The sequence below is a fragment of the Talaromyces atroroseus genome (genome assembly GCF_001907595.1).
Source record: "Talaromyces atroroseus strain IBT 11181 chromosome Unknown scaffold_6, whole genome shotgun sequence".
NCBI lineage: Eukaryota > Fungi > Ascomycota > Eurotiomycetes > Eurotiales > Trichocomaceae > Talaromyces > Talaromyces atroroseus.
The window spans coordinates 62467-123414 of NW_017971438.1; the positions used below are offsets into that span (position 1 = coordinate 62467).

The 60948-nt window shown below is 35.0% G+C and overlaps 8 protein-coding genes across 8 annotated transcripts in view, besides 12 other annotated features; 5 read left to right on the forward strand and 3 right to left on the reverse strand.

The window, feature by feature from the left end:
• The window catches only part of UA08_04992 (hypothetical protein), a gene marked incomplete at both ends in the record, with an annotated part of 7829 nt that extends 4772 nt beyond the window's left edge, over positions 1-3057 (forward strand). The window contains 3 exons of the mRNA XM_020267807.1: positions 1-2012; positions 2060-2428; positions 2489-3057. The exon at positions 1-2012 is cut by the window's left edge and continues 4079 nt beyond it. Coding sequence (XP_020119658.1) covers positions 1-2012; positions 2060-2428; positions 2489-3057 — 2950 coding nt within the window. The remainder of the gene's footprint in view (positions 2013-2059; positions 2429-2488) is intronic.
• A 280-nt stretch (positions 3058-3337) lies between these two features.
• UA08_04993 (hypothetical protein) lies at positions 3338-4726 on the reverse strand (the record flags this gene model as incomplete). Its single annotated transcript, XM_020267818.1, has 1 exon — positions 3338-4726. One exon carries the CDS (start codon positions 4724-4726, stop codon positions 3338-3340), a length of 1389 nt encoding a protein of 462 aa, XP_020119637.1.
• A 592-nt stretch (positions 4727-5318) lies between these two features.
• Positions 5319-5633: a repeat region (Identified by RepeatMasker using a combination of RepBase library and repeat library created with RepeatScout).
• Positions 5634-5638: 5 nt separating this feature from the next.
• Positions 5639-5707: a repeat region (Identified by RepeatMasker using a combination of RepBase library and repeat library created with RepeatScout).
• Positions 5708-6654: a repeat region (Identified by RepeatMasker using a combination of RepBase library and repeat library created with RepeatScout).
• Positions 6563-8012: a repeat region (Identified by RepeatMasker using a combination of RepBase library and repeat library created with RepeatScout).
• Positions 7939-8412: a repeat region (Identified by RepeatMasker using a combination of RepBase library and repeat library created with RepeatScout).
• Positions 8013-8415: a repeat region (Identified by RepeatMasker using a combination of RepBase library and repeat library created with RepeatScout).
• Positions 8400-14787: a repeat region (Identified by RepeatMasker using a combination of RepBase library and repeat library created with RepeatScout).
• A 4-nt stretch (positions 14788-14791) lies between these two features.
• Positions 14792-15194: a repeat region (Identified by RepeatMasker using a combination of RepBase library and repeat library created with RepeatScout).
• Positions 15194-15711: a repeat region (Identified by RepeatMasker using a combination of RepBase library and repeat library created with RepeatScout).
• A 9423-nt stretch (positions 15712-25134) lies between these two features.
• Positions 25135-26833: a repeat region (Identified by RepeatMasker using a combination of RepBase library and repeat library created with RepeatScout).
• Positions 26834-28937: a repeat region (Identified by RepeatMasker using a combination of RepBase library and repeat library created with RepeatScout).
• A 490-nt stretch (positions 28938-29427) lies between these two features.
• On the forward strand, positions 29428-32100 carry UA08_04994 (hypothetical protein; the record flags this gene model as incomplete). Its single annotated transcript, XM_020267829.1, has 5 exons — positions 29428-29747; positions 29804-30053; positions 30113-30435; positions 30484-30875; positions 30926-32100. The coding sequence occupies 5 exons, from the start codon at positions 29428-29430 to the stop codon at positions 32098-32100; spliced, it is 2460 nt and encodes an 819-aa protein (XP_020119657.1).
• Positions 32101-35407: 3307 nt separating this feature from the next.
• Positions 35408-35902, forward strand: UA08_04995 (hypothetical protein; the record flags this gene model as incomplete). The annotated part of the gene is made up of 1 exon (XM_020267840.1): positions 35408-35902. The coding sequence occupies one exon, from the start codon at positions 35408-35410 to the stop codon at positions 35900-35902; it is 495 nt and encodes a 164-aa protein (XP_020119638.1).
• An 8582-nt stretch (positions 35903-44484) lies between these two features.
• UA08_04996 (hypothetical protein) lies at positions 44485-47819 on the reverse strand (the record flags this gene model as incomplete). The annotated part of the gene is made up of 4 exons (XM_020267380.1): positions 44485-45033; positions 45087-47166; positions 47227-47470; positions 47603-47819. 4 exons carry the CDS (start codon positions 47817-47819, stop codon positions 44485-44487), a joined length of 3090 nt encoding a protein of 1029 aa, XP_020119660.1.
• Positions 47820-52542: 4723 nt separating this feature from the next.
• Positions 52543-53600, reverse strand: UA08_04997 (hypothetical protein; the record flags this gene model as incomplete). Its single annotated transcript, XM_020267391.1, has 2 exons — positions 52543-52707; positions 52743-53600. 2 exons carry the CDS (start codon positions 53598-53600, stop codon positions 52543-52545), a joined length of 1023 nt encoding a protein of 340 aa, XP_020119446.1.
• A 573-nt stretch (positions 53601-54173) lies between these two features.
• Positions 54174-54208: a repeat region (Identified by RepeatMasker using a combination of RepBase library and repeat library created with RepeatScout).
• A 141-nt stretch (positions 54209-54349) lies between these two features.
• UA08_04998 (hypothetical protein) lies at positions 54350-56878 on the forward strand (the record flags this gene model as incomplete). The annotated part of the gene is made up of 8 exons (XM_020267402.1): positions 54350-54453; positions 54565-54701; positions 54763-54988; positions 55261-55505; positions 55559-55673; positions 55725-56439; positions 56526-56569; positions 56632-56878. 8 exons carry the CDS (start codon positions 54350-54352, stop codon positions 56876-56878), a joined length of 1833 nt encoding a protein of 610 aa, XP_020119447.1.
• A 3270-nt stretch (positions 56879-60148) lies between these two features.
• Positions 60149-60715, forward strand: UA08_04999 (hypothetical protein; the record flags this gene model as incomplete). The annotated part of the gene is made up of 1 exon (XM_020267413.1): positions 60149-60715. The coding sequence occupies one exon, from the start codon at positions 60149-60151 to the stop codon at positions 60713-60715; it is 567 nt and encodes a 188-aa protein (XP_020119444.1).
• Between the last annotated feature and the right edge of the window lie 233 nt (positions 60716-60948).

Genomic DNA, 60948 nt, shown 5'->3' on the forward strand with positions numbered 1-60948 from the left:
CACAGGGCGGCTGGCACTTCTCTTGCTAGGTGCACGATTTATTAGCATTTCTCGTTCGTCATTGATTGATTCACTTTCGCGTGCAGACGACAGTCGAGCAAGCACCATCCACAAGATTGATTCTATACAGATGGGGCTCCTTGCTGAGCAACCACAGCGAAGCCAGTTTCACAATGCCCTTCCAGTTCCCACAGCCCAGGTGCCGAAGCCAGTCAAGCAAATTCGGCTAGTCAAGGATGCTAAAACCGCCATTCACGATGATATCTGCATTATCATGGAGAAAATCGCAGACGTTCCCGCAAACGAAGTTCGGGGCACTGCATCCTTTGATGATCTCGGAGTAGACTCGTTAATGATGATCGAGGTCATTGGAGAGATCTCGACTTTCTACAAGACCGAGTTGCCAATTGACGATCTCGAACAACTCACCGATTTCAATTCACTCATCGACTATCTGCATGGACGGGGCTGTCGAGGTACTGGTAGCGAGGAAGGTGATGCTGACGGTTCAACGCCCTCCGATAGTCTTTCCATCAGTTCATCGATAACCACAGCTGACACAAGTCCTATCCAGACTCCTTCAACCTGTCAGTACGCCAATGGTGACAAGTTGTCTGGATCTGTGTCTAACCTCCAGAGCAACATTATCGGGCAGGCTGCCCCATCTGTTTCCAAACCCGCTGAGACTATTGATTCGCTGAGGGCCGTTACGAACTATGATCAGTCTTCTAACAATGAACTAATAGTTGCCCAGCAGGTGTTTGACAGCCTACGGTTTGATTTCGACAAGTATTCGGAGCAGACTGGATTCCACAATTTCTGGAAGTATGTCTACCCTAACCAAAAGAAACTGGTTGAAGCATATATCGTTGAGACCTTCCGCGATTTGGGATGCGACATGGCTAGCCTTGCAAATGGACAGCAATTACCATATGTCAATTTTCTTCCCAAGTATGGCCACTTGATGCGTCAGTTCCGTAAGATTTTGGTTGATGGTGGGCTCCTACAACTTGAAAGCGATGGTACACATGTGAGGACCGCACAACCGATTGATCCCACCCCGGCGTCTGTGCTATTTGAAGAAATCTTGCAGAAACACCCTCTGCATGCCTCTGAGCACCGTCTACTAAATGTGTCTGCCTCACAGCTGGTCAAAACTTTGACGGGCAAAGAAGATCCTCGGGCGCTGCTCTTCGCCAACCGAGTAAATAAAGGCATTATGGCAGATGTCTATGCAAATGCACCCATGTGTCAAGCTTCAACTCGACTACTAGCAGACTTCCTAGTGCAGACTTTTTCTGCGCTCAAGTCAGATAAAGTCTTCCAAATCCTCGAAGTCGGCGCAGGCACTGGTGGAACAGCCAGATATCTTGTAGAGTTTCTGATCAGCAAGGACATCAAATTCGAATACACCTTCACGGATATCTCCTCTGGATTGGTATCACAAGCGCAAAAATTCTTCGCTGGTTATGACCAGATGAAGTTCATGACTTTGGATTGTGATCGTGCACCACCGCAGCAGCTACATAACAAATTTGACGTCGTTGTTGCGACCAACTGTATACACGCAACAAGAAGCGCAACGTCTGCTTGTACGAATATCGCACCTCTACTTCATGCAGATGGTTTCTTCTGTTTGGTTGAATTCACGAAGGGTGTCTACTGGTTTGATCTTGTCTACGGTCTTTTGGAGGGATGGTGGCTTTTCGAGGACGGTCGTCAACATGCTCTTGCTGACCAATGGTTCTGGGACAATGCGTTACGGACGGCCGGCTTTCAGCATGTCACTTGGACAGATGGGAGTACGAGCGAATCGCAGACAATGCGAGTAATCTGTGGGTTTAAAACCCCCGCAGAGAGAGAGTCGTTCAAACCCCTGGCCAAAAATATCGTCAAGAGGGCCGGCATACCAACAGAGACATTCACTTGGAAAAAGGAAGGCAGTGTAGAACTACAAGCCGACGTGTACTATCCTAAAATACCGGACAGTCCTGGCAAACAAAGACGAATTGGTAAGTCTTCTTCTACGCATTGCGGCAGTGCGCTAACGGAACAACAGCCCTAATGATCCACGGTGGTGGCCATCTTCTCTATAGCCGTCAAGACATCCCAATGAAGCACGTTCGTGTTCTTTTGCAGCGTGGCTTCCTCCCCGTTAGCGTCGACTACCGATTCTGTCCTGAGCTCAGTCTCTTCGATGGTCCAGTGACAGACTGCTGCGATGCTCTAAAGTGGGCTAGAGAGACCTTGCCATTGCTCCATCTTTCCGGCCCCAAAGTCCAGGTACATCCTACCAAATTGCTTGCCATGGGCTGGTCAAGTGGAGGTCAACTGGCGATGACATTGGGATATATGGCCAAGTTCCGGGGAATCAAGCCGCCAGATGTGATTCTACCATTTTACTCCCCGAGCGATCTGGAAGCTGAGTGTAAGTTCTTTTTCTACTTGTTTCTGTTATTGTTGGATCTCGCGACTAAACTGTTAATAGTCTGGAGCAAGCCTATATATCCGGCGGCAGCAGAAGAACCGCCGTGCAAGATATGGGGTGAACTTGACTGTGTGCTTCCAGAGCCGATTGTCGCATATACACCAATGAGCGACAAAAAAGCCACTGGTCTTTCATTAACATTGAAAGACGACCGCGCCCGGCTCATCCTTCACATGAATTGGACAGGCCAGTCTGTCAACGTCCTTGTCCGCGGCCTCCCACACAAGAGCAAAGTCGCCGCGGACGACACAACTGACTGGAAAAATCTACCTCCACCACCGATCCAAAAGATTCGAGAGTGCAGTCCATACTGGCACATTCTTGAGGGTACCTATACAACTCCGACGTTTATGGTGCACGGCAATAATGATGATTGGATTCCGTGTAGTATGAGTGAGAAGACCATTGCGACTTTGAAGGAAAAGGGTGTACCCTGTGGCATCATCGTCGCTGATCAATGTGGCCATGCTTTTGATTTATTTCCCAGGGAAGATCCGCTTGGGGTTGGTTGGTTGGCAATCGAGGCTGCGTATGATTTTGCATGTGCTCAAATGAGCATGGATTCTTGAATCATCGATTTTGTACACTCATCACCTACAATGTATACAAAAGGTTATATATATAGTCGGTTTGAACTGTGTCTCGGTTAGGGAAACGCAGTCCTTAAAATATATTCTATTGGCTATAATGTCGACGATACAGCAACCTTCATCAACATCCTTCCTTAATTGGCCGTCTCGTCGGTTGCTTTACTAAGCACTCGATAATGAAACGCTGGGAAAGATAGCGCAGTAGTTGGCATGGTAGCTGCAAGCCATATGTGCGGCATCACATTTTATCATGATACCATCAATTTTGCGAGTTCGAATCCAGCGCTACGACCCGAGTAACAGAAACCGGGTCGGTCCCATGGGCAAAGACCACGATTCCAAGAAGATATCTCGCCCTCCGACGTACATCTCCCACTAAGTCTCCTGTGACTTTGAAACCAACATCCTTATCCTCAGCCTCGAGGCGCAGATGATCAAGATGTGTCACGGTCTCCACTTGCTCTTCGAGATATGTGCGCAAAAGGCGTAGCGATAATGCTGCTTTAATTGTGTCATCGACCGTGATGTCGCCGATGGTCAGCGACCGCGGCGTATAAAGAAATGGGGAGGGTTTGTTGCTGTTGCCGGTGTCCCTGCTCCCTCTCTCACTGTTGTTTCGGCTGCCAATATTGTTCTCGAAGAGATTGAGAAGATTCCCCACTACCATGGTAAGGAGCATGAGTGTTTGGGCGCGGCAAGACTTCTCCATACAAGATGGACAAGACAGTATTCGAATCCGCTCCATACAAATGTTGTCATCGAGATTAAGAAGGGTATCGAAGGCAAGCTCCGATTTGCTGGCCTGGCATTCTGTAATATAAGCAAGCTGGTTGGCGAGACTGGCGTGACACTGCAGGGTACAACGGGTGTCAAACGAGGAGGGATAGGCGGGGAAATTATTCGGTCGGAATATAGAAAGCGAGGATTTCTTGGATGTTGGAGTTCGGGTTAGTAACATCTGATGATACTCGGACGACCGAGCCTGATGAATTGAGAGGACGCTCTCTGAAAAATCGGAGTGGTGGCGATTCGGAAGCACACGATCCCGCGGTGTAGAGGGTATTCGACGACGGGCAAACGGTTCCGACTGTTGCAGTTGGCTATTTTCTAGAACAGCTCTTGGCGATTGTGGAATGTTGCCAGTGAAGTTACCGATACCGGCTTGAGGGGAGCAATGATCATCATTTGAGAGGCTAATTGACATAGCATCCTCCGGGGGTTGAAGCGTCGTTGATGATTTGAGCAAGTTATCCAGATCCGTCCAGTCCAGCTGTTCGGAGGCCGACATGTTAAATACCGAAGAATCGCAGGGCAATGAGATTTCTGCGTGGATATCGAAGACGTCGGAACTGGCAGCAGTCGTATCCCCCGGGTCAAGAGCTGGAATGGCGTCCAGATGAACACAATCTTGAACCGTGGAGTCGTCTGGTTGTGCGACGACGGGCGACTGTTGATGCAGATTAGGTTTCTTGCGTTTCCTTTGTTCCGCCAGTGTCTTGTGCGATGGACGACCGATCTTACGGTACTGACTATAGACACACTGGTGACCATGTTGAGTGCAACGTGAACAGGCCGGTTTTGTCTGGCTACACTTGACCTTGGAGCGCAGGCAGCTATCACACGAGGCACGGTACTTGATTTCCACCATTGAAGCGAGGAATCTAAGAGTTCGCAAATGTATCTCCTTCGAATGGAGATCAAAACTAGACAGACCTCGTGGGTATATCATATACTACTAGATTTTGGCGCGTCTAGTTGGAAAAAGCAAGCAAGACGCGTTTGTCAGCCCTCAACTATCCATTCTAGTCGAAATTCCATCCGGACTACTCTAGGTAAACACACGAGGATTGACGCATAAGCAGATTCCTATTATAACTGGGCCTTAACCAATGCCTAGCGAGAGATACACCTATTTGAAGGATGCAGTCAGCTTAGCCAGTCCAGCCCCCCCGATCACAAACCCTAGACCTCATTATGGTGACTTAATCGTTCTTTAGTTAATACATCAAGGTAAAACCATTAAGACGGAACAAAACGGCGGAATAGAGACCCCTCTAAAGTAGACGATGATTTGTTTTTTTTTCTTTTTTTCTCTTTTTCTTTTTTATGCATGCTCTTTTTTTTATGCATGCAAGCCTGCCCGAAAATGGTGGCAGTGTCAGATGATCAAGAACGTCACAGCCAATAGATGGATAACGCTAATGCGAAGAAACAAAGAAATATCTAGGGGATGTATTCCACGGGTAAACGGAACACCTAGGACCCACCACATTTTTTGAACCCATACAAATTGTATATAAAAACGAAAAAATATAGATTTTACTACATAGGAGGATTAGGGCATTTATTATGTTTATGACCTAGTAAGAAGTAGTTCCTGCACCTAGAGGGTATATATTAAGATATCTGTGAAGTCTTATTCTGATTAGCTGGTAGAGGGGGTTTATTAATTTAATTAAGTGCCTGTATTAGCTCTCTATCTTTAGAAATTATTAAAATATCTTTATCTAGTAGTGCTCTTATACAATAATCTTATTATTACTATAATTAATTAAGAGACTGTCGGAAACTTCGGTTCGATTACTGTCGAGTATAGCTAGGATAGCTATTAACAGGCGAAGTTAATAGGTGTGACGATGTAATGCTAAATCTATTTGGTTGCTAAACACGAAGAGACTAAACTGGAAAGAAGAAGAAGAGGAAAGAATAACTATCAGCCCTTTTTCTCTTACTTATACTTCCTTCTATTCTAGATATCTGTAAATTATCTCCATTATATGCTAATACCTAATAATCTAGATTTCTAAAAAATTCTAACAATATAGAATACTAGCTAATAAAGACTATTTATCTTTCTTAATATTATATAGATTCTCTAATAATCTATAGTATAAATTAAATATAAGATAATCCTTATAAAATATATCTAATCTTATATCTTCTCTATATATAATTTATTCATAAAAGACAGTTTATAGATATTTTTATAATAACTATATACTATTAAATTAAATTATATTAAGTTATTATATTATTTCTTATTCTAAGTAATATTTATCTTAAATATTAAGTTAATAATAGTATATTATTTTTATTATAATTAAATAAAAATTTATCCTTCTTAACTATATATAACTAATTTTTTAAATATAATAGTAGTCTAGATTTTTCTAGATAAAAATTATAAAATATTTCTATAATATTTAGTATATTCTTAAAATTTCCTATTAAATATTATATTATATTATTATTATAATCTTATTATTAAATATAATACTATAATTTCTAGTAATATATTTATATATTAAAAATCTATTTAACTTTTTATTTATTATAATTATTAATCTTAATTAATAGTAAAAAATCTTTAATCTATTTTAATAATAGTTCTATTAAGTATATTTTTTAAAGTTTATCTAATAAGAAAATTAGATATATTTAAAAATATTTAAAAAATTTTAACTTAAATATATTTTCTTTCTTTTGTCAGAGAATCAGAACGTCATAGCCAATAGATCAGGTTAGTCACTACAAAACTAATGCACATCGGAACAAAGGACTACCCACAAAGCCTTAAGATTAGGGTAATAGAGCTAGTAGAGCTGTTATTATATTAACTATATTAATTAGAATAAAACAAGTAGAATTATTATTATATTAATTATAATAAAAAAAAGCTATATAAAAATATTTATTTATTATATATTTAGTTTTCTTCTATTATCTTAAATTAACTATAATAACTTAAATATATAATCTTCTATTAATTAAAATATTTATAGTCTTATTTTTATTTCTTTTATCTATTAAGATCTTTTAATTTTAAAAATTTATTAATTTTATCTATTAATAGCTATCTTAGCTATACCTAATAATAAAATAATTAAAATTTTTAATAATTTAAGACCCTTAATTAAAAGAGAAGTCTTAAAAATAAATAATAATAATATTTTAAATCCTAGTTCTAGTAATCCTAAATTTTAATTTATAAACTATTAATATTAATAATAAAAATATTATAACTATTAATAATAAAGATATAATAGTACTATTATAATATATTAAAGAATTAGAATAAACTATAATTAATAATAAAGAAAGACTAAGTTAAGTATCTTAAGAAATTAAAATTAAAATAATAACTTTATTTAAGAAAGAATATAAAATCTTTAAGATATATTTTACTTAAATATAACTCTATTTTATATATAATAGTAAATAAATTATAAATAAATCTAATAAAATACTAGTAGTATCAAGTTTCCTTAATAAAAAAGCTATAAAGTAGTTTACTTTATATATTATTAATTAGTATTATATATATAGTAATAAAGAATAAAGAAATCCTAAGATAATTATAATATTTTTTAGTTATTAATACTATAAAGAAAAACTTAACTAATTATAAGAAACTATTAATAAGAAAATTGAAATTATTAATAAGATCTAATATATTAAATAATAGATCTTAGTTAAAGAATATATTTTAAAATTTTTATAGATATTAGAAGAATTTTTATAAAATAATTAAGAATTTAAAGACTAGTTTTATAAAAAATTAAAAGATAATATTAAAGATAAATCTTAATAATAATACTATAATTAGAAATATTTTAAGTAATAATAAAAGCAACATCCTAGATTAATTTAATTATTTATATTTAATAAATAAAAAAAGAAGAATTCAGAAGAAATAAAATAAATTTATATTAGAAATAAACTAAAAATAAAAATAAAGATATAATAATATAATTAAATATAATTTTATTTAAAAAAGAAAAAGATAAATTAAAAAAAATAAAGCTTATTTTAATTATAGAAAATTAGATTATTTTATAAATTAATATTAAAAGCTAAAAAAGAATTAAAAACTAGTTACTTTAGATTTAAAAGAGTAAATTATAATAATAATTTTACTAATTATAATTAATAATTGTGACAATGCAATGCCAAATCTATTTGGTCGCTAAACACGAAGAGACTAAACTGGAGAGAAGAAGAGAAAAGAACAACTACTAGCCACCTTCCTCATACTTATACTTCCTTCTACTCTAGATACCTATAAGCTATCTTTATTATATGCTAATATCTAGTAATCTAGATTTCTAGAAGATTCTAATAATATAGAATATTAGTTGACAAAGGCTATTTACTCTTCTTAATATTATATAGATCTTCTAGCAATCTATAGTATAAATTAAAACACAGGATAATCCTTATAAGATATATCTAGCTCCACATCTTTCCTATATATGATTTATTTACAAGAGATAGCCTACAGATACTTTCATAGTAATCATATACCATCAAGCTAAATCATATTAAACTATTACACTAATTAATATAACAATATAATATTAAATCTATTTAGTTATTAAATATAAAGAGATTAAACTAGAGAGAAGAAAAAAAAAGAATAATTACCAGCTCTCTTTCTTTTACTTATACTTCCTTCTATTCTAGATATCTATAAGCTATCTCTGTTGTGTACTAGTATCTAGTAATCTAGATTTCTAGAAGATTCTAATAATATAGAATACTGACTGGCAAAGGCCATTTATCTTTCTTAATATCATATAGATCCTCTAGCAATCTGCAGCATGAATCAAAACACAGGGTAATCCCCATAAGGCATATCTAGCCCCACATCTTCCCTGCATGTAATTTGTCCACAGGAGACAGCTCACAAGTACTTCCACAGTAATCATATACCACCAAGCCAAATCATACTAGGCCATCATATCACCCCCTATTCTAAGCGACGTTCACCCTAAATATCAAGTCAATAATAACATATCATCCTTATCATAGTCAGATAAGAATTCATCCTTCTCAGCTATATATAGCCAATTCTTCAAACATAATAATAATCCAGGTTTTTCCAGATAAAAATCATAGAATACCTTCATAATATTTAACATATTCTTAAAATTTCCTACTGGGTATCATATTATATCATTATTATAGCCTCACTATTGAATATAATACTACAATTTCTAGTAATACATCTATATGTCAAGAATCCATTCAACTTTCCATTTATCATAATCATTAATCTTAACTAGTAATAAAGGATCCTCAATCTATCTTAATAACAATTCTATTAAGTATACCTTTCAAAATTTATCTAATAAGAAAACTAGATATATTTAAAAATATTTAAGAAGCTTTAACTTAAATATATTTCCTTTCTTTACAATAATCTTAAATGGGTCTAAGTTCTAATAAAAAAGCTTCTAGTTAGATTATCTATTATTAAGGTACTTAATTATTAATATAATCTTGTTCTTAATATTAAAATCCACTTTTTATCAATGCTTATTCACCTATATTTTCTATTATTCCTATACTTATATTATATTCTATCTTACATAATCCTATATCTATTATAAGTATTTTATCTAGGTTTAAGCTTACTCCTAATTCCATATAGAATTCTTATTATTTAATAATAACCAATTAAACAACATCCTCAGTACAAAACCTCTCTCAATCTTAAATAGCGATAGTCTAATTAATTTCTAAGGTAAAAATATTGTAGCAAAGTCTATTATTAATAACTATTTAAACTAATTATCTTAGTAGAAGCTGATATAAGATTATAAATAAACTAAAAGATATTGATTTATAATTTTAATTTGCTTATCTATAGATACATAATACACTATTAATAACTTTAGTTTAATCCCTAGAATATAATATATCTTTATCTAGAATTCTAATACAAATTATCCCCCTCAATCTAATACTATTAAATCTAACAGGCCAGTCTTAAGGAATATATATTTAATCTATAGTCTAGCTATCTCCCTAACCATAATATTTTTAATATAAAGAATCAATCTTAGTCTTTTACTCAGTCAATCCACCATCATAAAGATTATATTAAAACCGCACTTATCCTCTAAATAAAATATAAAGTCTATTAATATATACTGCTATAATTAAATAGATATAAATAATAGCTTTAGCAATCCTAGTAATAAATCTCTATATATATTTATCCTCTTACATATAAAATAGTTATTAATATATCACTTAATATCCTAGTTCTATATCTTTTAGTAATATTATTTTCTTAATAACTTCTTTATCTTATTCTTTCTAAGATAAGTGATAGTAGATTATTAGTATATTTTATCTAGTAATTATATTCTAAGATCTCTCTTATTTAATATATAAAGTCTCCCTTTAAATATTAATTAATTATTAGTTAAATCCCAGTTAGATTTAAGATCTCTAGTTATCTTATAATATTTTATAGCCTTTTAACTTTTCTAATTACTCTTTAGGATTCTAGTAATAATATATAATATATTATCTATAATAACTAAGATTTCTAACTTAAATTCTACTTTCTATATGTAATCTTATTCTTAGAGTTCCTTCATAATCTAAGAGTTAAGCTGATTAAAAAATAACAGTAAAAAGTCCTTTTCCTTAGATTATTAGTTATTCTCTACATATTAAATTAGGATATTAGCTCTCTTATTTAAAAGTCTAGGTCAATATTTAATATAAAAACTATATCTAGAAAGGATTTTTAATCATTATACTTATCTACTATTAAGTTTCTTCATTATCATAAAATATTCTAAGGCTTAGTAATCAGTGAAAATTTAAATAGATTTATTTTTAATTAATCCTTAAAGCTTAGCTTATTATATCTCTAAGGCTTATACTATTACTAGCATTTCTTAGTTATAAATATTATATTTAGCTTATATAGAGTCTATTATTTTAGAAAAATAGACTATTAAGTACCACTTATCATCAGCGTGTTGTTAGGATAATATTACTATAATAATTTCTTCTAAAATATTAGTTTCCAATTATATTTCTAAATCATACTAGTAATGCTTAAGAATCAAGACTAATATTAGTTTTTTTTTGAGTTCCTAGAATATTACTTTATAAGTATCACTCTATATAAAAGATATTTCTTTTTAAATCAGTTAATTAAATGATTATAATATCTTATTATAATATTTAATAAAGATATAATAGAAATTGTAAAATCTTAAAAATAATTATACTCTCTTTATATTTATTAAAAACTTTTATCTTTGAATAGCTTTAATCTTTTTAGGGTTAACTTTAATACTATTTAATATAATAATAAATCTAAGAAACTTAGTTCACTTAATATAGAATTTGCACTTATAAAATGCTGCTTATAATCCTGCTTTTTAAAGATATTAAAGTATTTTCTTAATATATACTTAATGCTTAAATTTATTTTTATTATAAATTAATAAATTATCTATAAAGGCTATTATAAATCTATTAAGTATATTTATGAAGATATTATTAATCATATATTAAAATGTTACTAGTTTATTTATTATTTTAAAGGATATCATTTTATATTTATATATATTATATTATATATAAAAGATAATTAAATCTTCTAAATCAAGATATATTCTTATTCAATAAAAACCTTGCTGAATGTTTAGTTTAGTAAAAACCTATACTTTATTAATTTAATTAAGAACCTTATTAATTAAGAATAAAAGATATTAGTTCTTTTTAGTTATAGCATTTAATTTTTAGTAGTCAATATAAAATTATATTCCCTCTCTAGATTTATTAACCATTAAGATTGATAATATAAAAGAGATATTACTTAGTTTAATAAATTCTTTATAAAGATTATTAAGGATATATTTATATATTACTTCTAATTCTTTTAAGATCATCTTATAGAGAAAACTATATCTTAATATATTCTTCCTAGTTAATTCAATCTTATAATTATAAGATTTAGGAGTTAGTAACTAATCTAATAGATCCTTTAAGAATATATTCATATAGTCCTTATATACCTTCAATAATTATTTCTAGATTTCTTTAATATTAAATATTATAAGTTCCAATAGATTCTTCCTTATCTTAATAGTACTATCAATCTTATAAAAACTTATTATTAATAAGACTAAATCTTTTATTCTAGCATTTATACTAAATCTTACTACATTAATAAATACCACATCTATTCTCTTTAATATTTCTTAAGCTTTCTTTTAATATATCTATTCTTACTTTATATCTAAGAATTCTTTTTTTAACTTATCCTCCATTTCTTCTTTTAAAACTTTAATTAAGGCCTTTCTTATCTTTCTAAATAATTTCTAATAATTTCGCTAATATATATAGTCTTATATAATTAAAATGGCCTTTCTAAGCAAAAATAAAAGAATATCTAATCAGATTTTTTTCTCTTCTAATTAATTAATTAATTTTCTTATATATAGAAAGTTAAATTTCAAGGCTTCTAATTAATTAGCGAGGTTCTTTATTTCTAGGCCCCAGACTTAGGAGTAGCTTAGATTAGATTTTTTTATTATCTAGTCCTCTATTTCTATAAGATGATCATAGCGCATTACATCCTTCTAATACTATAGATTAATATCTCTTAGCTATTACAAAATAGCCCTAGGAATTATATAGTAATTAGTCTTTATAATCTAATCTTTTAAAGAAATATCTTTAAGCTAAATTAATTATTAGTTCCAGCAATCTACTAAGATATTATATTTAATAAGCTACATCCTGCTTAGTATTATATTATATATTCTAATATTAAGAATTAAAAATAATATTTTAATATAGTATCTTTTATTAATAACTAATATTAACTTAAATATATAAGAGATTCTATTTTATCCCTTTCCATTATATCTTTTCACCCTTACCAGCTCTTTTAAAGGTATCATCTTAAAATTAAAAAACCTTGCTAATAATATAGCTAAGTAGATATTAATAAATATTAATCTATTTACTTTAGTGTTAATTAATACTTTAATAAATATTAAGTATATTTCTTAAATAAATTATATAGATATAATAAAACTTTCTTTATTAAATCTTATCAATTATCTAACATCTAATTTATATAAATCAGCATAAATTTCATCTAAAATAAAGACTTTTCCTAGACATTATTATTTTCTAAATTAGAATCTTCTTCTTAAATAGTAGCTTACTTATCCTTATCTATCATCTTAAATTACCCAGTAATATTATTCCTAGATTAACTGTTTTTAAGAGGGCAATCATTAACTTAATATCCTTAAATCTTATAATAATAATATCTTTCTTCTTTAAAAAATTTAGTACATTCTTTCTTATTTAAGCAGTTATATTGCACTCCTTTACTATTATTATTAAAGCTACTATCAATATTAGCACTAAATCAGTTATATAATATTCCTACAGTTTAATCTTTTCTATTATTATATAAATAAATATATTTCTCAATTTCCTAAATCTACTCTAAGTAATTAACTATCTAAATATACTAAGTCATAAATTCAAAATAAGAGATATTATTATCATTTACCTCTTTAATCATTAATTTTATCAACTTAAGGCTCAGCTTATTATATAACTCATCTTTTTATTATATATATAAGATCTCTGATTCTTAGACATAATACATAAATATTAATAGAAAGGTCTAAAATTAGTCACTTAGCTTTATAACTAAATAGTAAAATACAGCCTTTATATTAATAACTTAATTTATATTATAATAAATAGTTTTAAGATATTTAAAAATATTTTCAACACCTTTATATAGTTTAGTAATATTATTTTAAAATCAAGAAAAAATATAATTTACTACTTCTCTATAATATATATATTATATATATGCTATATAGGTCAAAGAGTCTAAATAGTGATTAATATTAGCCTTTAATTTATCTTTAACTCTGATGAGCTAGGATTTAAAGAAGGGATCTTTTCTATCAGTTAAGGCTGGTCTATTAGGAAATTTAATAATCTTTTTACTACTATCTCTAGTAATAAAAGAAGATTCTTTGAGGTTTAATTCAATAAATTAGTATTATAAAAGGTCTTATTTTTTTATTAATTTCTTTATTACTTTATACTAATTTGTAATGGTTTTTTTATAGATATCTTATTACTTCTTTAATACATTAATTCAGTATAGGTTCTTATATTATTCTTATATTAATTGATTAAATAATACAGCTAGGTTCTTATCTATATATTTCTTAAATATCTTATATTCAATATTCTAAGGTTCTTGTTTTTCATTATCTTCTATTTCTAGGGGAAGATATAATAGATAGTGTTTATCTAGCTTCTTTAATGCTAGCTTAAGCGGTTAAACTATCTTGATTTCTAAGTCTAGAATCTGGATCTTAATTTAAGAATAATAAAATAAGAAAAAGGATGATCCTAAATTAAGTATATTAAATTATCTAAGGTTAGGATGTTAGTCTGCTTATAGATTTATAAGAATTAGTGTTAGTAAATAAATAAAAGTTTAATCTAATATAATAATGTAATGTTAAATCTATTTAGTTATTAAATATAAAAAGACTAAACTAGAGAGAAGAAGAGAAAAGAATAATTATTAACCATCTTCCTTATACTTATACTTCCTTTTACTCTAGATATCTATAAACTATCTCCATTATATGCTAGTACCTAATAATCTAGATTTCTAGAAGATTTTAATAATATAGAATACTAGCTAGCAAAGGCCATTTACCCTTCTTAATATTATATAGATCCTCTAGCAATCTATAGCATAAATTAAAATATAGGATAATCTCTATAAAATATATCTAATCCTATATCTTCTCTGCATATAATTTATCCATAAGAGATAGCTTATAAATACTTTTATAGTAACTATATGCTATTAAGCTAAATTATATTAGACTATTATATTAATTAATATAATAATATAATATTAAATCTATTTAGTCGCTAAACATAAAGAGACTAAACTAAAGAGAAGAAGAGAAAAGAATAATTATTAGTCTCCTTTCTCCTATTTATACTTCCTTTTATTCCAGATACTTATAGATTATCTCCATTATGTGTTGATGCCTAGTAATCTAGATTTCTAGAAGGTTCTAATAATATAGAATACTGGCTGGCAAAGGCCATTTACCCTTCTTAATATTATATAGATTCTCTAGCAATCTGCAGCATGAATTAAAACACGGGGTAATCCCCATAAGGCATATCTAGCCCCATATCTTCCCTGCATATGATTTATCCACGGGAGGCGGCCCGCGGGTACTTCCGCAGTAACCGTGTGCCGCCAAGCCAAATCGTACTAGGCCGTCACAATAATAGCAAAGCTAATAGAATAGCTAATAATAAGATTAATTCTAATAAAGACTTAAAACAATTAGTTAAAGATAAAGAATAATAGTTAAAATAGATAATAAATTATGAATAAATTTAAATAGAATAGATATAATAAATTAAAAAGCAGAAAGCTTTAAAAATAATTAAAAAAAATACTTAGTGATTTAAGTAATAAAGATGAAAAATAAAAATAGAAAAGATTTAGTTTTAAAAGAAATATTAAATAAGTAAAATAAATTAGCACTAATATAAAGAAAAGATATTAATCTTATAATTTAAAGAAATAATTAATTAGTTAGATATTTTTTATATATTATCTTAAAAATATTAAAAACTTATTAGAAGGATATAGTAAAGACACTAATTTAAAAAGAATTAACATAGAAAACTTTAATATAAAGAATATCTGAGTAAAATCTTTATTAAAAGAATTACTTTATACTTAACTAATATTATAGGATGATAAGCTAATAATAATAACTTATAAGAATCTGTTAGTATGCCTCAGCATACTACGTAGAACGTAGGTGTGTCTCGGTGATAACTGTGATTCCTTCTCATTCTATGTTCCACCCATGGGCATACACTAAGGGTGCATATGACTAATCATATGCTACATGCTATCTATCTACTATATTACGCTATTGACTAACAATGCCTCCTTTTTAAAAAAGGCACTATCTCTAGTATCTAACTTCTCATAGCTTCTTTATAATTATAATAATGAATTTAGGATTATAAATCAGATCTATTTTAATCTATAATATCTTATAAGTGGCTTATATAATCTTAATAATATTTATCTTTATACTCTAGTAAACCTTAGTCATTTTATTATAAAAAATAAAGAATAAATTACTTTCTTATTTAGCATATACTAAATACTAAATAGTGATCTTAGCTTTTATTATTTTAGTATGAGCTTTTCTTACATTATATATCTAAGCAAATTTAATATTTAATTCTATAATAAGTTGCTTCTCTATTAATTATAAAATAATTTTCTTAGTATTAACTAATATACTGCTTATTATATATATAAATAAGCTATTTTATCTTTTAGTGCTATTTATTATTAATAGGCCCTTATTTATTCTTATATTATAAAATAAAATTCTAATTATATTAGTAAATTAATATAAGACTATTTCTTTAAGATTTTTAGAATATTAAGGAATTATGCTAATACTTTTTATAATATCTATTATAAGGAAGGCTTAATACTCTTTTAGTAGAAAGTATTATCTAATAAGTTTTAAATATTCTATATTAATATTCTGCTTCTTGATTTTTAAGCTTTTTTTTAATTATAAGGATATAATCCTTGATTTTTCTTCCTTACAATTGTTAATTATATATAGTAAAACTTCCCATATTTTACTATCTAAAAGAGTGGTGACTTTTTCTTTTATTAGTTATCTTTACTTAGCTGTACTATTATTAATGTGATTATTAAGTAGTGGAGATATATTAATATTATTAATATTAAAGAAATTCAGATCTTTAATTCTATATATAAAATAATAATATTAAAGCTTAATAATTAGTTATTCTACTAGCTATTTATTATAATTATATACTTCTTGGATTTTGCTTAATGTAATATAAAACTTAATAATATTATAAGAAGCATTTTTCATTTAAAAGATATTATTAATTATATATTATACTTCAATATCTTGTTTATTAAAAAATTAGACTAGATTATCACTATTAATAGCTACTATTTTTACTGCTTTAATTATTTTTATTACTTATTTAAATAAGTATTTATTATCTATGAGTATATTATAAATATAATTTACATTAAGTTTATATTCTAAGATTTTATTTATTAGCTTAATAGTCTTTTTATTCGCTAGCTTACTAGTTTATCTATAAATTAGACTAGATATAATGTTTATACTTTCTAATATATTATTTAGTGCTAGATATTTAATCTTTAGCTATAATAACTTATCAAATTAGAATAAACTTTTCTATTATTTAAGTCTATATTATATAAGACCCTTTTTTACTTTCTTAGATTTAGTATAATTAATAATAAAAAAATATAATTTAGTCTTATATATATAATTTCTCTATATAATCTTAATACATTATAGTAATCTTTTTTCTAATAAATCATATATAACTTCTAGTTGTTTGTTTTCTTAGAAATATAATAGATATAAAGACAGTTTAAAATCAGCAAAAAACCACTTTATATTAGTATTATACTATTTTATATATCTTATAAGATAGTATATAATATCTACTATTATATAATTATTAAATTCTTTTATTATTATAAAGAGCTTATCCTTATAGATCTTATTAGTAATAATCATATTATATAAGACTATAAAATCCATTTTGCAGTAATTCTTATAGATATTAATAAATAATCTCTAATAAGTTATAAAATCTCTTATATTATTATTAAAAGCCTTTAAAAGAATCTTCTTATCTACCTATTTTATATTCTAATATTATACAAGCAATATAGTAAGAGATACAGTATAATATAAGAATCTAGGGATTAAATAATAAAAAAAAATACTATTAGAGTATTAAAATAAAAAAAAAGTAAGATATTAAGATAAGAGAAGAGTAGTAATAAATATAAATATATTTAGTTAGTTATATAATGATTAAATCTATTTTTATTAGCTAATAATTACTAATATAAATATATTTTATAAGTTTCTTTATTATTATAAGATTTGATAGGACACTTTAAACTTAATAAATAGCTCTATACTATTCTTAAGTGTGTTCTCTTATAATTATTAATTATTATTAGTATTATAACTAGTCTATTAAATTTAATACTTATTAATTTATCTTAGATTTTATCCTTACAGTCTGTATCCTAGAACTTTCACTTTATAATAGTTAATAATAGTATTAATTTTATAATATTTATTATCTAATTAATTAATTATAATCTATTTAGATTTTAGGTATTCTCTTACATTTTTAGGCCATAATTCTAGATAAATTACTAAGAAGATATTATATATTCTTTATTAGAGTAGTAAATTAAGCTTATAAGCTAGGTATTCTATTCTTCTTATAATGGTATATAGGCTAGTAAACTGTCTTTAGAGCTTAAGACTCAGCTTTAATTAATAGTTAATTAGCAGTTTATATCCTTAATATAGATAGATTAATACTTTATTATCTGATTTGAACTTTATCTATTTATATTTCTTATTAAATATTTTTTTTATATTTATCATTATGTATTTTAAGCATTTTTAAGTATTAATATAATATATAAAGTCCTATTATTAATATTAGTTATTATTTAAAATATTTATATTATTAGCTAGTTTTACTCTATATATTATCTTATAAAGTAATACACTTAAGAGCTTAGTGATAGTAGAATTAATATATATTTATAAATAAGAAAGCACACTTAGCCAGTCTTTATAATCTTTTAATATTACTAGTAGGTATCTTAATATAATTTTTATAATCTAGTTGGTGATTTCTAATTAACTATTAGTAATTAAGTGTTATGCTATTATATATAGTATTATAACTTCTAGAGCTAAGAATATTGCCTTTTAAAACTTGTTAATGAAAATTCTATTATAATTATAGATTATTTAAATTAAAAATCCCTATTCTTCTTTCTTTAGTTAGTATACTAGAACTTTTTCTCAAGCTTTAGCTATTCATTTATAAAAACTAATAATAAAAATCTTCTGTTTAGTATACTTATTAATAATTATTATAATTTTATTCTTGCCTATATTAGCCTTAGATATACATAAAATAAAATTAATTGTTAAGATGTAGAAAGATATATCAGGTATAAGAATAGACTATATATAATTTTAGAACTTATGATATTAAGTTTATATTTTAAGATAATTAAAATAGTCTCTAATATATTTTTTTGCTAATTTTAATAGATATTAAATAAAGAAGATATTTATTCTATTAATTAATTATAATATTTTTTTATAATTTATCTAGTCATATATTATCTAGAAGACTTTATTAATTAAAGTAGCTAGAATATATAAATACTATTTTCTATCAATCTTATTAATTAAGTATATAAATCTTTTATTATCTCTTATAAAGAGAAGATCAAAATACTTATTATAATATTCTATTATTTCTTAGTCTATTTCTTCTTTAAATTAATTAGTAATTTTTATAAGTAATAAATCTATTAAATATATTATAAAAAGCTTTATATACTATTTATTAATAGTCTTAATTAATATAAAGATATATACTAGGCTTATTAAGTCTTTAATATTATTTATAATCTCTCTAATATATATCCTTAAATTATTAATAGTTTTAAGCTTAAGAGCATCTTTATTAATCTCTTTTAGTTATAGCTAAGATAGAGTATTAGCTACAATATTAGACTTGTTAGGTTTATATATAATTTTTAAATTAAAACACTAAATATATTATAAAGCTAGTACTAGTTAGAGGTTAAGTTTATCTATTAATAAAGAGTATAGATTTATTTACTTTATAATTAATAATGTCACTATATAATTAATATATACTTTTAATAGTTAATTATATTCTTTAATTATATATCTAATCTTTTATAATACCTAGATTAAGTAGATGATTTTTATTTTAATTAATTAATACTTTTTTTTAGCTAGAGTTAATTTTTAATTTAAAAAAAGAATAGATTATATATAATATCTATTAAATAAAGATTTTATTAGTCTGATAAAATTAAAAAATCTTAATTTGTAGTTATTAATATTACTAGTTTCTAATATATAATAAAGAACTATTATATAATTATTCTTATATAAGTTAATATTTATATATATCTATTAAGATCTATTAAAATATATTAAGAAAATGTCTTTTTTAAAATATAATAAGATTATATTATAAACTTCTTGCTCTTTATTTATTAGTTTCTAAGTTATTCAGACATAATAAGACTTTTAATTATTATCTAATAAAAATACATTCTTTAGTAATACTATTTTTTATTAGACTAATAAACTTATAATAATAGTATAATAAAGGATATAAGTATAGAAGTAATTAATTATATTAAGCTATTTTTTTAGTTCTTAAAGATTAATTAAAAAATAGATTTATATAATTACTGTAATATACTTAGCTAATATTAATAAACTAAAGATATTAATATATTATCTAAGAATTATTATTAAAAAAAAAAGTAATTTTAGTCTTAATAAGATTTAGAGTAATATTTCTCTCTTTTATAATATTAAATAACTCTATAAGATAATTAATATATTTATTAATATTCTTTGAGGCTAAAATTATATTATTAATATAGATTTTAATAAACTTCAGTCTTTTAAAAAATAATTCTATAATTTATTAAATATATAATAGACTATTTATATAATTTATTAAAGCTATTGTAAAATGCTTCTAACTATAATAAAAAATAATATATAGATATTTTTTATCTTTGTGATAGATATATTATTAAAAGAAAAAGAATATATAATCTAATATTATAATATAACTTTTTTCTTAAATTATAGCTATAATCTCTTCTTAGAATATTATAAGATATAGATTATAGATGGACTTAATATTAAGTCCTCTTATATTAGCTATTATTTAGTCTTTTAAAATTATAATATATTTATTATTATTATCTATCTTTAATATATATTATCATACTATAAAAAGTGACTATCTAGTTAGAAAATACTTTTATTACTATTCTATTTAATTCTATTTATAAAGCTTATAATTAGTTTTATCTATAACAGCTTAGTCTTTTAGATTACTTTAGTAGATATAATAGCCTTTTTTTACTAATTAATCCTGTCACTTTTCTTTTAATAGAATTAATATTTATAAATTTTCTAAAATATCAGCAAAGCTATAGTCTTATTAAATATTATATTTATTAATAAGGTTTTTAATTTTTATAGTAGACTCTTTTATACTATAGATTATTATACTATTATCTAGCTTATATTCTAATTTATCTAGCTTCTATATAAGAATTAAGTGATAGTATTTAGAAGCTATTATATTAAATAAATTATTTATATTTATATTATTTATAAAGTGGCAGTTAGTTTTCTTATATTTAATAAGATATCTAAAACATATATAATGTAGTATTGCCTAGTCTTTATCTGTCTTATTAGCTATTAGCACTTATATAAATTATATATCTGTTATTAATAGATATAAAATTGCTTCTACATACTATGGCTTAAAAATAAAGTTAATATTATCTAGAAATTATAACTTTATATAGATAAGCACTTAGATTATTAAGTGTATTAAGATTACTATTTACTATTATATATATACTACTTTAAAAGCAGTATATTAAGCTTTAACTACTTTTAATAATATAATTACTAATATATATATATTATAACATTCTTAGATAATAATATATAGATGATATGCTATTAGAATTATTATAATATTATAATAAATAAGTAAATCTATTTTAATTAATATATTAGCTAATAGCTTCTTAATAATATAAGCTTCTATATAAATCCTAGCAACTATATTCTTCCTATTAATAGTATCTAAAAGATATATATAGATCTTAACTAACTTCTATATACTGTTTGCTTCTTCTAAACCAGTTAGAGATAATAGCTTCTTTATAAGATTAATCTTAATTCCTGATGTGTATATTATAAGAAATTATTTATTAATTATAGTAGGCCTATAATCAGGATTTAGATAGATTATATTAGAGATTATTAAATCTTTAATAAATATTTTAGTTTTTATATAATACTAATTATAAAAAGATTTTTTAATTAGGATATTATTTAGCACATTTTTAACATCTATAATCTCTATTTAATTAGATATTTTATTATCCTTAGGCTCTAGAATATATTCCTTTACAGTATAGTATTTATATAATATATTATTAGATTAGAAAATTAAATTATATATATAAAAATAAGTTTTAATGATGTTAACATTATATCTTTTAAATCTGATTTTCTCCTTATTAGATTTCTTCTTAATAGGCTCTGTTTATGAATTAATATCAGTCTAATTATTTTTATTAGACTTATTATTATTAGTAAGCTAATATATATCACCATGATAGTCTTCTTATTAATTAAATCTTATACTATGACTCTAAGGATCACTCTTTACTTTATAATAGTTATGCTTATTCCTATTATAGTTATATATCTGGCTGCTTGCATTCTTGATAAGTATATTCTATAGATTACTTATTTTAGAGGTATTCTAATTATTATATATGTATCTAAGATTTTATAAATCCTTATTTTATTATTAATATCTAAATTAATAATCTAATAGATATTTATAAGCTTAATCTTGATATATACTATAATATCTAACATTAATATATTATCTTGTCTAATAATTTATAGCTTAAACTACTTAATTATTTTTAATCTCTTACTATATTAAATATTATTTTTTAAATACTTCTATCTAATCTAATAAAGTTATTGCTTATATTAAATATATAATATTATACTTATATTTTAGGGTAAGCTTATTCTAAATAAATAATAGTTAATTTTATTAAGATTTAATATCTAATATTATTAATACCTAAATTATTTTCTAAGTAAAAATTATTAGTGATTTTTCTTTAATTATATTTTTCTTAATATAGACTAGATTAGAGAGCATCTTGATAGTTTTAATTAAATTAGATTAAAAATAGTATAATAAAAGTAGAATCTAATCTATATTAATAATCTCTTCACGTAATCTCTCTTAATTAGTAATAAATAGCTCTTAATAGTATTATTCTATAGCTAACCCTTAGAGAGAGATATATATATGTGCGCGTATTAATCTATTTTCTTTAATTAATATTATAATTTAAATAGCTTTAATAAATATATTTATATTCTAATAATATATTCTATTATTTATAATAACAATTAAATTAAATCCATATTCCTTATCTAAGAGATCTAGGTCAAAATATTCTAATTCATCCTACTTTTATTAAGTACTAAGACTATAGCCTCCATACTCCACATCATTATTATATCTCATTCATCAGCTATTACTATAGTATTTAAAATATTAATTTAATTCAGAATATATATTATTATAGTTATTATTAAACTCTTTAAAGCACTCTCTAACTTCCAGTGAATTTGCCCAGTAGGGAACTGAAGAGTAGTAATTATATAATTAACTATAACACTAAATCTTATTAATTTGCACTCCTTAATAATCTATTTAATCCTATAAACTAAAGATAATATTAAGAATTTATTATAATATACTCTTATTATATACAAATTATAAGGGCTAATATTATTATAGTATATCTATTCCCTATCTATGATATCTATTATCCCCTAGATGCCATTAATTATAGCTAATACTATTATATATATTTCTAATTATATTAATATTAGAGGATTCACCTGCTCTATTATTATATTAATATTATAATAATAATAAAATTCTTAAGTAACTATTTAATAGTATAAAATACTTAATACTATTAAAAACTCTTTAATTAAAATATATTATAAAGTCTTTAACTAATCTTAATCAATTATAAAAAGAAATTAGAGTATACTTAATCTAAAATATAATAGCTATTAAAATTAATAATAGCTTTACTTATTAAATATTAAGTTACTAGACTATTATTTAATAAAAGACTTATTCTTAAAAGAAATTTACTAGATTATTAATTATCTTATATAAACCTTGTATAATCTATATCTAAGAAGTAGAACTAGTCTATAATTATTAATTAAAAATAATTTAATCTAATAATTTTTTAAAATAATTATATTTTTTAAGAAATAATTAATTCTTAGCTTAATCTTAAAATTTAATAATATTAGTTAGCTGCTTTATATTAGATAAGAAGTTTTTTATAACTTTATTAATAGAATTATAATTTTCCAGCATCTAATTACTAGAATAAAAATAATATTAATCTTGCTTACTCTTAACTAAATCTCTAATAGATACTAAATAACTATTATATATATTTAATACCTTTAACACTAGATAATATAGTAATATAAAGAAAAAATATAAAATAATATTAAGATCAAGATCATTAATAAGATAATAAGAATAATTATTAGAATATTAGTGCTTATAAAATATTAAAAGTTAATATCTTAATATTATAATTTATTCCTAAAATTTAGATATAATGATTAGTTAAGAGAAAGTATTAATTATAATAAAGTAAGATTAATCTATAAGATATTATAAACCAAAACTACCATCCAATAAAGAGCATTTATTTTAGTTTATTAGATAGATAAAGAGATAATTAATAAGAGAAGAAAAGATAAAAGAAAATAAAATAAGCTAATAATAATAAAAGAGTAATAAATATAAGAGATAAAAATAAAGATATAAAATAAAAGATAGAAAAAAAATTATTAAATAGCTTTGTTAAAGCTAATCTTAATAAAAAAATATATTCTTAATTTTCTTTTAGTTTATTTATACTTTATATTAATTCTTTTTTTACTTTTTACTGCTATTGCTTAAGACTATATAATAAATGATTATATTAATATAGATTGCTATAATATAAATTATATTAATTAATAATGTAAATAAGGTAGTAAAAGTAAAATATAAGTGTTAATAGAAGTATAGAGACTTTAGCTAATAAGAATATAGCTTATTAGATAAAATATGCTGATCGCTTAGTGGTAGATGTAACTTATTAGATATATTATGTTGTGTCAAGCTAGGATTTCCCTCTAGTAATTGAGCTTTAGTTCTGGAGTCTAGGATTAAAGCGATATATTATTATTATTAATATGCCTCAGCATACTACATAGAATGTAGGTATGTCTTAGTGATAACTGTGATTCCTTCTCGTTCTACATTCCACCCATGGGCATACACTAAGGGTGCACGTGACTAATCACGTGCTACATGCTATCTATCTACTGTGTTACGCTATTGACTAACAGAATCTATATTAAGAATTAAATAAAAACCCTATTAAGAAAAAATTAAATAAAGTATAAGAAGATATTATTTAGTCTTAAAAGAATAATTAATATAATTATATATTAATAAATATAACTTACTAGGAGAGATTTTAATAGAAATAGAAAAATTATATTAAAGAATATAAATATTATAAAGAATAAATATATTATATATATTAATAATATAGATAAATATATATATCTCTAACAAATATATATAAATATATATTATATAAGTGAGAATAATGCTTTTATAATAGAATAATTAAATATATAAAAAATTGCTCTTATTATTATTATCTAGTATTAAAAAGAAATTTATATTAGAAAGTATATTAGATAATATATTATAATTTATTATATAAAATATATCTTATGGAAAAAAAATAAAAGAGATAGTTTTTAAGGATCTTAGAAGTAATTAAAGAATTAAGATTTAAATATTTATAAGAATAGATAGAATATTAGTATATTTATTAAGAATCTGTATACCTCTATTATAATAATATTATAATTATTAAATATAAAGTAAAAAGATCATATAAATAGCATTATTATAATATTAAGAAATATTTTAAATATTAATAAAAATATTAAGAAAAGTATATAATTATAATAAAATTTATTATAATAATTATAAAACTAAAAATAGTTAATTAGATAGTAATAATACTAATAAAAATTAATAAAAGAAATATAAGAATTTTATTAGATTTAAAAGCAGTTTATAACTATATTAAAGAAAAATTTGTAAAAGAAGTAAGATTATTTATAATTTAAATAAATAAATAAATAATAATTATCTCTATTAATAAAGAAATAATTAGTTAAGATTATAAAAGATAGGCATTAAATATTATTATAAAATTAGAATAATATATTATAATAATTATATTTAATATTATATTAGTATTAAAAGAATATTATAATACTATATTTAGAATAATATAATTATAAATCTAAAATCTAATAATTAACTGGACTAAAAAAGTAGTAATTATTAATAAAATAGCACTAAAGATATAAATAATTAAAAAAAATATTAAAGAAATTACATAGCTATATAAGAAATTAGAAAAAATTCTTAGTATATTATTAAAAGTTAAAGAGATAGTATAGAAGATAAAAAAATAAAAATAGAAGGTAATATTTACTAAAGATATTAAATATATTAATAAAGAAAATAAAGTATAAAATATAAAAAAATTATAAAATAGTTAGAGACATCTAAATAATAAAAAAGAAAAAAGAATTAAAAATAAAAAAAGAAAAGAGATTAAGATAATCTAGTAAGTATAAATAATTAATAAAATAAAAATTATTAAAAAAATATAAAAAATAAAATTAAAGTTAAAGAAATTACATAAAAAGGAATTTATAGAAGTTCTAGTAAAATTACTAAAAAAATATTATAAGTTTATTAAACTATTTATGAAAAAAAAATAGCAATTATTAATATATAATAAAGAATTTAAAATATGAATTGAACTAAAAAAAGAATTTATATTATTAATTAAATAATATTATAAGTTAAGAGATGAGTTAAAACTTAAAAATAAATTTACTAATAAGTTTTATAAAGTAATATATATATAACTAAAATATAAAAAAGCATTAGCATAATTAATATTTATTAATAAAAAAAATATAATTAAATAAATAGTTATTAACTATAGTACGGCAGCCTATTCGTACAACCTTGCTAAAATAAATTTTATATATAACTTACATTTTGTCACAAACTATAGTCTAAATTCTACAACACATAAAGGTCATATAATAGCATAAATACAAATCAATTAAAACCTTCTATAATAATTATACTAATAATATAAAAATATCCTTATTAGCAAACAGATAAACTTAAGATCTTAATAAAGAAAAGTAAAAAGAATTCTAGAATCCTTTTTTACTTCTTTATTTCTCTTATATATAATATAAGGAACCTTTTTTTATTTTTTATATAAGAATATTATATTTATTTAATTAAGAATAACTATTCAGAAGAAATTTTATTAAGATAATTTACTACTATAAGTAATCAGTAAGCTAACTAATAGAGATTAATTAATTAGATACTTAGCCAATTATCTCTAATTAACTTAATTCTTAGCTAATAATAAATAAAATATTATAATAAAATAGACTACTTCCTTATCTAATAATCTACCTTATTAATAAAAATTTAATATATATTATTAAATATAAAATTCCTATATATCTAACTTATTAATTTACTTTCTTATTTTATATTTATAATTATTTTAAATAATATTATAGACTACTTTCTATACTAAAAATCTAGACTATAAGTATATAATATATATAAAATATCTAGCTTATAGTTTCTATAGCTAGATAAATTTAATCTTTAAAATAAATGCACTGCTATCTCCTATAATTAATCTCTTAGGAGACTCTTCTCTAAAAAGTAATCTATCTAAACCTAGATTATATACCCTTCAAATATCTTATTAATCACTATTAGAATATTAATAAACTATTTATTATAATTATTAAAAAACTATTTTCAGAATATAGTAAAATATATTTATATCTAATACTAACAATTCTGTATATAGTAATTAAGCTATTTTTATTTTAGTTCTTTATATACTTTCTATAATAGTCCAGCTATACCAGAGAGTACTTAAAAAGAAGAAATAAATAATCTTTTATAACTAGACTTACACAATATTTACTTTAATTAATCTAAATATTAATACTTATTTTAAAATAAAAAATAAATTTATCAAAATGCTTATAAAGAACTTTAATATATAATCTTATATCTACAAGATATTAAATATATAAGAAATTATAGTAGCTAAGTAATTTTAAAAAAGTCAGGGATCTCTTATTATTTTATTTAGTAATATATAAACTATAATAAATCTAAAGTTTATTTTAATAAAGTATTTTCAAGTAATAAAAAAAAAAAAGAATAAGAGTTATTAATTTATAATTTATTTATATATTAGTATTAAGATAAATAAAGATAATATAAATAATATACTATTTTTATTTCTTATAAAAGCTATTAAAGAAAAAGCAATTCATACTCTAGAAATAAAAATTAAGAAATTCTATAATAATAATAATAATAATAATAATAATAATAATAATATAAAGATTAAACTTAAGCCTTTAATCATTAATATTAATATATTTTACAACACTTAAGATGCTTCTAAGAAATTTAATAATAATAATTATATAGATATCTCTAATAATAATCTTAATAATCTTCCTAATAACACCAGCTAAACTAAATTACTTAAACTAAATACTATATTATCTAACCAGCTAAATAAGAAACAATCATTTAATATTCTAAAGAATAATAGAAAAAGTAAAGATTTAAATATATAAAATAATTATCTTAATCATATAGAATCTTCTATTAATACTAGTAAGAATTCACTATTAAATGCACTAGCCTTCTAGATATATTATAAAAAGGTAATTAAATAAGAAAATCTATTTTTATTAATTAGACTTTTCTTAATTAGAAATCTTTCTTATATCTATATATTTATTAATACTATAAGGTACTTTTTTATTTAATCACTATAACTGATTCTCCTCTATTTCATCCTAAATAAATATTATATAATTTATAATACTAAAATATTCTTCTGTAGTTTAATAGTAAGTCTTAAGCTTCTTACTATATTATTCCTAAATATTTATTAGCCTTAATAATTCTATTAGCTTAGATTTCTTCTATATATTAAAATAATCTTGTAAGCTTTACCATAACTATTAATATACTCCATATAACGTTCTGACGGTTAGCGAGCTGCCTAAATGGGCTACATTTCACGCTGCTTTGAGCGGCTCACTAACCGCCAAGCCCTGCCAAGAGCCAGCTTCCGTGCGACCTCTCTTCTTGCCACGCACCTCTCCCTTCCCACCACGCCCGTTTTCGACGCCATTATAAGATCATGTGACTGTGCCCCGGGACCTGGCAAAGCCCTAATGACTCAGCGCTCAGTTCCTGGATCACTCAGGATAGTAGTCTTCCTGTTTCACCGTGCTCGTGGCTTCGAAGGGTGGATTCATAGATTCTAAGAACCCAGACTAGCTGACCTCTGCTATGTTTAATTATGAATGGCTCTGTTCTTGTTTCGTCTCGTAAGGATGGCTCTTCTTATAATGAGTCTCCACCCTCTTCAACCGACTTCTGTTTCCTTTATTCTTTCTTATAACCTTCCCTCCTCTACAGCTAGCCCCCAGCTTTGCATGCTCTCCTTCCTGATCACCTAGCATGGCTCCCTCCCAACATGATGGTGGGTTAGCCGTCAGCATCGTGGACGATGAGAGTGACAGTGATGCCAGCTCCGTTCTGAGCCAGATCTTTTCAGACAAGGGGTCCGACGACGAGTCTGCCAGTGAGTTGGAGCCAGACGAAGAGGAATCCGATGATGAGAGCGTTTCAGATGACGATGATCTCCACGATGAAGGCCAACTGCCCGCAGCAGAGTATTTGGCGATAGCAGAGAATCTGAATGTCTCTCAGCTTCGACAGAAACGGTACAGTCCCACTACACAGGATAAGTTGGACGAGACCCGTGAGTACTGGGATAGGTAGGTCGCGCTAAGCCCGTTTATATTGTTAAGTGCTCACAAATACTTCCTCATAGGTACTGCCGGTACATTGACGTGGACCCCGTCCAGCAATGGAAGCTCATCTCCAACTCTGATGAGACGGTCGGTTTTCTTTACGCCTTTTTTAGCTGGCGGTGCGATATTCGTCGTGGAAAAAATGGTCGTCACTGTCCCGGGATCAAATATAAGAGTTCGCTTGAGTCATTTTGGAAATGGTGGCATCTTGTTCTAAAGCAAGAGACCTTGTCCGGACTCAGCAAAGATACGATCGTCAAGGTGGAGGATGTAAGTCTGTCACATTTGACTCGTTCTTATTCAACAGTGTAATTTCTGACTTGGGCTAGGTCATCGCACTAGTAGCGATCGAGAAAAAGCTGAAAGAGGATCGAAGGCCAAAAAAGAATATGTATATTAAAGATGTATCCGAGTTTGCACGTGTCCTATTGTCCACCACCGAAACGAGTTTTGGATGTGGTTGGCAGCAGATCCAACTTCTTTTCTACACTCAGCTCGCTGCTATTACTGCAAGCCGTCCTGGAGCCCTCTTACATCTTCGCTATCAGGACCTGGGACTCAAACTTATCCGCGATCCGGAAGGCGGTCGACCGAATTTGATCATTTTTTTGAAGCCGGACTTCACCAAGCGATTCCTGGGGAAGAAAGCTCCGTAGGTGCCTCCGAAAAAATCTATTAGGCTGATCCACTGACTGCCCAGGAACGAGTTCAAAATCCCAGAAATCATATTTGACCCAACACTGACTCTGAGTCCTCATGTCTGTCTGTTGAGCATGTTATTCCACATCGACGGCTTCAAGAGAATCACAAAGACTGGTCCCGTACTAGACAATGCAAAGGCACTCTATAGTGTCGGCATTGTTGACGGCTTAAATCAGCAGGACCTGAAGTTAAAGGACGAAATCTTGGATAAATATGTGTTTTGTCAGGTGGAGCGGGAGACAACTGGATATCGGATTGTGTTGGAAAAGAGAATGCTCTGCTCAACATTGCGATCCCAAATGCGTCGTGTTGGCGAGATCACAACCTTTGAGGACATTGTGAAACCCTATCTTCTTCGGTATGCGGCAGCCAAGGAATTCAATAATAGCGGTAAGTGTGTTTCCTAGCCCTTTCGACCGGCCCGCTCACATAGCAAATAGAAGAGATCTCGGATGCCTTGCAAAATGTCATGATGCAGCACTCGGATATTCGAACATTCATCAGACATTATGCGGTCGATGTGGACGTGGACGCCCAGGGTATTGTCCGCAAGACAGGGTCTCAAACGAAATTGGTACAATTTGCATGCTCACTCAGCGCGTCCATCGACCCAAATCGGCCATACAAGTTGTCGAAAGAAGAATCTAGGTCCATTAACGATCTTTCGGTGGTTCGTGCACGGCAAGATACCGTCCATAGACGGAAACGGAAATGGGACGCTCAAGCAGCCAAGTATGAGCGATGCCGTATATCCTGCAAAGCCCTCTTTGGCCATCTCGATGAAGGAGCGCTTTCCAAACGCCAAGCCAAACGCCAACGTCAGCTGCGAGAGAAGCTGGAAATTTCCCATGACCGGACTATGGAAGCAAAGCGACGGCACAACCTAGCGGTTCGTGCACTACGCAATGAGAAGCAGCGACAAAGGAACCAACGGATTCGAGAGAATCTGGAGCGTTACCGGAATGAACAACCCGTGATCGACTTGGAATGCCAGCTGGCAGGGTTGATGGTCACTCCTCGGGTGAAGAAAACCTTGCAGGACCGGGACTCGATGTCTGCGCAGCATCTGACTTTCATCGACCGTATGATGGCTATGCCAGGCAAAACTCTCGAGGCAGAGTATCAGCGCCGGATTGCGGCGATCGATGCAGGCACTGTGTTTTGTGGTGTGGAAGAAGGCCGACCCACACGCCGAGCGGCTCAGTCTCCTCGCCGACCTGCACCTGATGACGAAGACTCTCATCGTTCTGCTAAACGGCAGCGGGTCGTCATCAAGGAGGAGACAGAGGATGCCCTGCGTGACGCGATCGATTCTGTCCGCGTCACGTCCCCGGAAGATCGACCGACAATCTGCTTCATCTGCGTTGGAAATCCCAATATTCCTCTGCAAGCCCGGATTGCAAAGTACGCAACGCCCGGCTCACTGACCCGGCATTTTTTGCGAAAACACGTGAATCCACCATGGTCCTCCAATCGAGTTGTGTGTCATGTGTGTGATACAGCTCCAATACAGGACAAAATGGATCTTCTCAGTCATGCCGAGGATGCCCACGGCACTGTCATCAGAGGACGTATTCAGGAAAAGCTGGCTCTAGAATCTCGAAAAGTGTATTAATAAGCGCTGCATAGCTAGAATAGGAATTACCTCTATCAGACTTACTAGTTATCTCAGATGCCCTAAAGGGGTCTGAGAAATATTGCGGTGAAGTGTCCACATTTTCTGTGGCGCAGTGCCGCCTAAACCTCCGTAGCATTGCGATGTGGGGCGAGCTTGCTCATAACTATATATATGCCTCTCGTTTCTACTTTGACCCCTGGATTTTCTTTTCCCTCATTTACTTGTTGGTCCAGCGATGTATGGTGATCCATACTTTCTTTGAGCGCAGGCAATTACTTCACGATGAAACAACGACTTTTGACAAAGAATCTTGTGAATTTACCTTCCAAACTCACTACAATAGTGTTTAAAAACCTCCCTGATTTCAACAGCCTCCTTTCAGCAATACAAACTTGTCAGGATCTATATTCATGTTACCAGGATCATAAGAAAAGCATTATCACTTCAATCTTTTCAACTATTCTCCAAAGAGCAATTCGCTATGACCGCCAACATAGATTGTTAGGACCAGCTCTAGTAATTCAGCAGTTAATCATTACAATCAAACGCGATTATATTAGCCAGGATAGTATTCTTCAGATTTTCAAAAATGCTTGGACATATCTTTATAAAAGGAAACTTGAAGAGCTACTCATTCCAATTGCAATGGGATTGGCGTGGTCTTTAGAGGTTGATGATCGCAGGGAAGATGCTATCAACTTTTTAACACGAATCTATGAGCAACGCCGACCGTTTCTCTTATCTTTGTTCAGACCGTCTGTGAAACACTATCGTCGTACGGAGAAGCATCCAATGTCTCCTTATACTTTTGCACCGCTTGAATACCTTCTTTACAAACTCAGCAAAGAAGATATGCATTTCTCAGAAGCAGAGAAAGAAAAACTTCTGACTATCTGGCATCGAGGAAATATGCTTCAAGAATGTCCAGCCGCTCTTATCTGCCGTTATGGAATAAAGTTTTTCATGACCGAGGATCAGCTACAAAATGGGATCCGCATCGAAGAACACTCGGTGGTAGTGAGGATCAGCAGTTGGCCGCGTCCCTGGCCATTATCTAGTGACGCTGAGATAAAAGATCTGTTGAGGTCACTCCGGAAAGAGAAAGCGAAGAAAGTTAGCAGAAGAAGGAAGAACAGTATCAGCATCTAGTCATTCTATGACTCTAAACCGAATGCCCGACTCAAGAAGAGATTTACGTTCCTCACAATCGGCGAATCCTAGATTTCAACAATTTTCGACGAGCAAAAGGCCCGAAAGAGGTTGGAGTGTCTAGTCTGCTTGGAGGACAAGGACAAATCGGTATCCGTCCAGTGTGGCGACATCTTTTATGATTGTGTATTGAGTTTGAACCAGCGGAAGGTATCTCTCAATAAGCCCTGTTCTCTATGCCAGAGTGCTATCCGAATCCAAGATAGGTCACATCTCTGTTGCCACTGTCCAGTTGCGAAATATGCGAAATTAATGTTCTGAAGACTCGCTGTGCAGATAGATTATTTGTTCATATAGTTATCTTATAATCAGATCTCATGATCTCCCTCGTTTCCTTGTCGGTCAGGAAAAGAGAAAAGCCCAAGTCCGATGGCATTAAATCCTTGCAATGATCATGGCGAATTGTTCAGAAAAGTGTAAGAAACGAATCAAGCAGATGCTTTTGGTCAAAATTGCTCTCAAATATGTCCCATGTGTATCTCAATAAATCAAACGAACTTCTACAGCTGCCATCGGCGGAGAACTAATGCTTGTAGTAGAACTCTGCAATATAAACGCCTCGGTGACTTCAGCTAGCATTTCCTGTCCTTCAGGCACTTGTTGAACAAGATCATCATCCACTATAGTCTCAATTCCGCTCCGATTAACGCGTACTATGCGAACAATGCGATCTGGATCAACCTCACGTTTCTCTGCGATCTTGACGATAAGATTGCGAACTGTCCTTTCGGTCAGGTAGAGAGCTCGGTAGTAATCGTCTTTTTCTTCATTGAGGAATCGAATATAAAAGCATGCAACTGCTGGGCTTATTGGTCTATTGCTTTCTTTCACTTAGAAGGTATTGTGACACTCACCTGGCTTAGAAAGGTGTTCCGTCGGCGGAATGTGTAATGAACCCAGGCCCAGCGCTTTAATGTAGCTAGGAGTATCTGTTTTTGTTATATTTTGTTGCGTGATGAGGACAGCATCGCGCCATCTCATGATCTCGTCCTGATTCATAAAGGTGTAATCCGACAACAGCCGTTTCGAAGCCCATTCTTGAAAGTCGACATAAGGAGAGAATGCGACTGCCAGCTTCAATTTGACCCAGGTTACACAAGGCACAACATCAAGTTTATCAGCTGCCTATATGGAACGCAAAGAATTTTGCACCTATCATTGGTCGGCTCTGGTAGCCGTCGAGAAAGTGGGCGCCAGTTTACCTAAAACCTGTTTGTCACCGCGCCAAATTTTCTGGTGACTCTCTTCAGGATACACCAGCACTATGAGCCATAATTATTTTCGACCCATTGAGTATTTCGAAGCTGAACCCCCATGACATTCTCTATAAAGTCCCGTATCGCCTTACACCTAAATATATGTCCTTTAGCCTCGTTCGTATCAGCTTGAACAGGTAACAGATTGCGTGAGTCCTCGAGCTTCCGTCGGTATTCATCAGCGGGGAGCACGTTGGCATTCAAGGTTACGTCTTTGGAAACCCACCTCGAATGATTGTCGGAAAAAAGGAGCCATGAAGAGTTAAAGTCTCCAAATTCATTCAATAGCGGTTCAGGGAGACAATTCGAAAGCTAAAAAAGAGTTCAATTGCCGGTCTATCGTGCCAAAGATCAAAACGAAAGCTATCTGGACTCCCATTTCATCCCTCATTAGCAATCAGACATGCAATGCATCGCTCCTTAGAGGATTGCTACGATACCGTAACGAAAAGCGACATAGGATTGGTGCCCGCAGGGGATTGTTGCAATATCGTAAATCGTTCGACGTAGGATAGCCGCCCATATATCGATAAGCTTAATCTTGACCCAATCTATACTCCAATCACAATGTTCACACAGCTCTTTGCCTTGTGTGGGGTCGTTGGGAGCTCGTCCAATGAAGTTGAGAGTGTACACGGGTCGAGTTTGGACGGCTCGGTTGGGGTTGAGAAGAGATTTAAACAATTAGGCTTCGGCAGGAGTCCCGATTTTATCTCTCCTCTGTCACAGTTTCCATGCACCGACCATATATCAATCGGAGGTGGCCGTGAAATTTCGAGTAACGTGCTTGCTTTTTCCTCAACAAAACAGACCGGTCCGAGGCCGCCTTTCTCATCAATATGACCACTGTGCCCATTGATGAGCACAATCTAAAGCCTGCCGAACGATCTGACAACGACGATCGTAAACGATGTCTTCATTCCTTCGAACAGGTTTCTTCGGCTTCTACCTCGGATCTGGGCCGCATTTTCTCCTTGTCTCCACTGCCGACTATCGTGCTTGATGCGAAACTTCGGGTGGTGCAAGTCTCCAATAGCCATTTGGTTATCAGCGGTTATAGTCGTGCAGAAGTAGTGGGTCAAAGTATCTATGACCTTCCTGCCCACAAGGTGCCTGCCACCGACACCGTTAGCCTTCATCGGGTAGTAACGCACGCTATCAATACAGGCGAAGTACGGATCATTGACGATGTTGAAATTGACGATGGCGTCGGGCACACAGCGTATAGGGTCTACATTATGCCTGTTCAGGATCAAGGCAAGCTAATCTACGTTGTTCTGACGGCCTACAATGTGACCGAGGAAACGCTAGGCTCAGGAAAGTCTCACATCTAGTCTATGGGCGAAGAATAAATCCAGACGTTTTTCCAAGTTGGTGCGTCCAGTAGAACAATGTTCACAAAGCAGCTGTCACGCGCAAGTCACTGTTCAGATTCTGCAGATACTTATAGTCATTCTCTATTCTCTCCTCTCACGTAATTAGCTCCTAAACTTTTGTGTAGCATACCGATCGCTTCAGATTTCCCAGATGGCGCCAATGTTTGCCTCTAATATTGACGGTCGCACAGATCGATGTCCCTCTGCACGATATCTTCTCTGAGTGACCTGCGGTCTCATGGTGGGAGGCAAAGAACTAAATACCTGTCGTATGTACATATTGCTAACAAGAAGCTTTGTGATGCTAATTTATCCAGCCCAGTAAACCTTTCTGCTAGTAGATGTATGGTGTTATACAGTCGCAAGAAGTCAAAGCGACTATGTATATGAAACCTAGTCTGGTTCCATCAAGCCCTATTTCAACACTTCTGTTGGACGCAACGGCAAGTCCAAACCCCAGTCACTAGTACTCGTATTGAATGTGCAGCGTTCTAGGCCCGGGACTTTTATCTGCTCTATCGTCCGACTTCGCATCCTACGGCCCTTGCTTTTGGACAGAGTACGTCCGACGTGCCTACTTCTCTGTGATCTCCGGAGAAAGCCAAGTTGTCGATACAACTTTCTGTTTGTGTGAGCCAGTTTTTCTATCAACTTCAGTAGTCATGATCTTGTCGGTAAGTGTGTTGAAAATCGAGCCATCCAGCGCATTTTTGCGTACGGTATCCGATGAATTTATACGTGGACCCTGAGGAAGTGCTTCCATTTTTTGCGCCCTATAGCCTAAAGGTTTGATATACATTGGTGCATCAAAGTGACGTCGCGTTGGATTAAAGCCACCATGACGCTGGATACGATGATTTCGAGCTTTTTGAGACTACCGAAATCCTTGTGCACAATCAGTACACCGGCTGTGTTTATCAGCGTCATGTTTCCGGAGGCTCATTTTGCTATGAAACTCCTGCCACTCAGTCGCTGCAATAGCGGTCCCAGAGGGGCTGTCTTGGAGTTTGAAATGTATATAGGGCGACGTTGACATGACTGGGAATGACGCTTTGCTTTCTGCTGCATGAAAATCCTGATTCAGATCTATATTTCAATTATTGAGAAGGATGAGGTGTTCCTGCCAGACTTCTGTTTCTAAATGGATAACTCTTTCCATCATGACAGTGGAGAATTGGTATCCAAATTCTGGGAAATTCTTCAGAACCTCATGGAGTCGCGTTGGCTCATTCAGAGCAGAAACGTGTTAAATGGCGACTGCTAAAAAAGCGTCACATAGGTCTGATCCAGCAGGGCATTCCGGCCCATAGACATACTCAATGAGTGTAATGAATCCCATGTCACTCCACTCGTCTTCCATATTTGATTTCATCTTTCTCTTTGAAATTTCTTTCAACCCATCGATCGATACTTATCGGCGATAACGTACATTTTGGCATCGGTGTGTGCACGTCTCCACGTAGTGGGAAGGCATTCAGAGGGCACGTCGGGGAAATTGGAATCTTCTCTTGGTGGCTCTTCTGGGATTTGGATTGCTTCACCAGCAACGCCATGGGACGAAGTATTTGTAGAGTCTAAGTAATCACCACCGTCATCGTAATCCCCACAATAAAAGAAAATCAAACTTTTTTGACGCTATAGACGGCTCATCGTGTATTTTATGATATGTAACTTTGCTTCCTGCCTACCGTTAGTTGGTAGAATTAAGCTCGGTTGTGGATATCTACCATAAAACCATCCTTCACAGCTCGGTCAAAGAACTTAGACTGCGGACAAACAATACAACAATGTGCATGGAATGTTAAGGTCTCGCATTTGACTTCAAGATCTGAAAACTGCCCATTTTGTCGAATGCTATGGTACCGGTATATTAGAGTCTGGTCTCCAGACCTATTGAGATTACTTACCTCGAAAGTAATCTCAAAATGGGCTCACTTGGGGTAGCCATGGCCGAGCGATATTGTTCGCAGGGTGATCCTTCGGGTGCACACGACAGCTCTTGTCGTGGACAGACTATTTGACAAGATTACTTTACCGCTATCCCGAATATGGTGGGCGCAGCGCATATACCCACCCGCATGCCCTCATTGGATAGCTGGATTTCCTCGATATAAGGATTTGCCAAGAGGACTCCTTTCTACAGAGTAAATTAGCGCGCACAGGACTGCGCTGCATTATGTATGGCACAACTATGCCACTTACTTTCATTCTATTAGACACACTTGAATACAATACAACACGCGTTCCCACTCAATTTCTCACTATTCGTGCCGTTAGGCCACGACTAATGTGATGGTGGTATCTAGTACACTCGAAAAAGCCTAACTGTTTAGAAACTAGGGGAATGATGGAGTAGTTAAGTAACTAGCCCCGCATTCATAACGGGTTGGATCTGCATTTCATCATCCAATGGAGAGCCGCTGCGGGAGAAGATACCAGCTACTTAGAGGAAAACCTCTCCGTTTGACTTAAATTCTGCTAAGGTAGGATCCATCTGATCAATACCTATACCGGATTAGGGCTAGCCCCTCATTTGATCGATTTGGAGGTGTGTGCAGGTGCGACCACCAAACATCAGGCAGACCGGTGCTTCTACTTCAGACAAAAACATTTCGCTGCCGAAGTAATGTATTCTTACAAGCGAAAGAGTCATAGTGCTGGAAACACTTCGCCTGAGACAAAACTGTGCGACCAAGGAATGTGTGCTCGTTGCCCCTAGAGTTCCCGGAATGTTTAAAAAGCCATTTTTGATATTGGTGGTTGTATGTGGCTGAAAAACAAGGCTCTTAGGCTCAATGAGTTGATGGGAAGCGGTATGTGGGGTTCGATTATTCCAAGTTGGGTTCCAGATGAGCATGGTTGTTGAGGTCCGGGTTACGCACGGACAGCAAATACTCGTAAGATTAATTTGTGAGGGGTGACTATGCTACATTCTGCCTGGGAACTACCTGGAATAGAAATGACCGCAAGTCGATCTATATAATTAGTATATGCATAAAGTTCAATTTCAACAAGATCTTGATTGGGTGCCCAACTTTGTCGCTAATGAAAGATCAGCTGAGTATTTACTTCAGGATGTTTTGTTACTAGTATATTGTAGTGGGAAATCCCGCAGGTATGAGGATTGACAAGGCTGAATAACTGGAAAATAGCAAGGCTGTCTTGACCGACGGAGAGTTGCAGGCTATTATTGGCGCTTAGCTTAGTTGAAAGATTGTGTGGTTGATAGTAAGTCTTAGCGTTTAAGCTTTAAACTCATTCACGTGTCTATATATTCTGGTCTTAGTCGAAGTTGGCATAGCGTGTCCGCAATATATGTTGAACTGTAGAGTCAGCGAAGTCTTCAAAACATTGTGTAGTTCGAGCTTTGGTGGAAATTGATTTGGCAGAAGTAGGATATCTATTTGATGAGCCAATTAGTTGGAGAACATCTTCTTGTGCCGCGATATTCTCGAAGATATTAACGCCGGGTGGCTCGGACAGGGTGTTCGGTAGTATAGAATTCAGGGAAGTAGGCATTGCGCGGCTGCTGTTTCGGCGATTTTAGAACATGATCGATCAAAAGCCACAGGTTCACAAACATACTATGTAGACCGGATTGTATGACAAGCACAAATAGAATTGGGGTCGGTTTGTACGTGGTATGTTTCATGCAACGCCACTGTGGGGCTGTACAATGGCCAGCTGACCCAAGGACGATTTTTGGAGATATACATCGGTAGTAGTTCACCGAAGCTTGGCACTGCAAGCCATCCATAGGCGCTATGGTCTGATGCGCTGATAACGATCCTTGTCGATATGCACCTATAATCAATTATAAGTACACACGAATCAGTCACGGGGGAGTACTTGCATGCTGTACAACTCTGAATCTTGAATCAACACATTCCTTTCTCAACGGCCATGCGGCAATCGATCATAATCTGCCTTAAGATCGAGAAAGTCTGTTTATTAAATAGCGTTTTTCGATCGGTTTCCAGACGAAGCACTGTATTACCGTCCGATTCGGCTGACTCCCATTTCGAATCAGTACTTTCAGCATCATTCAAGATTTGACGGAGGCGTTCTACACAGTTCGCATCAACCAGGGTAGGGACTTTATGGAGGAGAGACTTCACGTCGCTGTGAGACGTGTAGCGATATTCGGGACGGTCGTAATCCCCTAAAGGCTCCAACTTATGGCTGGCGTGACCGGGGCTGAAGCCAAGCCGAACCAGGTGGATGATCCAATCCGACGAAATCCTAACGAACGCAAGATCTCTGCGCAATTGCCAGGCGCTGGCTATTCACACTATCGTGCTGATGTGGACGGTTCATCCGTACGGTTGATTCATACCTCGCCGATTAGGGACGTATTATAACGAAGAATTCGCCTGATTTGTGGCGACACTTCTGCAGCATCGCTCGCATCAGTTCGCTATGCTACGACGCCGGTATCTCTTATCGATTTGAATGTCAGTGATCAGCAGGATATCACCGCGGTGGAGCTCCTGGCACCATACTCGAGTACTCTTCTGAACGGGGTGATCCATACGTTCAGGTTTCAAGCGGCCGTATCGATCAAACAGATCAAAGGCAAGGTCATTTGTCTCTACTCAAGGCTCTTCCATAGGCGCGCGAGAACTCACCTGAATGTCATCACGTCTATTAGCTTCCTGTCACAATGGCCACGGCGACTTGCGAGTTGGTTTTGTGATCATCCACATAGCCATCCATCTGCTCACGCTCAATCGAGTCAATGTTGGGTTGGCTAGCAGACTAGCGGTGTTTTTCACACAGTGAAAGGACTCGCGGTGAGTAGCTGAGGTGCTTCACTCATTCAACATATGAAACTCTCCAGTCCTCCGCAATGAGGAAGAGGGGAAAGTGGAGCTTGTTGCGGAGCTGGACAGCTGAAGCCAAAGAAAAGAGTTTGAAAGATAGCATCGAATGAAAACGGATCAAGGCTTGTCGTTCGTCTCTGCCATGTTGCAGGCTCTCATTGCCTTGCTAATGGAACACATAGTGTTACTAGATTAGAGTATGCATCATCATAAGCGTCTTACTCTGTATGTCGCTGTTTCTTGCAGTCGTGTTCGTCTTGTCTCGTTATCAAGTCTTGGTGCGAATGCGGAGAAGCCAAAGGTCCTAGCTCTTCCGTATGTCTAGAGTAACACTTTATTGTACTGTATCGAGCTGATTTGTCTCCTTTGCGAATGTGGAATTCATTCCCACCAGTATGCCTGATAAGGTAACTGCCAGATGAAGCTTCTTCAACTCAACGACAGGTTAACAGCATGCCTTCAAGACTGGGCTTTTATCAGGATTCGCCGCGATTATGCCTTGCACGTAAAGTTGAGAGCATCGACAAACTCGTTATGGACATACTTTTGGCGAGAATAGACAAAAGCGTCATGTCAACCCATCGCTAATCAGAGCTCATTTCGAACCACTAGTGGATGAGTGTAGTCAATCGGCAAGCACTGAAGAATCGTCACTTCCAATTTAATATATGGTATGTAATGAGTGTCCAGTGGAAATGATATTATAAATAGTGTCTACTTACCCAACTTAGGATTTATAAATACAGCTGATAGAGTAGAATAATTAAATTATTATAACAATTAATATTTTAGTTATAATAGTAAATTAAGGTGATATATCTGTAATAGACTTCTATTAAAAATATATTAATAAATAAATTTTATATCTAAAAAGGGTCTTAAGTATATTAGTAAATTATATATAGTATTTTATTTATATTATTAGTATCTATTTAATAATTAACCTTAGAAGCTATTTAATAAAAAGATTTCTAATGTAGCCTTAAATATAGAAGACTATTGATAGTATAGCTTGCAGTAGCAATTATAATCAACATAGGAAATTTCACTCGCTCTCGCTTGTTCATTGTCACATTTCCCAGTCCATTACTGTGGCTTCTATCATCTTGCAACTGATAATTATCGAAGAGTAATGGTGGTGCGGTACTTATCGAGCATGTTGCCAACAGCATATCTGTCGTCAACTCTTGTTCGGACATGGCATCATTCGCAATGATGTCTGCCAACCACTATCGTTGTAATGGAGGAACGGGCAGAAATGAGAGCGGTCTCAAGATAGGATTTCTAACAACATCTTCCGGACCGAAAAAAAAAAATCATGAAAGGAGGGCGGTCTGTCTGTGAAAAGCGCTTCCGAGCACACCGATTGGCGATTTGTAATGTGATCTGAAGTAGAGTGCTGACGAGCAGAAGCGAACGGAGAGAACCCTAACATCAAACATTCGACAAACACGGTGTCCACCAGTGTTTCGACAACAAAGCCACCCCATTGGAGAAGCCCGTGGCGCGGTCACAGTTTCGGGAAGAGGAACAAAAAATCCTTCGCGCGGTACAACGGAAAACGTCAATAATCCTGAGAGAGAGCCTTGCACTATTGAGCCGGAATTTCCGCTTGGGTAACGGCGGCTAAAGCCAGTCTCAGAACTAGTGGCAGTTTTGTCCTCTGTTGCATTCTGTACACATGGCATCTGCCACAGACGGGTTCTTTAGATTGCACCTGGGCTCACAATTGCTGTCCGAGGGGTTAGTGACTCTTGATTTGGGATAACCGCAGAGCTCTAGAAGGAGACTAGGAAGGGTTCAAGACGCTGGTCAGAGAAGAACCACAAAGCGATGATGTTGCATCACTGGTTGGGGAGTGATCCTAAACAGTCCACATGGGAGTTGCTAATTGAAGCCGGAGTACTCGCCCTGTTAAGCAATACAAAATCAGTACTGAGACTATGGAAACATCCAGAACCCACCTCTATCTATCTCAATCGTTGTACATTAATCATCACCAAAAACCATAAGCAAGCGGACAGCACAATGTCAAATATAAAGCAAAATCATTATATCATCCTATATCCTCAACAAGCACAGTCCCTATGGTTAATTTATATAAATTCACATCGAAAAAGACAGTCGAAAAGCCCTATAAATAACCTTAAGAGAAAGAATCTCACTATCTAGAATAGTATAGAAATCAATGACTAAGAAGCAGAAGCAATATCTGTTTATAATTAAAGTCTAAAAAATAAAAACTAAGAAGAATTATTACTTAGTATAGAATTAATCTTAGAGATATTATAATTTATTATAATAATAAGCATAATATTTTATCCTATAATATATAAAAGACTAATTATAAGAAAAATATAAAAGATAAATAGAGATAGCATTATCAGAAAAGAAGTCAGATATATATAACTAATATTACCCTTATATTTAGGATCTAATCAGGCACCTAAATCTAAATAAGATATCTTATCATTTAGTCTATTACAGATCACCATCACCTAGTTAAAACTTAGAATCAACTTTTAGTTGACTCACTCCCATCTTCTTACTTATTATATTAAAGTTCACGCTAACTATATTAAGCTATTATAGATAGACATTCCTATTCACTTCTAGAATCTTCCATGCCTGCTCCCCTCTTTGCTGATCTTTATGGAGAAGATGCCTGGCTCAACTCTCAAAGCTCTATCTACCCTACAGTCTGGAACCCAAAAAATAGTCAAAAATATATGGGCAAACTCAGACATGACGTCATTCAGTTTCATTCCACACTTTCTCCCTTGTTGCCTAGCCATGCTGAGGGTTGAACCGAAATTCAGACCGTATGTTCGGCATGCCGGTTAGTATCCTTGGTGGGCAGTTCCATGCACGACAGTGGCTATTTTTGCTCCGTACTGTCTGAAGAATGATCATGAAGGTACCGGATGCTAACAGTTTCTCGATGTGCTTTTTGTCAAAGAAAGCTTTCTCGAGCGGGTTCTTACAGATTCTCTCAAAGACGCTGTCTGAACTATCCTCTGGATTGTCAGAATGACCTTTGTCCTGCATTTCCGTAGGCCCGCTGCCACTCTGGAGGCGTTCTTGCTTGTTGATGACTATGTTGTCAAGTCTGATATATATGGCAGTTATTGATCACAGTCGTTGTCATCTAGGGCTCATGGGTACCAAGCGACAATATAGCGTGGATGACCCTCACTGGCTGATGACTCAGACCCCAGTTTCAATGCACGCGATTGGCTCAGTCCCTGATTGCCATTCACAAGGTAATAAGCCAGCTGGTGGAGCTCTCTCGCCAGTCATATGACTAAGCTTCCTGTTTCGCATGCTGTGGACAGATACATGACTTGGGTATCTGATTTTGTGAAACTAAAGATCAATTGCAACACATCGATGACATAAGGACGACTACGTTCAAGTAACTATAGCTCCCACAGGGAAGTGACTAAGCTCTGTGCTGTCGTGATATATCGGATACTTCTGGTTAAAATTGCTTTCAAATGTGGTCCACGGTACTCCAGCAAGAAACAACCGCGCTATTCAAGACCCCCGGGAACTATGGAACCAAATGTGAGATACCAGAGTCATGTAAACCCGTACACAACTGTCGGAAATCGTGCGCAAAACAGAGATAAACCTCTGCCCAAGCAAGGCTGAAAAAGGTGGGCAAGAGATTAGTTGATCTCATTGTCCAAACCCGACCCAAAGTTTAATTATGAATTAAACTCGAGTGCCGGCTTGGATTTTTGCTCGAAATCCGTAACGACGAAAGTAGATTCTCTTTGCCCATTTCCAAGTTTCAGCCCCGAGAAAAAATAGAAAGGCCTCAACAAACACAACGCCCCATTCCCAAGAAATTCCCGTATGTTTGAAAACATCATGATTGATGACAGGTATATATAGGATAGGGAAAATTGTCCCAAATCCAGCAATAATTGCCCAAAAGAGGAATTTGTTACGCCAGACATCATAAATCCACTGAGTAAAATACCGTGTGGACCCAGGTTGCATACGGAAAAATGATCGGCGCATGTCAATCATCTCCCAGGCCAGAAACAGCGCAAACCAAGTGAGGCAGACAAATGTGGTAGCACGGGCACGAAAGACCAAGTCGCATTCAGCGCTGTACGATCTATTGCAGCCATGGCCAAGGTTTCCATCACCAAATCCCCACATCACCAAGGAGAAGGCAGCGAGGCAAAGACAAGCCATCCACAAACCATAGACACCAATGTCGATGATGACTTCCCATGTGAAGATACCTTGTTTCTAAGAATGCTAAGTTACAGATATACATCGTAAGGGAGGAAGTGAAAACTTACACTCTGTGGTGGGCGATTCATGATATTGGCAGTAGCAACCTCCATTCCAAGACCCATATCAGGCATACCAGAAGTGATCATGATAATCCACAAGATCTCGACCGGTGCCAACGGAAATACTGATTGGCTATCTTGATCCTTAAAAGCAAGACCAATCAAGAGAGTACATGCCTGAGCTATATTCTCTGACAATAGATGAAGGACAAATTTTTGAATATTGTCAAAGATGCGTCGTCCTTCTTCAATAGCGTTGAGAATGGATGCAAAGTTGTCGTCTGTCAGGATAATATCCGATGCATCCTTGGCAACATCAGACCCGTTCTGGCCCATAGCAATGCCAACGTCTGCGTGTTTCAACGATGGAGAATCATTCACCCCATCTCCTGTCATTGCTACGAAGTGGCCACGACGGTGAAGTGCATTAATCATTCGAACTTTGGTCCGTGGAGCACACCGAGCAATCACTAGAGGCAGCGTGGGCAAGGCGTCAATCTCATCCTCAGTCAGTCGGTCGAAGTCGCTGGCAGTCATCACCATTGCGTCGGCAACATCTTTTGCGACACAACCGAGGTCAGCGGGTAATATTCCAACCTGCTGAGCGATGGCCTTGGCGGTTCCAACATGGTCTCCTGTCACCATATGCACTGAAATGCCAGCTTTGTGGCAGGTCTCAATAGACATTTTGGTCTCTGGCCGAGGAGGATCGTAGATACCGACTAAACCTAAAAAGCATAAATCTTTCTCGACTTCACTTCGACTGGGCTCTATGTCATCGAATGATTCAGTCTCGGGGGCAAAAAATTTACTACCAAAGGCAAGAACCCTCAATCCAAGTTGAGCAAGTGATTCCATATTTTGAAGAATGAACTGACGGTGAGCTTCCGTCAGTGATACTGGCTCCGTGCCATTCTCCCAGATGACCGTAGTACATGCGTCAAGAACACGTTCTACAGCGCCTTTGGTAAAGACGGAGAGATTTTTTCCCCTTTCAGCGAACTTTTCGAAGACAACCGACATCAGTTTGACATCGGAATCGAAGGGAAACTCAGACTTGTGGTGCCATAGTGCATCAGGACCGGTTGTCCATCGGTCGCGGTTCCAATCAAAACGAGAGGCGAACACTTGAATGGCGATCTCAGTGGGTTCGCCCCGTGCGTGCCATTCGGTCTGTCCGGATTCGGCTAGGTAAACATGGGCCAAATTCGCCATGGAAGCAACATTGAGGAATTCTTCTAAACATTCATTGTTCGATAAGAGATCGGTATATGTGGCTGGATCCCCACTCTCAGCTTCCTCGATGGACAGTTCAATCGGGGCTTTATCAACAAAGAAGATATCGCCCAGTGCTGGGTTGAAGGGTTCGGATGAAGGACTAATTGAATAAGTCCCCTTGCTTGGAATCCATGCCCTCTTCACTACCATCTTGCCCTGAGTCAAGGTGCCAGTCTTGTCGGAGCATATATTGGTTACGGCTCCTAGGGCTTCAAGTGAATCAAGTTTACGGACGATAACATGACGCTGAGCCATTCGTTTCGTTCCTACAGCCATGGTTATAGTCAATACCACCACCAGACAGGCTGGAATCATGCTTAAACCGGTGGCAACTGCATAGAGGATAACCTCTCTGTTGTTGCTCCAGAGATTTGCACTCATTACAACAATGGCGAACACAACTGCCACGCCGAAGAGAATGATGGCTAATTTCGAGAGCTTTCTCTGCAGTAAAGTACCAACGTTGACTCCCAGGAAGCGACCGATAGCATCCGTTGCAGTTAATGCCCAAGCCTGAAGATACCAACGCTTTTTTGTCGTTCCTTGCTCGGTACGTTTAACCGGTCGGCGCTTCGACCTGCTCGCCTGTAGCGCAGCAGCGATTTGTCCAACTTCTGTATTCATACCTGTCGCGATAACGGTGCCACGTGCCCGGCCCTTTGTCACTGTGCTGGAACTGTAGGCAATGTTCAAACGATCACCGGGGCCAATGTCTTCCTTGAAAGTAGTTTCGGCTATCTTGTGAACAGGAAGAGACTCTCCAGTTAACAGCATTTCGTCGGTTTCGAAATTCACTGCTTCAACTAGTCTGAGAAGCAAAAGCCCTATGTTAGCATAATATATCAACAGGAGACAAAAGGTAGCTCACCTCAGGTCTGCCGGCACCGTATTACCGGTTTTTAACTCCACCATATCCCCTGGAACGATGTCGGCAGTTGGGACGACCTTTGTCTGCCCATCTCTCGACACAGTACCAGTGGGCGAAGTCAATGAATGCAAAGACTCCATAGTTTTCTCTGCAGCATATTCTTGGACGAAACCGACGACGATATTGAGCCCGACAACAGCCGCGATCACTCCGCCTTCTATCCAAGATTGAATGCCAAAACTGACTGCCATGGCCAATATCAATACCTGTACGTTCAAAATTTTTGGATCAGATCAAGTCATCTCATTTTAAAAATATGCTTTTGGTGTCACAAAAATGGGCAGCTTAACTAGCATCATTGCGTTAGCTATCTGACGCAAGAGAATCTTGGCAATCGATACGCCTTCGCCTTCGTCCAATTTGTTGGGCCCGTAGGTTTGAAGGCGCTTGTCTGCTTCACCCGCGGTCAATCCATCCTCCTTCCTGGTACAGAGCTGCCGAAGCACTTCTTCGATTGAAAGGCTGTGAGCAGGCGCAGACAACTGGACACCGCTTGAGTCAAGGTCGGATTTCAGAAATTCTTTGTTGGCCATGATTTGACTGAAAATGTGTTGAAAGACAAATGTTCACTACACACATAAAAACTAGAAAATAAGGATTTCAGACGGAATTCTCGATTTAAGTAGATCGAACCTGACGCCAAGAGTTTGTTATCCTTCCGAATGCCTGAGCGTGAAACTCAAAACAAAGGGTCCAGCCGAATTTTGGGGAAGAAATACGTAACGCCAAGTAGGAAGAAAAAGAAAGGCCAAGAGGTCTATAATGCTCGTATGGCCCAATGGAGGAGAAATTGGGTTAAAACAGTTCGTTGCTATCTTCCGCCACTAGAACCAGAAATCCGAATACGTCATCGACTACAGAGGAGGCGGCGGATATTGCCAAGTCCCTTGGCAAGTGCTCCGCCGCGCGTAGACTGGCAGAACTCTGCCATTCGTAGTTGGACGAAATCAATCACTGGATCGATGTGTCTTTCACGTGTGAGTTCAGTTGCAAACGACAAATGCCAAGGGTACCAAGAACTGGTAATCCAATGGGAGTTGTTTAAGACTGTGGGAAGAGTGCTATGTCAATTCTAGGCAAACAACTGGGGATTGATAAAAAGGTAGATTCTGTCCACAGAACCTCGGACTAGGAAGTTGTTTTCTCACCATAATGGGGGATGCTGGATACTTTTCGGGATAACACGGGATGGCTTTGACTGGATCGCATGCTGCTGCAATTTCAGCGGCAGTACTTATCTTGTCCGCTATAGTGTTTCTTCCCATGTATGTGATGCTATTCCGATCACTTTCTTCTAATGTCTGATTTAGACTTGTGTGCATGTTTGGCGGTATAATGATATATGTGACAGATACATCGCTTTGCGAGACCGGAGGAGACAGCGTCGTCTCCGCTCGTACATCCAGAATGTACCAGATGGCGACCTTCATCCTGCTTTCAGACACAATTTACGATTTCAGCAATTTGACCAGTGGCTTAAAGAGGCAAGACGAGAAGGTCGAACAGTCTCACGCCGTGAAATATGGTGAATCTCCTTTCGTATTCAATGTTATTTCATTTTCTCATCTCCATTTTTGGTCAAGATAAGAACATTAATTTAACTGGCAAAACATTAACCTTCTCACCTGACAGCATAATATGTTATTCGCCGCTACAGTCTCCTGTCAACCTGCGTCAACCACAGCGTGCACAGTTACATGGACCCATGATTGGAGATTTGGAAAATGCTGAAATAAGTGATACTTCTGTATTGGTTCACCGTAAATGCAAAAATGCGCTTCATCATTCATGCCTAGAATCATGGCTATCTCGCGGAAATTGGTCTTGTCCTATTTGTCGCTGCTCCTTGTTAGGAAGAAAAGGAATGTCTCGGGACGACGGATAAGGTCCACCATGAGTTGGTTCTCGTCATCAATCATGTTCTCTTGGTGTATAGTAAAATTATGATGTTTCAGTAATTTTCACCAAGTATAAGTTACACAAGAGCTCGCAAGTGTGAACTCACACTCAATGTGGGGTGGGTCCTCTCTAATGGAATACTAGATGACTCGGCTGCCTGTTCAACCTTCGACGCAAATATTGCACAAGATTGGCCTGGAAGAAGTGTGCTGTATCCAATAGCAGAACTTTAGCTACACTTGAAGTGAACCAAGAACCACACTCCAATGCCAAAACGGTGGGGCGACGCAAACACTCAGCTTGTTTAGGCGATAATTTTGTGGTCAATGCTGACGACCGTTGGTATCAAAGTGAGGGAAGCTGCACTATGGTTTGACCGAGGAGTTTTCATTGATATTCCTCAAGCGGCTGCAAATATGGTAAGGATGAATGACTAGCTCAGACAGAACATGACACATCTGATCAGCACATTGAACCAGATCCATCGCTATAGTTGCCACTAAATCCAATCACTCCAAATGTTGTAGTCCACCGGCCACTCAAGAGTCTGAGATCTGGCTTGCGAAAGGAACGAGAGAATCATCATGATTGGACAGCTCTGCAGTGGTACCCTCTTCCAAATTCAGAAGCGCCAGTAATTTGCTGCACCCATAACCAAAGTCAGTTGTAATGGATACTTTTTCGAAGTAAGAGATGTTGAACGAAACAAAAGAGGCAGGAAAGTGGTTGGATCTTTTAAACTCAGAGACCTCAGATGTGGAAGCTGGACCCTGGAGTGATGTCCCTCCGGATGAATTATCTTGACGTGGGCGGCGACGACAGATTTTACCGATAGTTATGGTATCGGTTGGACGATTGAGAAGATCTGGCACGTATTGTTTGGACGGGAGCCAATTGAGTAAGTATCTAGCCTCGATCTACAATTTCTATGGTACTAAAAGAAGCAATTAGCTGCCCTCGTCTTGAACAATGTCGATGCGATAACTACGGATGGTGCGGTCCATTAGCCGACGGCGAGATTTTGATACCCATCATGCCTTGAAGTTTCTTTGCCCTACTTACCGCCTTGTCATGGCTTGTTTCATTTCGGTTAGCATCTGGCTTTGTATATGTACAACATGGGTTGAGCCGGCTGGTCGTACTCGAAGTATCGACTGTTGTCCTTGCTTTGGAAAGTTTATACCCGGGAGTACCTAAAGAAGGTACAAATAAATCGAATATGGAATGGGCATAGGAGCGATAGAGGCCCATCACCACCGGCTTACCGATTGCGAGACTACGTATTAATATGGGCGGCATCTCGTCGCCTTAATCTGAAAAAGCATCATATATCGGGAGCCCCTAGTTGTTCTGCGGTAGTGTACTTGTCTTTTGGGGTTTCCCAGCTATCACCCTGAGACCCAGCAGGCAGCTTGTTCTTTGTGATACTTTGATCAAACTATGCACCAAAAAAATTTGACAGCTAAGGTGGTTAGGACGCGGAAGATGTAAATGAGTGCTTCATTGTAAATATGAACACCGTTACTGTGGATTCGTCTGAGAACTCTTAAGACTGTGAGAAATGGACATATGGACAACTTGTCATCCCGCCTGGGAAGAAAGCTTGCAGTCGCCCGCTACTTTCATCCCGATCTGGCGTCGAAGGACGGCTTACATGATTCGCTGGGATGGGAAGGGATATTGTCACGTATTATAGAACAGAGACAAGCAGCTCTCGTCGGAAACCCAGATGAATGTATTGGCAGCGCGTCAAAATAAAAAAATAAATAAATAATATATCATTTGTTGCCGCAATTCTGTTATTTTGGCAATTGATCAAGCAAGAGACATCTTCTTCCAAGCATCTGGACAAACCTCTGACTCCGGTTTGGTCCTTAGAGGAATCCAAATCTCTCTATGCGCCGAGCTTGCACGATGAGCTGCCGATGCAATCACACTATCATACTCCATGTATAGGTGCTACCCGTGCAGGGTTAGACAGCCTTGAACATATACTTCCCCGTAACTCTCTTCCCAGATGCTGCTAATGTATTCTTTTTGATGACTGGATCATGGCGCATAGACTGCTCTTATCTACTTTGATCCACTGTTCGAAGGATCATCTATGTGGAGAAGCTTGCAAGACACCGATTCGATTTACATCAATTTGCGACCTGTGTTGACAGGTGTGTGCTGGTCTCGGCTGATCAAGTAGACATCTGCATTACATGCCCTTCAAAGCTCTTCGGCCTTCTTCAAGAGGTCTTTCCTTTGTCTCAGTTTCTGCATAGCGGTCATATCGCCTAAATAACGACGCGTGATTGGTGTCTGCTTAGCAGTTGGTAGCATAACGCAGCCGGAACCGGATGAAGTTGGAGGGTGGGGAGATGAATGTCGCCTAGTGCTCGGTAAGGTCGAATTGGGAGGATATTGCCTCTCAATTCGCAGCGAGGGTAAAGGAGGACGAGGTGCGATACGTGGAAATGAAAGAGGTCGAAGTTGACGTCCGGGGGTTGTTCCCTATATCGCGGATTAGCTTGTGCAACTGCCATTACTCAAATACCGCCTCGTCGCTGTTTCTCCATACTTTTATCGAAGTTTCGTTATGGCTTTTACCATCGGATTTCTTGTCGCGACCCCTGAGCTTGCTATGCTCTTGTCTCTTCTCACAAGGCCCATGACAGATATTACAGATATGGAGCGGCCTTCCTCTTTTATTGACACGATTCAAAGGCCGATCTGGAAACAGTTAGAACCAGTACGCAGCCTCTTCCAAATTGGTAGTCAGACCATGATGTCGACACTGTGATGCACGATGTCCTCGGACGCAAGCTTCACAAGCCCATTTCTCACCGTCGATTAGCATCTCTGAATTCTAGAACTAACAACATCATAAAGAGAGACGGAAATCCCACATTGACATCAGGGTAAGCGATAGTTTGGGATTATATTGGAGGGTGTTGGGGCGGCTTAGCACGATTATAAGCAGAAAATAACATGAGGGATTTTTACAGCCAATCAGCCGGGAATGCTGCCAGTGAACCAACTTCGGGTACTTACACGGACCCTGCGTATGGCCAATCCAAATAACCATTTTGAAGAAGATAAGAATAAAATTGTCTGTAATCAAAATAGGCGAACGAGATGAAATGGAGATATCCCTTGAAACCTTTTCACTTTGCCGATTACCGACTAGCGCCTTTATAGGTTTTAGAGGAATGTAAAATCACAAAGCTACCCGGTAAATGCTGGGAGAATCTGCCACCGTGACACTTGATTTCGGTGGCAGGATGGAAGTCTTCGCAAATAAGATCGAGACAAGCGGATAGAAATGTGAGTGCTGCTCTGGTGGTCATTCCCCAAGGAAGGATGCCATAGCTATAATCCTTTTTTACCTGCGTCGCAAACTTTAATATCTTTACCGGTAATCCAGGTCGACCGGAGGATATCAGAGATCGTAACACGAGTCTTCGGATCAGGATCCAGGATTGCATATAGAACAGTACGGCGATATGCCTTCACATATTCAAAATTAGCATAATCCTGTTATTGTTGCACAGTGAGAATAGAGGACGTACCCCATTGATCCTCTCTAACTGGAAGTATTTCTCGGCTTTGTGATATTGAAGATATTCTTGATAATGCTCATCATCTTCTGTGGCACTCCTCCATAGCCACCTTCCAGTCCTCATGGCGACATAAATTATTCCTAAAGGCCAAATATCAATAGCCCTGGGATCGAACATCTTGAGGACGAATTGTTCTGGTGCAATGTAGGGAACAGTACCTTGCAAACTGTACAGATTATGGGATTTTCTTTCCCACGGTAACCTGAAACAATCAGCACATCCAAAGTCAGCAATTTTCAATGCGCCTTGGAAAGTGAGGAGGAGATTTTCTGGCTTGAGGTTTCGATGTGATACTCCCATATCATGAATATATTGTATTCCAAGAACTAGTTGTTTGAAATAGCAGTCAGACTCTACAGCCTCAAGCCGTTTCACCGTCCGGATAAGAGCGAAGAGGTCTCCCGCACAGTATTCCATGACCTGGCAGAGATTTCGACGGGTGTCTTGTAGCAGGTCCAGAGTTTGAACAACATGTGGGTGGCTCAAGGAACGCGCAATACAATATTCCGACGCAACGCGGTCTCGGTATTTCTTTACGGGTTCTCGGTGGCGGCGACGAAATATCTTGACTGCGAATAACTTTTCAATCCTCGTATCATCATTTTGGATCTTTTTATGTGCAACTCGAACTGTGCTGGCCACGTCACAATTTAATATTTCCTTGCATGAGCCGTAGTTTTTAATCAATGAGGCATCGTGTTCAGCTATATCACCATTCTTGAGCACTGCTCTGATCTCATTTCTCAGCTGATCGATAACCTCTAACGACATAGTCTGCAACGTGTACTGGAAAGACGCCGTACGCATGATTTTCCACGACCGGATTAACTTGAAGATCGTTAAGCTGGACCTTTCGTGCGATATATTTCTCAGATTGTGCACATGCGTTCCATCTTCGAGTAACTGGAATGCTCGCAGAGGTACGTTGCCTTTCTTCTTAGTACGTTCCTCGATTACTCGGGGTTCTCCGCTAGAAAGTAGAGTGGTGTTGGATGAGAGAAGAGGTTCGTGATCGTCAGGGAACTGATATTGCATGGCCATCAAAAAGGGGCGGAACAGAGGTAAGTCAAAAATCGAGACTGTTGTCTGTGTATTCGACAGCACAACAGGAATCACACTGATTCCGTGATGCTGTTCATGGATAGAGAAGGTGGGGGTGTGGGGTCATCAATGAGCCTCGTTGTCAAGCCACCCACATGGTCATTCAGTTTCGCTCAAATGGCCCCAACTCATAAAGTATAGGACCTGATAAATCCCGCACGCAAGAATGTATCTGCACGTTTTCACTACGGTACCACGTGACAACCGAAGCCCAAAAATAAAAGAAAATACCAAAGGGGAATTAAATTAAAAATAAATTTCTTTCTCATTTCGTTCATAATCTCTTTCTCAAGCTCACGTTCAAGAAGATCGTCGAGGAATTGTTTCGATCATGTGGCAACCACCTATTAATTTTGTCACTTTGCACTGTAAGATACAGCTGCTGACTTGCACATCTTGACAAGAAATATTTTCTGATACACATCGGTTTCCTTGCAGATGCGTGGATTATACTGATGGGCATTCTCGGGCTCATCATTATCTATCCTTTCGGCAACGTGGCGGCAATAGATGCCTACTTCTTCGGTGCAAGTGCATCAACTGAATCGGGCCTGAATACGTACGTCCTTCCCACGACAACACCATTTTCTACCCTTTGTCCTGCTTGTTTTTTCCTCTTAGAAGACTTTCATAGAAGATCCATTGGCTAAACGATCAATGCAATGCACAGGGTCGATGTTATGGCCTTGGAAACGTATCAGCAGCTCTACCTTTATTTCATACCAATCTTCACCAACCTCGGTTTCATCAACATGGTTGTCGTCGCGGTCCGCCTGTACTGGTTTGAGACACGGTTGAAGGAAACAGGTCAGAAATGTGAAGCATAGCTGGATCTTTCTATTTCATATAAGCTCATGAGTTTTTCTAGCATCCTCGGCCTGGAAGTCGCGTGCTCAGAATAGATCCCGCGATGTGGAGAGAGGAGAGGATTCAACCGGCAAAACGGACGACCAGCCGTCCCATCAGCAAGATATTTCTGGAAGCTCACTTGCGACAACTCAACAGAGCTCGATAGTGAATCCTCAAGGCATTGTGCATAATACTCATATCGCCTTCGCAGACGATTCAAGACCTCACAGTGACTCCAAGGTCCTGTACGTTCCAGGTCCGAGGGAACGTGATCAAGGTATAATAAATATTCCTACACATTCAGAAAATTTCGCTGACAAGGCCCTGTAGGTCAACCAATTGAAGAGAGAGATATAGTTAGCGATGACGGTATTTCCTAGCCTGCAACCCCGTAGGTATCATGCTATCAATTCAATGCTAAGTTTTAATTAGATGAGAGTACCATCAAACGCATATTGTCTGCATCGGGATCCAGCCATATCACTCGTCGACGACCCTACCAACTAGATGTCCCTAGTTTGTCAACAGCAAAATCTATCGAGCAGGTGGCTTCGTCCTTCTTCGCATTGGGTGGAGTGTCTGAAAATTCAGCCATTCCGCACCGCCCTCTAAAACGGCTACCCACCTCAGATCTGCCTGGGTTATCCAAGGGAGTCACTGTCGGGCGCAATTCCCGCTTTTATAACCTCACAACCGAAGATCGCGACCGACTGGGCGGTATCGAGTACCGTAGCTTAAAACTTCTGCTCAAGATAGTTTTCGGTATGTAAAATTACATATTGTGGACATTGTGATTAGACTGATGTCACCAACAGGCTATTTTTTTGGCTTACATATCTTTGGCGCCATTTGTCTAGTCCCTTGGATCCATAGGGCTCCGGCCAAGTATACAGATTATCTCCAAGAATGCGGACAGGACAAAACGTGGTGGTAGGTTCAAAATCCATATGTATAATACAGTTATTAATTATCTGATCCTAGGGCTTTCTATTCCGCGCAAACAATGGTGGACAATCTAGGTTTTACATTGACGCCAGACTCAATGGTCCATTTCAACGATGCAACCTGGCCATTGTTGGTCATGTCCTTCTTAGCATTTGCAGGAAATACTCTCTACCCCGTCATTCTGCGACTTGTCATTTGGACTATGAGGAATATTGTGCCGAAAGACTCCGTAAATAAGGAGACACTGCAGTTCATACTCGACCACCCACGCCGTTGTTATACACTGCTTTTTCCGGCTCGACCTACCTGGATCTTGTTTGGCATCATATTTACGCTTAACTTTGTCGACGTATTACTTATCATTGTGCTTGATCTCCATAATCCGGCTGTTAATAATCTTTCTCTCGGTCCACGTATCCTTTCGGCCATCTTTCAAGCTGCATCCTCACGACATACTGGGACATCGACATTTAATCTTGCGGAAGTTAATCCTGCGGTACAGTTTAGCTTGGTGGTTATGATGTATATCTCCATCCTGCCAATTGCGATCAGCATTCGCTCCTCAAACGCGTATGAGGAGAAAGCACTAGGCATTTATCCACATGAGAAAGGCTTGGATGAATCAAGTGGCTCTTCATACGTTATGACACATATCCGCAACCAGCTCTCCTTTGATTTGTGGTACATATTTCTTGGTACCTTTTGTATCTGCATTGCCGAAGCTAATCAAATCATGGATAATAACGATCCCGTGAGTAACGCACTTCCCCTTCTCTTTCCCTTCTTTTCGGGACGGCTTTTTTGGAGCATTTTTAACTGACTGCGTCTTTTATGAAGGCCTTTTCTGTTTTTTCGGTGTTTTTCGAAGTCGTATCAGGGTAGTATGTGTCTCTTAAATACCTTCATTTTTCGGGAAGACGGTTTGAGTGATAACACATAGTAGTTGCAATGTCGGCCTCTCTCTTGGGTATCCTACAGTGAATACCTCTCTCAGCGGGCAATTCACCACCTTCAGTAAGGTTGTTATGTGCCTTATGATGATTCGCGGTCGGCACCGCGGGTTACCATATGCGCTAGATCGTGCCATCATGCTGCCCAGCGACCATATTACTGAGAACGACGGCTCATTTGATGCAGCTAAAAGTCAGATTCGCCGTACGTTGCCGATGAGGACATATTTGACAACCTAGGGAGATAAAGCCGAGATTGGTTCCAGTCAAACAAATGGAGCAAAATTAAAGCTGCAGAGGGGATAAAACCTAAATTTATATGGAGAGGAACTAAACTAGGTGGATCAGCCGAATTTTAGGTTCAACCACCTAAATATATATTTTCGTCTACTCTATAAGATACGCGAAGTGGATTAGTATGAAAACAGTGGTAGAAGGAGCGTACTACCGGTGACAACATACATACCTGTAGTAAAGGGAGAAAACTTTTTGGCAAGCAATACGTACTAGAAAGCAGTTTTAACCTGAATTGTTGACTCTTGGCAGTCACTTTTCAAGTATCATGTCTTACATTTCGACGTAGACTGTTCTTCCACACCGTTTCTACCCAATCTTTCTTCCGGACTCATGGCGTCCTCATCTTCGGTATCATCGCCAACCAGTTTCTTGTTACAGGCTAGTCCCGCCTAATGCTCACTACAAGTGCATATTCGAATAGAAAACATAACATGGGAAGAAAGGAGAAAAGAAAACAACATGTTCTTTGGGCGTATATAGTATTATATCAGTGAAGGGAGGAAGCTAGGGAATCTAGTTGCACATTAATGTAGGTACGTAGGCGCCGTTAGCTTCGATGAGGTAGGTGATCATGAGGGCCTCGCCCGAATATGCTTCATGAGGTCTTTAGCACGTAAATTTCGTACTATTATTGAATGTATTCCTGTATCCAGATGGGTCATGGATCTGATGATTGTTTTTCCAAGGGAGGTTTATATGGGAAAATAGAATTTACAATAATCTTGAAAATAATTGATTGGTCAGTGTTAGTAGTTAAATGGTGGGATTTCTAACAAAATTGCCTTCGACTGCGTCCAAAAATTTGATTTATCTATGCAGAATCGAGCTGGAAAAGGCTACGTACAATTCAACCTAGCTTGGATCCAGTGTCGACGAGCCCCAGGGACTGTGTCTCGCTGTTACACTTGCAGCGTAGCATTTTTTCCAAAAAATTCCTCCCGTGTTGTTAAGTAATGTGTACAATGATCCACTCTTCGAAAGACCATGTAATTGTAGATTTAACCTGGACATTCTACATCAGCAGTATGCATCTTTGGTAATGTTGCAATCTAGCGACTGATTAATTAGATATCTTCGGAGCCGGAGTCCACATATCCGAACCTTGCATGGGTGGCGTTCACTGCCCTGTTTTTACACTAAGCTCGGCATGAATATTCCACTCGTTCTGCATGGATTGACCACGAACAAGACAAGGGGTCGTATTGTGCGACTCAATCGAAGATATGAGAATACGATCAAGGCGGGAACATTCCATACCTTCATTCTTCGTAGGTCGGAAAACTAGGTATCTTTGGCGAAGCTTCACTACACCCACGAGATATTTTACTCTTCTTATCCAGTATTCCAGAGCCTTTATAGCGATTGGGTAATCCAACCTTCACCATCTAGAAGTATGCTAACGACGACCTCTGAGTTTGCCAATCATGACTGGTCTTTTGAAAATAAACTTCCTTACCATTCATTATGCCTACTTTATTCTCACATGCGCGATGAGCAGTATCATATTATATACAACATCGACGCAGATCGACCGTATACGCTATGCCGACGCATTGTTCATGAGCATCAGTGCCATGACTGGAACTGGGTTAAATGTGGTACAGCTTAGCCATTGACAATTATGGTATATAGCCAACACTGACGTATTCTAAGCTGGATCTATCTACCCTAAACATATTCCAACAAGGCACGCTTTTTGTGCTTCTACTTTTGGGACATGCTATTCCTATCTCCGGTGTTGTCCTTATGTTTTGCAGACGGATGATTTGTTCTGCTCTTCACAACGCAACGGGTGGTGTGGGAGAGCAGTGCACGTATAGCACATCAACCCTAGAGGTACAGATCGAGCAGCCGTCTGAGAGAAAGTTTGATGCTATTTCTACCGATGATGCGAACAGGCATGTTTGCAACAATTTCACCCCTAAAAATACAGATGAGGTGAAAGAAGTCCTAGTGGGACACTCTGCCCAAAGCGATCCTCATTCATGGTTAGATCGTGACTTGATATCCTCTGCTTCGAGGCCAGATCTTGGGGATAATGAGGGAACCGTTTCCATGACGGTTGCAAGGGATCCTTGCAACACGATAGTATATTCTTCCAGGTTTGTGATTAGATTGAAGAACTTTGTGCAATTTACCCAGAAGTACCTTCAGTCAAGAAGCTTAGTCGATTGTCGTCAGCCACACGTGGTACAATGCAGGGCAATTGCATTTTTGTCTTTCTTGGTTATACTCTATTTCACCATATTCCTTTCCCTTAGTATCGTGAGCGTCGGATATTGGTTGGAATCGAATCGCCCAGATGTTACACGTGAAGAGGGAATCTCCGCTTTCTGGGCTGGCGCTTTTCTCGCGACATCCGCATTTGCGAACTGTGGCATGTCTCTAAATGATACCAATATGGTTCCATTTCAACGAGAGTGAGTGAGACAATACATGCAAGTTTCCATCGAAAAAATTTCTTGCTGACCACTGATGAAAGGCCTTCCCTGCTCCTTATCCTCTGTGTTATCATTCTTGTTGGAAATACACTTTACCCCTGTCTATTACGGTTTACAATCTGGGCTATGAGGAAGGTGCTGCCGAACAAAGGGATATGGGGGTTGTGGCGACAGGCGCTCGATTTTACGCTTGTCTATTCCCAAAGCGTAAATCTACCTCGAATTTGTTGTTTGAAAGCTGAAACAAATAAGATTTTATAGGTATATAGGTATTTATTCCCGACTTGGCATACGTGGTTGTTGTTCGGGGTGATTTTAGCCCTTAACAGTATCTTGTGGGTTGCCTTCGAGCTGTTGTCCTTGACAGCGAATGCCGAAATAGAGGCGCTCCCAATTGGGGATCGAATATTGGACGGGCTCTTTCAGGCATTATGTTTGTTTTACCCCGGGCAATCTCATTGAAGTAAATCTAATTCAACAGTGAAGCCGTACGAGGTGGTGGATTCTGTGTCGTGGCTTTCGATACGTTGCCCCAAGGGATACTTGTCCTGTACCGTACGTATGCACCTGGAACGTCACTCGCGTAGTTGACTGATAGGAATTTATCTAGTCCTAGTGATGGTGAGATTTCAGGCTCTTTCACATTGGAACACAGATAGCTAATAAGCGCTTTCCAGTACATTTCTACTTTCCCAGTGTCAGCAGCCATCTGGTGTTTACTCTCACTTACCCTTTTATAACTCCTGTCTGACCCTCTATTAGTAATGCAGGCATGGGCCAAACCCAATCCCCGGAATTGGATCATCAAGGTGAAGAATCGGTTATACAGTACCCAACAGACCTTACAAATCCCTCAAGACTTGATCGCTGCCGCTTCTTATACCAACAAATTCGCTCTCAACTGGGCCACGATCTCTGGTGGCTTGGTCTAGTGGTTTTTATCATGACGGCTGTAGAGGCCGATCACTACAAACTGCATCCTCAGGCATTTTCCACCTTCAACATCATTTTCGAGGTTGTATCCGCATATAGCTGCGTCGGCGTGAGCGTCGGTTATCCTAACAAGGGTTACTCTTTCTGCGGCGAGTGGCACACGGTCAGTAAGCTTCTGCTGGCGGCAGTTTCATTACAGGGCAGACATTGCCGCTTGCCTGTCGTTGTCGACATTACCGTATTGCTTCGTGAATCTCGGTGCTGGATCGAGAATGTGACACACCAACAAAAGAAGAATGGCGATTTAGAATGGGCCAGATGTTCAGTTATTGCACCGGACACACAAGCGGTGTCGACCAATCAGTTGCAGAAAGTCCCGCCATCCTTATTCGGTGTCGTACAATAGCGCCACCGCCCCACTCTAACAGGCAATCGAGTAAGGACTAATCAAAACGTCCTAAAAATCAAAGAAGGCCAATAGTGGTACAACCATAACCAAGAAACAAGGCGGCAACACATACTCTTAGCAGAGGATCATCATCTGTGGGAAAGTATCTGAATTAGATAGTTAGTGAGCGGGGTATATGATTTTTCCGTTTTACCCACTAAAGGTGTTGATCAACGGATAATCACTTTCTC